Source organism: Triticum aestivum, chromosome 2B (genome assembly GCF_018294505.1).
Source record: "Triticum aestivum cultivar Chinese Spring chromosome 2B, IWGSC CS RefSeq v2.1, whole genome shotgun sequence".
NCBI lineage: Eukaryota > Viridiplantae > Streptophyta > Magnoliopsida > Poales > Poaceae > Triticum > Triticum aestivum.
The window spans coordinates 75,207,490-75,279,578 of NC_057798.1; positions in this window are offsets into that span (position 1 = coordinate 75,207,490).

Here is a 72,089-nt window from a genome sequence, read left to right on the forward strand (position 1 = left end):
TGGTAACCTGCGCGAGTGTTTTCGACTGTAGATACTTATTACGCAAAATATGTGCCCACATGCCTTCCGACTCAGTCTCTAACCGGTAGAGCTATTTGCTCATAAGGCATTTGTTCTTGATTTCTATGTTCTCAATACCGAGCCCGCCTTGATCTTTTGGGCGACAAAGAATGTCCCATCACGCGAGATGGTATTTCCTCTTGGCCTCATCTGACTGTCAGAAGAATCGAGATCTGAAGGAATCAAGTCGTTTCCATACCCCTTTTGGAATTTCGAAGAACGATAATAGGAACATCGACATACTAGTCAGTACTAAGTTAATTAGCACTAGCCGGCCTCCATAAGACATAAGCTTACCCTTCCAGCAGCTCAGCTTTTTCTCTATTCGATCTTCGATACATTTTCATTCTTTATTAGATAACTTACGATGATGGATCGATATGCCCAAATAACTGAACGGTGAAGAGCCCAATTCACATCCAAACAATTGTCTATATGTATCTTGTTCGTCTTTGGCCTTCGCAAAGCAGAACAACTCACTTTTGTGGAAGTTTATCTTTAAACCAGACAATTGTTCGAAGAGGCATAGTATAAGTTTCATATTACGGGCCTTAGCAATGTCATGTTCCATAAATAAGATAGTGTCTTCACCATACTGTAGAATGGATACTCCTCCATCAACCAGATGAGGAACTAACCCCTCCACTTGCGCATGCTGTTTGGCCCTGCAAATGAGAATGGCTAACATATCGGCCACTATATTAAACAAGAGAGGAGACATGGAATCTCCTTGTCTCAAACCCTTGTGTGTCTGAAAATAATGACCGATATCATCGTTAACCTTGATTCCGACACTACCCTTCTGGACTTGAGAACCCACTTGGTTCCTCCAAACCTCGCTAAAACCTTTCATGCGCATTGCCTGCTGTAGGAAGGGCCACTTCACTTTATCATACGCCTTCTCAAAATCCACTTTGAAGATAACCCCATCAAGCTTCTTCGCATGGATTTCATGTAATGTTTCATGCAAAACGACCACTGCTACGTCTTGAGCTTGCGTTGGTTTTCCTTGAAGAGGAAAGGGTGATGCAACACAATAGCGTAAGTATTTCCCTCGGTTTTTTAGAACCAAGGTATCAATCCAGTAGGAGGCTCCTAACAAGTCCCACGAACCTACACAAACAAACAAAGAACTCGAAACCAACGCGATAAAGGGGTTGTCAAATCCCTTCACGGCCACTTGCGAAAGTGAGATCTGATAAAGATAATATGATAAGATAAATATATTTTTGGTATTTTATAATATAGATGCAGAAAATAAAGATGCAAATAAAAGTAGATTGAAAGCTTTATATGATAAAGGATAGACCCGGGGACCATAGGTTTCACTAGTGGCTTCTCTCAAGATAGCATAAGTATTACGGTGGGTGAACAAATTACTATCGAGCAATTGATAGAAAAGCGAATAATTATGAGATTATCTAGGCATGATCATGTATATAGGCATCACGTCCGTGACAAGTAGATCGAATCCCGCCTGCATCTACTACTATTACTCCACACATCGACCTCTATCCAGCATGCATCTAGAGTATTAAGTTCATAAGAACAGAGTAACGCATTAAGAAAGATGACATGATGTAGAGGGATAAACTCAAGCAATATGATATAAACCCCATCTTTTTATCCTCGATGGCAACAATACAATACGTGCCTTGCAACCCTTTCTGTCACTGGGTAAGGACACCGCAAGATTGAACCCAAAGCTAAGCACTTCTCCCATGGCAAGAAATATCAATCTAGTAGGCCAAACCAAACCCGATAATTCGAAGGGACTTGCAAAGCTAACTCAATCATACATAAAAGAATTCAGAGAAGATTCAATTATTATTCGTAGATAAATTTGATCATAAACCCACAATTCATCGGATCTCGACAAACACACCACAAAAAGAGATTACATCGAATAGATCTTCACAAGAGAGGGGAGAACATTGTATTGAGATTCAAAAAGAGAGAAGAAGCCATATAGCTAATAACAATGGACCCGAAGGTCTGTAATAAACTACTCACAACTCATTGGAGGGGCTATGGTGTTGATGTAGAAGTCCTCCATGGTGGATTCCCCCTCCGACAGAACGCCGGCGACGGCTCCAAGATGGGATCTCGCGGATACAGAAGGTTACGGTGGCGGAAATATTTCTTTGGTGGCTTCCTGGATGTTTTTGGGGTATGTAGGCTTATATAGGAGGAAGAAGTATGTCGGTTGCCGCCCTAGGGGCCCACGAGACAGGGGGGCGCGCCCTGTAGGGGTGGGCGCGTCCCCCACCCTCGTGGCTGCCTCGACTGCTTCTTGACTTGCACTCCAAGTCCTCCGGATCACGTTCGTGCCAAAAATCACGCTTCCCAAGGTTTCATTCCGTTTGGACTCCGTTTGATATTCCTTTTCTTCGAAATACTGAAATAGGCAAAAAAAACAGCAATACAGGCTGGGCCTCCGGTTAGTAGGTTAGTCCCAAAAATGATATAAATGTGTAAAATAAAGCCCATAAACATCCAAAACAGGTAATATAATAGCATGGAACAATCAAAAATTATAGATACGTTGGAGACGTATCAAGCATCCCCAAGCTTAATTCCTGCTCGTCCTCGAGTAGGTAAATGATAAAAACAGAATTTTTGATGTGGAATGCTACCTAGCATAATTCTCAATGTAATTTTATTTATTGTGGCATGAATGTTCAGATCCAAATGATTCAAGATAAAAGCTTATAAAACATAAAAATAATAATACTTTGAAGCATACTAACAAATAATCATGTCCTATCAAAATAGCATAGCCAAAGAAAGCTTATCCCTACAAAATCATATAGTTAGGCCATGATTCATTTTCATTACACAAAATACTCCCGTTATGTACAACCCCGATGACGAGCCGAGCAATTGGTTCATACTTTTTAACGCGCTTCAGCTTTTTTCAACTCTTACACAATACATGAGCGCAAGCCATGGACATAGCACTATGATGGTATATGGTGGTGGTTGTAAGGACAAAAAGGGAGAAGAAAGTCTCACATCAACTAGGCGTATCAACGGGCTATGGAGATGCCCATTAATAGATATCAATGTGAGTGAGTAGGGATTGCCATGCAACGGATGCACTAGAGCTATAAATGTACGAAAGCTCAACAAAAGAAACTAAGTGGGTGTGCATCCAACTTGCTTGCTCACGAAGACCTAGGGCGTTTTGACGAAGCCCATCATTAGAATATACAAGCCAAGTTCTATAATGAAAAATTCTCACTAGTATATGAAAGTGACAACATAGGAGACTCTCTATCATGAAGATCATGGTGCTATTTTGAAGCACAAGCGTGGAAAAAAGATAGTAGCAATTGTCCCTTCTCTCTTTTTCTCTCATTTTATTTTTTTCTTTTCTTTTCTTTTTCTTTTCTTTTTTTTTTCTTCTTTTTTTTCTTTTTGGTGGGCTTCTTTGGCCTCTTTTATTTCATGGGCTTCTTTGGCCTCTTTTATTTTTATTAAGTCCGAAGTCTCATCCCGACTTGTGGGGCAATCATAGTCTTCATCATCCTTTCCTCACTGGGACAATGCTCTAATAATGGAGATCATCACACTTTTATTGATTTACAACTCAAGAATTACAACTCAAAGCTAGAACAAGATATGACTCTATATGAATGCCTCCGGTGGTGTACCGGGATATGCAATGAATCAAGAGTGACATGTTTGAAAATTATGAAGGTGGCCAAGCCACAAATACGATGTCAACTACATGATCATGCAAAGAGCAATATGACAATGATGGAGCGTGTCATAATAAACGGAACGGTGGAAAGTTGCATGACAATATATCTCAGAATGGCTATGGAAATGACATAATAAGTAGGTATGGTGGCTGTTTTGAGGAAGGTAAATAATGGGTTCATGATACCGGTGAAAATTGCACGGTAGAATAGAGTCTAGCATAGTGGAAGGATGAGTGTGCGTATATCCATGGACTCACATTAGTCATAAAGAACTCATATACTTATTGCAAAAGTCTACTTAGCCCTCGAAGCAAAGTACTACTACGCATGCCCCTTGAGGAATAGATTGGTAGGAAAAGACCATCGCTCGTCTCCGACTGCCACTCATAAGGAAGACAATCAAAAGAGCACCTCATGCAACAAATTTGTCACACAACTTTTACCATACGTGCATGCTACGGGACTTGCTAACTTCAACACAAGTATTTCTCAATTTCATAATTATCCACTAGCATGACTCTAGCATTACTACCTTTATATCTCAAAACAATTATGAAGCATCAAATTGATCCTAGCATCCAATTCACTTTCTATGATAGTTTTTATTATACCGAACTTGGATGCTCATCATTCTAGGACCAAATTCATAACCAAAGCGAATACCATGCTGTTCTAAGAGACTCTCAAAATAATATAAGTGAAGCATGAGAGATCAACAATTTCTTCAAAATTAATCCATCGCCGTGCTCTGAAATATATAAGTGAAGTACTAGAGCAAAAACTATCTAGCTCAAAACATATAAGTGAAGCACATAGCATATTCTAATCAAGCTCAAAAAGATATAAGTGAAGCACATGGAAAATTCTAATCAAGTGGGCTTCTCCCAAAAGGTGTTTACAGCAAGGATGATTGTGGTAAACTGAAAATCAAAGACTAATATAATACACGACGCTCCAAGCAAAACACATATCATGTGGCGAATAAAAATATAGCTCCAAGTAAAGTTACCAATGAACGAAGACGAAAGAGGGGATGCCTTCCCAGGGCATCCCCAAGCTTAGGCTTTTGGCTATTCTTGAATGTTGGGGTGCCTTGGGCATCCCCAAGCTTAGGCTTTTGCCACCCTTTATTCCATAGTCCATCAAATCTTTACCCAAAACTTGAAAACTTCACAACACAAAACCCAACAGGAAATCTCATAAGCTCCGTTAGTGAAAGAAAACAAAACCTCCACATAAGGTACTGTAATTAACTCATTATTTATTTATATTGGTGTTAAACCTACTTTATTCCAAGTTCTCTATGGTTCATACCCTTACATACTAGCCATGGATGCATCAAAATAAGCAAACAACACACGAAAAATAGAATCTGTCAAAAACAGAACAGTCTGTAGAAATCTGTCGCTAACGCAAACTTCTGGAACCTTAAAAATCCTACCAAAATAGGAAGTCCTAAAAAATTTGTTTATTGAACAGAATCAAAAAGAATCAATGCAAAATCTCGTTTCTGTGATTTATTGAATTCTTTATCGTGAGCGCAAAGTTTCTGTTTTTCAGCAGAATCAAATCAACTTATATCATAGGTTATCCTATAGGTTCTACTTGGCACAAACACTAAATAAAACATGAAAACACATCTAAACAGAAAGTAGATGCAAAATTTATTACTAAACAGGAACAGAAACAAAAAACACAAAGAAAATTGGGTTGCCTCCCAACTAGCGCTATCGTTTAACACCCTAGCTAGGCATAAAAGCAAGGATAGATCTAAGTAGTGCCATCTTTGGCACTTGATTCATAGGTAGCTCGCATGATAGATTCATAAGGTAATTTGAATTTCTTTATTGGAAAGTGCTCCATGCCTTTCTTTAATGGAAATTGGAATCTAATATTCCCTTCCTTCATATCAATAATAGCACCGATCGTTCTAAGGAAAGGTCTACCAAGAATAATAGGGCAAGAAAGATTGCAATCTATATCAAGAACGATAAAATCAACGAATGCCAAATTTCCATTTGCAACAATTAGAACATCATTGATTCTTCCCATTGGCTTTTTAATGGTGGAATCTGCAAGGTGCAAATTTAAAGAGCAATCATCAAGATCATGGAAACCTAGAATATCACATAAAGTTTTCGGAATCGTGGAAACACTAGCACCCAAATCACACAAAGCAAAACACCCAAAATCTTTAATTTTAATCTTTATAGTAGGTTCCCACTCATCATTAAGTTTTGTAGGTATAGAAACTTCCAAATTAAGTTTTTCATCAAAAGATTGCATCAAGGCATCAACAATATGTTTGGTAAAGGCTCTATTTTGACTATAAGCATGAGGAGAATTAACAACGGATTGCAACAAGGAAATACAACTTTCTAAAGAACAATTATCATAATCAAAATCCTTGAAATCCGAGATAGTGGGTTCAATACTACTTAAAGTCATGACCTCTCCAATCCCACTTTTACCAAATTTAGCATCAAGATCTAAAAACTCCGAATTCTTGGGACGCCTTCTAAATAAAGTTGACTCATCTCCAGTCCCATTATTATCAAGATTCATATCACAAAACAAAGATCTAATAGGTGACACATCAATAACTTTAAGATCTTCATCATTATTTTTATGGAAACTAGAAGAACACGCTTTTATAAAGCAATCTTTCTTAGCACGCAATCTAGCGGTTCTTTCTTTGCACTTGTCAATGGAACTTCTCATAGCTTTGAGAGACTCATTGATATCATGCTTAGGAGGAGAAGATCTAAGTTTGATAGAATCAACATCAAGCGAAAGTCTATCAACGTTCCTAGCCAAATCATCAACTTTGAGGAATTTTTCTTCAAGCAAAGCATTAAAATTCTTTTGAGAGATCATAAATTCTTTCACACTATTTTCAAAATCAGAGGGCATCTTATTAAAATTACCATAAGAATTATTGTAGGAATTTCCATAATTATTAGAGGAATTGCTAGGGAACGGTCTAGGATTAAAGTTTCCTCTATAAGCATTGTTTCCTAAATTACTCCTACCAACAAAATTTACATCCGTAGATTCATTATTATTCTCAATCAAGGTAGATAAAGGCATATCATTGGGATCAATAGAAGAACTCTTAGTATCAAACAATCTCATAAGCTCATCCATCTTTCCACTCAAAACATTAATTTCTTCTATAGCATGCACTTTTTTACTAGTAGATCGTTCAGTGTGCCATTGAGAATAATTAGCCATAATATTATCAAGAAGTTTTGTGGCATCTCCTAAAGTGATTTCCATAAACGTGCCTCCGGCGCCCGAATCTAAAAGATTTCTAGAAGCAAAGTTCAATCCGGCATAAATTTTTTGTATGATCATCCATAAATTCAAATCATGAGTAGGGCAATTGCGAATCATCAATTTCATTCTTTCCCAAGATTGGGCAACATGCTCATGATCAAGTTGTTTAAAATTCATAATATCGTTCCTAAGCGAGATGATCCTAGCGGGAGGAAAATACTTAGAGATAAAAGCATCTTTGCACTTGTTCCGAAATTAATATTATTTTTAGGCAAAGACGAAAACCAAACTTTAGCACGATCTCTAAGTGAAAACGGAAATAACTTCAATTTAACAATATCGTTATCCGTATCTTTTTTCTTTTGCATCTCACACAAATAAACACAATTGTTTAGATGGGTAGCGACATCTTCACTAGGAACGCCGGAGAATTGATCTTTCATAACAAGATTCAGCAAAGCAGCATTGGATTCAAAAGACTCAACATCATTAAGAGGAGCAATCGGAGTACTAAGGAAATCATTATTATTGGTATTGGAGAAATCACACAATTTGGTATTATCTTGTGCCATGGCAACAAGTAATCCAACACACGAGCAAACAGAAAAAGGCAAGCGGAAGAGAGAGGAGATTGGGAAGAGAGGGCAAATAAAACGGCAAGGGTGAAGTGGGGGAGAGGAAAATGAGAGACAAATGGAAAATAATGTAAATGCGAGGGAGATGAGTTTGTGATGGGTACTTGGTATGTCTTGACTTGAGCGAAGACCTCCGCGGCAACGGCGCCAGAAATCCTTCTTGCTACGTCTTGAGCTTGCGTTGGTTTTCCTTGAAGAGGAAAGGGTGATGCAGCATAGTAGCGTAAGTATTTCCCTCAGTTTTTGAGAACCAAGGTATCAATCCAGTAGGAGGCTCCTCACAAGTCCCACGAACCTACACAAACAAACAAAGAACTCGCAACCAACGCGATAAAGGGGTTGTCAATCCCTTCATGGCCACTTGCGAAAGTGAGATCTGATAGAGATAATATGATAAGATAAATATATTTTTGGTATTTTATAATATAGATGCAGAAAATAAAGATGCAAATAAAAGTAGATTGAAAGCTTTATATGATAAAGGATAGACCCGGGGGCCATAGGTTTCACTAGTGGCTTCTCTCAAGATAGCATAAGTATTACGGTGGGTGAACAATTTACTGTCGAGCAATTGATAGAAAAGCGAATAATTATGAGTTTATCTAGGCATGATCATGTATATAGGCATCACGTCCGTGACAAGTAGACTGACTCCTGCCTGCATCTACTACTATTACTCCATACATCGACCGCTATCCAGCATGAATCTAGAGTATTAAGTTCATAAGAACAGAGTAACGCATTAAGAAAGATGACATGATGTAGAGGGATAAACTCAAGCAATATGATATAAACCCCATCTTTTTATCCTCGATGGAAACAATACAATACGTGCCTTGCAACCCTTTCTGTCACTGGGTAAGGACACCGCAAGATTGAACCCAAAGCTAAGCACTTATCCCATGGCAAGAAAGATCAATCTAGTAGGCCAAACCAAACCGATAAATCGAAGAGACTTGCAAAGATAACTCAATCATACATAAGAGAATTCAGAGAAGATTCAATTATTATTCATAAATAAATTTGATCATAAACCCACAATTCATCGGATCTCGACAAACACACCGCAAAAAGAGATTACATCGAATAGATCTCCACAAGAGAGGGGGAGAACATTGTATTAAGATCCAAAAAGAGAGAAGAAGCCATCTAGCTAATAACTATGGACCCGAAGGTCTATGATAAACTACTCACAACTCATTGGAGGGGCTATGGTGTTGATGTAGAAGCCCTCCATGGTGGATTCCCCCTCCGGCAGAACGCCGGCAACGGCTCCAAGATGGGATCTTGTGGATATAGAAGGTTACGGTGGCGGGAATATTTCTTTGGTGGCTCCCTGGATGTTTTCAGGGTATGTAGGCTTATATAGGAGGAAGAAGTACGTCGGTGGCTGCCCGAGGGGCCCACGAGACAGGGGGACGCGCCCTGTAGGGATGGGCGCGCCCCCCACCCTCGTGGCTACCTCGGCTGCTTTTGGACTTGCACTCCAAGTCCTCTGGATCACGTTCGTTCCAAAAATCACGCTTCCGAAGGTTTTATTCCGTTTGGACTCTGTTTGATTTTCCTTTTCTTCGAAATACTGAAATAGGCAAAAAAACAGCAATACGGGCTGGGCCTCCGGTTAGTAGGTTAGTCCCAAAAATGATATAAATGTGTAAAATAAAGCCCGTAAAACATCAAAAATAGGTACTATAATAGCATGGAACAATCAAAAATTATAGATACGTTGGAGATGTATCAACCACCCCTTCAAGTATATGTCGCCCTAGCATGAACATTGTTTGGCTCGGTTGTACCACTGAATGCACGATTTGTGTCAATCTATTGGTCCCCACCTTTGTGAAGACTGCAAATTGGCTTGAATTGTTCAATCTGAACTGCTTCTTCTTTCTTTGGCAATAGCGTAATCATATCAAAGTTAAGATGAAACGACTCTAAATGACCATTAAAGAAATCATGAAACATAGGCATAAGATCATCTTTAATAATATGCCAACATTTCTTATAGAATTCAACTAGAAACCCATCTGGTCCCGGTGCTTTATTTGATTTCATTTGTGAGATTGCATCCAGAATCTTCTTCTCAGTAAACGGTGCAGCTAAAATATCGTTCTCTTCTACCTGGAGCCGAGGAATATCTCCAATTACAGTCTCGTCTAGGGTCACCATACTTGCTTCCGGATGGCCAAACTGTTGTTTATAGTAGTTAGAGATATAAGCTTTCAAATTCTCATGCCCCAAAATTGTGCCCTTGTCTTGTTCAAGCTGAATGATTTTCTTCTTCCTATGTTTGCCATTCGCAATCATATGAAACAATTGTGTATTGTCATTCCCTTGGACAACCTTAAGCACTTTGGCACGCAGTGCCCATTTGAGCTCCTCCTCTCTAAGAAGAGCTCGTAGGCCTTGCTCAGCTTCGGACTTGCAACTTTGCTCATTCACCATAAGGAAGTTAGTTTCAGCCTTTAAATCTAAAGCTTCAGTCAAATGAGTAAGTCGCTCTTTTTCTTGTTTGTAAGTCCCACTCTCATTTCTAGCCCAACCTCACAAAAACTGTCTCAAGTGTCGGATCTTATTTTGCCATCTCTCAAGACTAGTGCTTCCACTAACAGGAATTGCCCATTCGCGTTCGATGATCTCCAAGAAGTTTTCTTTCTCGAACCAACCAAGTTCGAAAGAGAAAGCATTCTTGTTTGCAATATGCGTAGCCTCTCCCGAGTCTACAAGCAATGGTGTATGGTCCGAGATCGCTCTTTGCATCGCATGAACCAACACCAAAGGATATTTTTGTACCCATTCCACACTAGCAAGCACCCTATCCAACTTCTCATAAGTTGGAGTGGGCAACGAGTTGGCCAAAGTAAATTGTCTATCGGTGAGATCGATTTCTCTCAAATTAAGATTCTCGATAATCATATTAAACATCATAACCCACCGAGCATCAAAATTGTCATTGTTCTTTTCATCTCTCCTCCGAATTATATTGAAGTCACCACCGACTAGGATAGGTAGAGTCTCATCTCCACAGATCCGCACCAAGTCAGCTAAGAAATCTGGTTTAAGTTCAAGTTGTGCTGCTCCATACACAGCCATGAGAGACCATGGGAAATCATCCAATTTTGATCTCACCTGAAACTTAACCGTAAAATCTCCCCGAACCACGTTAAGGACCTCAAGCGTTTCACATCAAACCCCTAGTAAGATCCCACCAGATCTTCCTCTAGGAGGTAAGACGTGCCAGTCAAAATCAACTCCTTCAGATAAAATCATCTCTAACCTATCATCTCGTTCAAAACACTTACTCAGTTAGCTCTCATCCTAAGTATAGGACGTTAATTAGGCTACCCATTTTTGTTTTTGCAACTGCACAATAATTAACCATGGGCATGCATGCGTCTTCGAAGTCCAACCACAAGGTGGTGGAGTCCATGTAAGCCTCACTGGCCCGTGGCGACACCGTAGTTGTGACGGTATTGTTGACGGCGGATCTGGACTGGTGGTTCCACGGGCCGCACCGGTGCCAGCATATGCGACAAATGCTAACCAGTGAGGCGGTGGGTGCCATGGCATTTCGGTTCGCGCCAACGCTGGTGGTGGAGGTTGGTTGTGCCACAAAATTCGAAGACGGGTGGGTGGTGGCAGAGGTTTGGGCCAGGGTTGGGGTGGGACTACCGAGTTCACGTGTGGTGCCTCCATGCAGGCGTCATCACAAGTTTTCGTGAGTACTTCAACACTTGCGTCACCGTCAGGGAGCTAGGCCGGCCCGCCAAGGAGGATGTGGTATGGGCTGTGTGGGAAAGCCAATCTCCCCAGCCTAAGGGCTGCTCCATGCCGGGCCTAGTGCTTGCAATTTGACCTTACCGAGTCCATATAGTTTTGTTAAGGTCAAAAATAGGTATATCGTGATAGCCTGGTTTTTGCCCTCTCTTCTCTGCTTGATTTTCAGTTGAGTGGGTTCTGAATTTGGATTTTTGAATAATTTATTTGGACTCAACCACTTGGGTACCCCCTTGATTTTCACCCAAGTGTTCCCTCTCCTCCTCACAACCATCATTTCACCCCTGGTCCAACCCAAAAATATTGGTTGGAATATTTTTCTTTAATGAAAAATATCCATTTTGACCTCCAAAACCCTAGCTAACCCTTTGAGCTCCAAAGCAACCCTGATTTTTCTTGCCCCAAATATCCTAAGAAAAGTCCCAAATATTCTTTGGACCCTAGGGCACCTTCCTGAGCAAAAATATTTCACCTCACTTTGGAATAGTTTGGCTACAGAAAATAAAGTCATTTTTGGGCAGAAATGGTAGTTTCTACAACAACTACCTTTTTACTAGCTCCATTGTAGCTGGTTTTTCCTGTGCCCATTTACCTTAGTAAGTGTAAGCTAAACCCCAAAGCTCAGCCCTTGACTCCTAGTGGTTTGACCACAATAACTCTCCAAAGTTACTGATCAGTAACTTGTCAGCAGCCTAAAGTTATTTCTACTGCACCTGGATCTTAGCCAAACCTTGGTAACAACTCAGTTTACGAAGGACTACACGCCAGACATCTTTGTTAGTGTGTAGGGTGGCCTGATGTCACGGTTCACACGGTGACCGCGTTCGTCCGAGCGTGCTGGCATGCCAAACGCGCGCTCTGCATGCTGCCAGACGCTTTGTTGAGCGCGTGCTCGCTGCCCAGCCGGCCAGAGCATGCCACACCTCGCCACCATCCTCGTCTCCACCTCCATAACTCCCCCCTGACGCTCGCCGACGCCGGAGCTTGATGCAGCGAGCACGGGCATGGTCCGGCCAATGACACAGTGCTCGGCGCACTGTGCTCATCACTTTCCCCCTTGATCATGTGCTCGTCCGCGCCCGCGCACAGTTCCTGCGTGACCTCCGTCCTCTTCTCCCTCTCTCTCTGGCGCCGTTCGTCACCGGGCGCCATGGGCACGTTTCCTCTGGCGGAGCCCGAGCCCTCCTCGCCGCCTGCCCATAAAAGCAGCCGCCCCCAGCCTCTTGGAGCACCCACAGCCACTCCCACTTCCTCCCCGAGCCAGTAGAAGCCGCAGCCCGGCCGAGCAGGCCGCGGGCTGCCGTCCTGAAGCCGAGCTCGCCGGCGATCCCCTCCGGATCATTCCCGCTGCTCCGGTCCCTCCCAAGCCAAGGCGACCCCGCAAGGGCCTCCGCCTCTCCTCCGTGAAGCCAACCCACCCCGCTGGAGCCCCTGGAGCCGCCCCAAGCCGCCGTCGTCTTCATCTTCGGCAACCTCCGCCCTCTGCCTCCGCTGGAGAGGTCGATTCCGACACCGTCCGGTCACGCTAGCTACGCTACGGGTATGGGCAGGTGCGCAAACATCTCCTCCATTGATCCCTCCCTCTCGTTTGACTCCAAGAAGCCTCATCGCCGGCGTGTGCTCTGGCAAAGCACCGCCTCCCTCTATTTCCTTCGCCACTCATTACGCGCGCGAAGCGGTATGAGTGGTGGCGCCCCGGGAGTTTACGCCTTCGACGTCACCACCTCTGTTTATTTATTTCAAATTCATTTAAATTCCAGGAACCTTCAAACAGCCACAACTTTTTACCTGAAAGTCCAAATGCATTTATTCTTTTTGCATTGTGTTCTTTGACCAAAAATCTAACAACACCCAAGATATGGGATTTTTCCTTGCTGTCTAGATTTTATGGTAATTTTCAGAAGGTTTCTTGATGTTTTCTTTTTGTGGTTTTGATTATTTTCAGAAGAGCCAACTTGTCTTGAGGATCACCAGGAGCTTTGTGAACCTCATCAGCACTAAGGCAAGCCACAACAACATTTTCATAGTGCCACTTAAATATTTGTGATTTCTCTACTTGAACTCATAATTATTTCATGCATTTAAATTATTTATATGATATTTATATTCTGTCAAAATGCTTGTCATGTTAAAATGCTAGATTTACAGAAAGTTTGTAGTAAAACTTGTTGATAAGCTAAGAAGAAATTAGTGATGAGTAAAGACAAATGACATGGTCATGGGGTTTAATAATTAGTTTAATTATTATTCTTGCATGATGAAAAATGATGATATTGTTAGAAATGATTCTAGAATAAGTGAGGTTTGATCTTAACCAGAGAAGTATCTTGAGTTGATAATGGCTCTGTGGGAGCGTGGTTGATTTAGTTATTTTATGGTTATGTGATGCATGGGTAGTATGCATAGCATGGCATTGGGACACCGGTTATTTTCACATTAAGTTGAACCTGATTAATAACTCAACTTGAATATGTTGAATAAAAACGAGTCTTTCCCAGTGCAACCACATTTGCCGGTATTGGACGGCCTTAATGCATTTCATTGTCGTGCCTCTGGTCGGTGCCTCCATTTAGGGAAGGTTATGGTTGTGATGTACCCTGCCCCGGTAGGCAAGCATAACCTTGTGAGCCCGTTGTTAAGTTAAGTTTTGGTACCAGGTCCTAGAGTGGATCGTGGCCACGACGGTGGTCAAGGTGTCTCGAGGTAGATACGGGGCCACCCAGGACTAGCCCGATGGGGACTGCGTCGGAATTGCCGGGAGAGTGTCATGACAAAGAAATGGTTTCGTCGGAATGCCGTTGGTCCACCCGACTGGGAGTGCGAGGCCATGGGTTCCGTAGTGCGGGTACAGTGTACTAACCTCTGCAGCGTGTTTTAATCTATCGATAGCCGAGTCCACGGTTACGGACACGCTCGAAAGTAGGGTACACCATGGGTCAACACTTAATTAAATTTGCACACTTAGTTTGTACTAAGGATGGAAGGGAGACCATCGTGTTGAGTTGGACCATGAGTTGGCCGGGTGGTGATCGCCGTAAGGATCACGGGCCATGAGTTGGTCGGGTTGTGATCTCCGTAAGGATCACAAATGTGTTTTACCGATTATTATGTTTGTGGTCTGGAAATGATCACGTCCGGTAAGCAAGTCCGAGGAACGAGTACCTGTTGATCATAGTCACGGCATGTTGGATATATAGTTGCATTCTCGATTAAATGGTTAAATATCATGATATTGTTTATCATTATGTTTATGTCTGTTGTGAGCTTGCAAGTACATTCAATGTACTGACCTGGCGTGTCATGCCAGATTTCAGGAAAATCTCGTTGGGAAGGAGTGCTGTCCGAGTCTAGACCATGTCCACATCGGTGTCCCTGTGCTATGGAGTCCCGCTACGACGTTGTTCCCTTGCCGACTAGTTGTCATGATCGAGGCCCCTTTATGTTCACTAAATAATGTACATATTGTTCCGCCGCACCGTGTGTGCCTCTTGGCCTCGCTAACTATTGTAATATAAACTATGCTCCGCTAGCATGAATAAAGCTGTTGTTTTTTTGTACCAAGATGTCGTGTGTTGCTAGAAGACAAGGTCTCTGGGCTGGCAATGCAAGGTAAACCGGTCGCTCTGAGCCGGGGTGCCACAACGCTTTGTATCAGAGTTGTGCTGACTGTAGGACACGCTAGACTAAGCCAAGTTAACTGGATGTTAGATACGAGTTGTAGCTGAGTGCCGGTAATAATTGTAGCTGGTTGTTGCATTGCATGCGCTGATTTTATTTTTATGCTAACTTGCTAATGGTTGTGAGTGTAGATGGCTCCGATGCTGTATCCGTGCCAGTTGCAGCTGATGCCGTACATGTCGCCGCATCTCCTTCGTAACGTGTGGCGTCGGCTGTACCCTCACGGAGACGATCCTACCTATCGTGTGTACCGGGAGCGCCTAGCTGACTTAGTGTATGAGTATCATGCCGTGGTTACTTTGCGCGCCAGTTCCAATTCCAGCTCTTACACTCGTACCTCTCGAAGCGGCTACGCTTCCACCGCTTCTCAGGCTGTCCAGTTTGCTGCATTCGAGGTACTTGTTGAGCTCCGCTATAACAAGGTCCGGATGCAGAACCACCCAGACTTCCATTACTATCCTTCTCTCCACGATAATGGTTGTGTCCGTTTCCCTGTCACTAATCCGGAGTCTAATAGTGTAGCTAGCCACCTTTCTCGCTACATCATTGCTAGCTATCTTCTGATCTACGAGTTGGCCCGTGAGCTGAGTCGTGCCCGTACTGCCTTAGCCTCTACTTTAGTCTCTGCTCGCTCACCCACTACTCCACCATCTGTAGGATTTACTCCTTACGTTCATGCCAGTTCTACATCCCCTGTTTCTCCGGTTACTCCTCCGAGTAGCTCGGGCACCGCGACTGTGAGTCCACTTAGTGCTCCTGCTGAGTGGGTTTCACTCCTCGCCACTCATGTAGCCCCGATGATCCGCCCTCCACCTGCCCCAGAGGGAGAGCCCTCGAGGCAGCGTCGTCGTGTCACTTTTAACCTGGAGGTCTCTGTTAACCCCGCCAGTTCTGGATCCGAGTCTGCTTTAGGAGAGGACCCCGCAGCGCCAGCAGGGCAGTAGAACTTTCGAGTATTCGCAATCGTCAGGATGGAGTATGGATGTAGTCGTACGAGTCATGATGTTTCGTTTCATGTATGAGGGTAGTTGGACCTGGCATGTTGTTACCTTTCATGTATGAGTCTATGTATAATTATGTTGGACTTTATTTTATTCGTCGTTTATTTTCTTCGCCTCTTCGGTTTCACTTGGATTTTATTGCTGGCTTCTCCCTATGTTGAATGCTTCTCATCTCGGTTGCGTTGACTTGGGAAAAAATCATATTAGGATGACGCGGGGAGGCTGCAGTAGCAACGTTTGCGAGGGTTCTCCTGTTCGGTATTCCGCACGACAGGCAGGACAATCACCCGAGCCGTACGTTCCACCACCGCCTCCACCGCCAAACCCGCCCTCCACCGAGCAAATTATGCATATGTTTGAGGAACGACGAAATAATGATCTTATGGAAATATTCAGAAGTATTCAAGCAATGGTTGGACAGAATGGAAATCAGCCCGTCCCTCACTCCAAGTTATCTTATTTTCAAAGGACTAAGCCTCCAATTTCAGTCAGGCCATTGATCCCTTGGATGCAGATGATTGGTTAAGAACTATGGAAAAGAAGCTTGAGGTTGCTTGAACTGATGAAGAGGATAAGGTTCCATTTGTAACACATTATCTGGAAGGCGTTGCTGCTATATGGTGGGAAAATGAAAAAGCCATAGGGGCTGCTAACAAAGCAATTACCTGGTCAAGATTCAAGGAGCAATTCAGGAAATATCACATCCCTGCGGGAATTATGAAGACTAAGCAGCGTGAATTCCTCGCGCTCCTCCAAGGAAGTCAGTCAGTAGGAGAATATTTGCGGAAATTCAATCACCTGTCACGTTACTCTCAATATGACATGGCCACTGAAGAAAGGAAGATGGACAGGTTTCTTGGTGGATTAAACCCACAACTTCGTTGTGCTCTCAGTGTGTTCGATTTCCCAGATTTCCAAACCCTGGTGAACAAGGCTTTCATTGCTGAAAGGGAACACAAGATTGTATCAGATAATAAGTCTGACCATAACAATCACAAGCGCAAGTTTGAGCCCAAAAAGGAAATGCAACCAATGCAGAAGATTCGTACCTGGCAGCCAACTCAGGTAGCATACCAGCCTAATTGGCAGCAAAATGTTAACCAGGCCACCACCCAAGTCAAGAATGACGTGCTCAACCCAGATCTGGAAAATTGCCTGCGCAACAATTATTGTTATAGTTGTGGAGAAACCGGACATTATGCCAAGCAGTGTCCCAAGAACAAACGGGCCAATGTTACGTTCAAGCCACAAATCCATTATTTGGAGGTAGGTCCAAGTCAGCACGATGTCACGGGATACGTTCATCACATTTCCGCCGACGAAGCCCAAGAAAATCCTGAAGTCGTCATTGGTATGTTCCCTGTTAATAACATACCTACAGTAATTTTATTTGACTCTAGGGCTTCCCACTCCTTTATTTCTCAGAGTTTTGTTGCCCAAAACAAATTTCCTTGTTTGCTTTTGGGCAAGAATATGCTGGTACAAACCCCGGGATCTCTTATCAGAAGCAATCTAGTCTGCCGCAATCTGGAAGTCAGTATCAATGGGATCCGTTTTCCAACCTCTTTGATACTTATTGAGTCTGATAAGTTGGATGTTATCTTGGGTATAATTGGCTGACTCAGTACCAAGTGTGCATAAATTGTGCGACCCGAGAATTCAACTTGACCGGCCAAGAGGGACAAACTACCAAGTTTATTGCTCGTAGGAGCATACCCTCCAAGGAAATTGTCTTTACAACAATAGCTGAAATGGAAGTAATTCCGGTGGTTAGCAAGTTTTCTGATGTATTCCTAGAAGAACTGCTAGGCATGCCACCTGATCGAGAGCTTGAGTTTGCAATAGAACTTGTGCCTGGAACCACACCAATACACAAGAAATATTATCTAATGCCATCATTCGAATTAGTAGATCTAAAGAAACAGCTTGATGAAATGCTCCAAAAAGGGTATATCCGCCCCAGTTCCTCACCATAGGGATCATCTGCTATTTTTGTGGACAAGAAAGATGGCAGCCTCCGCATGTGCGTGGACTACCGATAGTTGAATGATGTCACGATCAAAAACAAATATCCTTTGCCAAGAATTGACGATTTGTTTGATCAGCTCAGTGGAGCCAAGGTGTTCTCAAAGATTTATTTGCGGACTGGATATTATCAGCTTAAAATTAAAAAGGAGGATATTCCCAAGACCGCATTCACCACTCGCTACGGTCTCTATGAATATACAGTCATGTCTTTCGGCCTCACCAACTCCCCCGCCTTCTTCATGCACATGATGAATAAAGTATTCATGGACTTCCTCGATAAGTTCGTGGTTGTCTTCATCGATGATATACTTGTTTACTCAAGAAGTGAAGAAGAGCATGAGGAACACCTCCGAGCAGTGTTGCAACGACTCCGTGAGCACCAATTATACGCCAAATTAAGTAAATGCGAGTTTTGGCTCAAGAAAGTTGGATTCCTCGGGCATGTGCTATCCGCTGAAGGTATAGCCGTGGACCCAAGCAAGGTAAAAGACGTGCTCAACTGGTTGCCACCCGCCACCGTATCTTAGATCCGGAGTTTTCTTGGATTAGTCGGATACTACCGCTGTTTCATTGAAGGATTTTCCAAGATTGCAAATCCGTGGAAAATTGGCACCTAGGTTTATTGGTCCATTTCCCGTTATGACACGGGTAGGTGGTTTGACATATCAGTTGGAGTTGCCCCCTGAACTGTCAGACGTGCACAACGTGTTCAACGTTTCACAATTGCGACGGTGCATATCACCGCCCGAGAAAAAGACCGATTTGACAGAGATAGAGCTGGCAAAGGACTTAACCTATGAAGAGAGGCCAGTGAAAATTTTGGATCAAATGGAAAGGGTCACTCACAGTAAAGCACGAAAGTTTTACAAGGTCCAATGGATGCATCATACTGAGTCAGAATCAACCTGGGAATCAGAAATTCTAAGGGCATGTTATCCAGAATGGTTTTTCCAAGCAACCGAATCTCGAGGACGAGATTCATTCTAAGTGGGGGAGGTTTGTGACAGCCTGGTTTTTGCCCTCTCTTCTCTGCTTGATTTTCAGTTGAGTTGGTTTTGAATTTGGATTTTTGAATCATTTCATTTGGACTCAACCACTTGGGTACCCCCTTGATTTTCACCCAAGTGTTCCCTCTCCTCCTCACAACCATCATTTCACCCCTGGTACAACCCAAAAATATTGGTTGGAATATTTTTCTTTAATGAAAAATATTCATTTTGACCTCCAAAATCCTAGCTAACCCTTTGAGCTCCAAAGCAACCCTAATTTTTCTTGCCCCAAAAATCCTGAGAAAAGTCCCAGTTATTCTTGGACCCTAGGGCACCTTTCTGAGGAAAAATATTTCACCTCACTTTGGAATATTTTGGCTACACAAAATAAAGTCATTTCTGGGCAGAAATGGTAGTTTCTACATCAACTACCTTTTTACTAGCTCCATTGTAGCTGGTTTTTCCTGTGCCCATTTACCTTAGTAAGTGTAAGCTAAACCCCAAGCTCAGACCTTGACTCCCAGTGGTTTGACCACAGTAACTCTCCAAAGTTACTGACCAGTAACTTGTCAGCAGCCCAAAGTTATTCTACTGCACCTGGATCTTAGCCAAACCATGGTAACAACTCAGTTTACTAAGGACTACACACCAGACATCTTTGTTAGTGTGTAGGGGGGCCTGATGTCACGGTTCACGCGGTGACCGCGTTCGTCCGAGCGTGCTGGCATGCCAAACGCGCGCTCTGCATGCCGCCAGACGCTCTGTTGAGTGTGTGCTCGCTGCCCAGGCGGCCAGAGCATGCCACACCTTGCCACACCTTGCCACCATCCTCGTCTCCACCTCCATAACTCCCCCCTGACGCTCGCCGAAGCCGGAGCTCGCTATAGCAAGCACGGGCATGGTCCGGCCAAGGACACAGTGCTCGGCGCACTATGCTCGTCGCTTTCCTCCTCGATCATGTGCTCGTCCGCGCCCGCGCACAGTTCCTGCGTTACCTCCGTCGTCTTCTCCCTCTCTCTCTGGCGTCGTTCGTCGCCGGGTGCCATGGACAGGTGTCCTCCGGCGGAGCCCGAGCCCTCCTCGCCGCCCGCCTATAAAAGCAGCCGCCTCCAGCATCTTGGAGCACCCACAGCCACTCCAACTTCCTCCCCGAGCCAGTAGAAGCCGCAGCCCGGTCGGGCAGGCCGCGGGCTGCCGTCCCGAAGCCGAGCTTGCCAGTGATCCCCTCCGGATCGTTCCTGTTGCTCTGATCCCTCCCAAGCCAAGGCGACCCCGCAAGGGCCTCCGCCTCTCCTGCGTGAAGCCAACCCACCCCGCTGGAGCCCCTAGAACCGCCCCAAGCCGCCGTCGTCTTCATCTCCGGCAACCTCCGCCCTCTGCCTCCGCTGGAGAGGTCGATTTCGACGCCGTCCGGTCACCGCTAACTACGCTACGGGTACATGCAGGTGCACAAACATCCCCTCTATCGATCCCTCCCTCTCGTTTGACTCAGAGAAGCCTCATCGTCGGCGTGTGCTCTGACGAAGCGCCGCCTCCCTCTGTTTCCTTCTCCCCTCCCTCTGGCCTGACTAGCGGGGCCCGCTAGTCAGCCACTCATTACGCGCGCGAAGAGGTATGAGTGGTGGTGCCCCGGGAGTTCACGCCTTCGACATCACCCCCTCTGTTTATTTATTTCAAATTCATTTAAATTCCAGGAACCTTCAAACAGCCACAACTGTTTACCTGAAAGTCCAAATGCATTGATTCTTTTTGCATTGTGTTCTTTGACCAAAAATGTAACATCACCCAAGAGATAGGATTTTTTCCTTGCTGTCTAGATTTTCTGGTAATTTTCAGAAGGTTTCTTGATATTTTCTTTTTGTGGTTTTGATTATTTTCTGAAGAGCCAGCTTGTCTTGAGGATCACCAGGAGCTTTATGAACCTCATCAGCACTAAGGCAAGCCACAACAACATTTTCATAGTGCCACTTCAGTATTTGTGATTTCTCTACTTGAACTCATAATTATTTCATGCATTTAAATTATTTATATGATATTTATATTCTGTCAAAATGCTTGTCATGTTAAAATGCTAGATTTACAGAAAGTTTGTAGTAAAACTTGTTGATAAGCTAAGAAGAAATTAGTGATGAGTAAAGACAAATGACATGGTCATGGGGTTTAATAATTAGTTTAAATATTATTCTTGCATGATGAAAAATGATGATATTGTTAGAAATGATTCTAGAATAAGTGAGGTTTGATCTTAACCAGAGAAGTATCTTGAGTTGATAATGGCTCCGTGGGAGCGTGCTTGATTTAGTTATTTTATGGTTATATGATGCATGGGTAGTATGCATAGCATGGCATTGTGACACCGGTTATTTTCACATTAAGTTGAACCTGATTAATAGCTCAACTTGAATATGTTGTTGACCGGGTCATGGTGCCGCTAAAACGAGTCTTTCCCAGTGCAAGCACATTTGCTGGTATGGGACGGCCTTAATGCATTTCATTGTCATGCCTCTGGTCGGTGCCTCCATTTAGGGAAGGTTATGGGTGTGCTATACCCTGGCCCGGTAGGCAAGCATAACCTTGTGAGCCCGTTGTTAAGTTTTGGTACCGGGTCCCAGAGTGGATCATGGCCACGACGGTGGTCGAGGTGTCTGGAGGTAGACACGGGGCCACCCAGGACTAGCCCGATGGGGACTGAGCCAGAATGGCCGGGAGACTGTCATGACAATGAAATGGTTTCGTCGGAATGTCGTTGGTCCACCCGAATGGGAGTGCGAGGCCATGGGTTCCGTAGTGTGGGTACAGTGTACTAACCTCTGCAGAGTGTTTTAATCTATCGATAGCCGAGTCCAGGGTTACGGGCACGCTCGAAAGTAGGGTACACCATGGGTCAACACTTAATAAAATTTGCACACTAAGTTTGTACTAAGGATGGCAGGGAGGCCATCATGTTGAGCTAGACCATGAGTTGGTTGGGTGGTGATCACCGTAAGGATCACAGGCCATGAGTTGGTCGGGTTGTGACCGCCGCAAGGATCACAAATGTGTTTTAGCGATTATTATGTTTGTGGTCTGGAAATGATCACGTCCGGTAAGCAAGTCCGGGGAACGAGTACTTGTTGATCATAGTCACGGCATGTTGGATATATGGTTGCATTGTCGATTAAATGGTTAAATATCATGATATTGTTTGTCATTATATTTATGTTTGTTGTGAGCTTGCAAGCACATTCAATGTACTGACATGGCGTGTCATGCCAGATTTCAGGAAAATCTCATTGGGAAGGAGTGCTGTCCGAGTCTACACCGTGTCCACATCGGTGTCCCTGTGCTATGGAGTCCCGCTACGACGTTGTTCCGCTGCCGACTAGTTGTCATGATCGAGGCCCCTTTATGTTCACTAAATAATGTACATATTGTTCCGCCGCACCGTGTGTGCCGCTTGGCCTCACTAACTGTTATAATATAAACTATGCTCTGCTAGCATGAATAAAGCGGTTGTTTTTCTGTACCAAGATGTTGTGTGTTGCCAGAAGACAAGGTCTCCGGGCTGGCAATGCAAGGTAAACCGGTCGCTCTGAGCCGGGGTGCCACATATATGATGTACAAATGCTGTAAAAAGTCCAATTTGTTTTTGTTTTCCCATGAATTATGGCAACGACAATGGGAAACCGGTTTTGGCCGAGGAAGATATTATGTACAAATGATCTAAAATTTGGCTTTATTTCTTATGAATTAATCTTCTTACTTGCAACCTCGTTCTTGTGGAGTGAAAGTCTCAAGTAACTGCACTAATTTTACAGTACCTTTTCTTTAGTTTTTTGCGCGTTGCAGTTGGGCCTATTCATAGATAAATCTTTAAATTCATGATTGTTTTATAAATTTGTGAACATTTTGGAAATTCAAGGAACTTGTTTTGATATCCGGTAATATTTACAAAATTCATGAACATTTTTAAAATTTGTGATATTTTTTAAATTTTGGGATCATTTTTTAATTCGAAAATATTGTATAAATTCGTGAGCATTTTTTCAAATACATAAATGTTTTTTTACATTATGATTTAACACTTGCAAACATTTCTTAGTACATTTGAACTGTTCTCTTTCCTTCTTTTTTTGTTTTACTTTCTGTTTGTTTTTCTTACTTCACCAGACAGATTGAGGCTCGGTAGGGCCACTGGCCAGCCAACCGAAGCAAGCGTCCTGTGGCGTGAGCATTTGTTCGTCGTTCGATGTGTTGCGGGTTGAATAGGACCTGTCGAGCGTGTGGGTTATTTCACTATTGGGGGAGAGGCGAACTGGTTTTCTGCATTATTCGTCCCTAAGGGGGTGCTAGCCAACTTTCTGGCCTAAGCCGAGTGGTCGGGTCGCGGCTTTGTCCATCTTCCTCACCGGGCACTGTGGTAGTGGATTCACGGTTGAAGACCAACATCGTGCTAGTGCCGAGGGAGAGCTAGAACGGAAAGACGAGTCACTGAAGATTCAAGCCAACATGAGCACCTATTGGAAAGCCATTGTAGCTAGGCTTTGTGGTAGTAGATCCAAGCTCAATGTCGGGAGGCGCCTAGGTTGAGAGATTGGAGTTCTTTTGGGGATGAAAATTAGTGCAAAGAGAGTGATCTTGAGAGGCAGTGGCACGAGTGGATTGGGTTGTGTGTGGGGGGGGAGGTGGGGTGCATGATAGATGTGCCAAGGGCCATGCCTGCATGTATCAGCAAAGTAGGGAAGTTAGAGCAAAAAGAGATCCATTTCAATGTATATGATCCAATGGCCAATTCGGTCTATGTAGGAGGAAAACGGCAATACACACAAACACAACACAACTAGGGATGGAAACACTAAACTGAACATTATAAATTGAATAAATAAGGAATATCGGTCAACTCAGTTCAGTTCTTTCTCGATTTTCAGTGCCAAAGTGTTCACCTTAGAAGAAACATATCTTCTATCTAATATAAAAGAAGGTATCTTTCTATCCAAATCCAATTTGCATAGATAAAATAAATAAAATTTCCAGATGTCCAGTCGTATATGAAGAATTGTAAGTTTAGGTCTATACGAGATTAGAATAACTTCAAAATAACCGACATAATTTTTTATTTTTGTCTAATCCGGAAAAACAATAATAGCCTGGAAAGAAACATTTAACTCACAACCAAGGAACGACATGGCAAAATGCATGTCACCTTTAGTTATTATGTATGCTCACAACTGATAGATGTCGAATTGTTTGTCCACCTCAGCTACCACGTCATCCGGACAAGTCAGTTTAGCTTCCATGTTTGCTACAAAATTGTAAAATGGGTGACATGTGGTAGGATTTTCATGAAAGTTGTCATGATCGTGGGGTTGAACCAACCAAATTTGGCGCCTCGGACCGAGATCATAAGAGTAGTTGGCTAACCTATGCGCTTCGCCATTAACAACGCACCCTTCAAAAATAAAATTACAAACATTGTTGCCCATAGCTTAAACAATGTGATGATAGAACCATAACGACCCTGGTTGCCATTGTTGGTGTCACCCACCACCTGGTTGGAGTCTGACAAGATGATGGAGTTTTGAAGAAGAAGGTCCTCAACCACAAACAGGGCTTCTCTTCACGTGATCGCCTCCAAAGTCACTGGATGGAGGATGCCATCTACTACCAGAGACGAGCTTCCAAGATAGTTATATGTATCATCGCAACGACAACTGCAATAGCAGATCCACATCTAGTTGTTCATCAGACGCCCCATCCACATCAATTTTTTGCATACCCTGGTGGAGGTGTCGAGGGCCTTGCATGGGTCTGTCGCTGCCCTCTGTTTTTTCAGCTTTGAAGCTTAGTTTTCACTAGTTGGGCCCCAATTGACAAAGCAAATGTGTCCCCACTCTCACTTGGCCCCCCATTGAAATTTTAGGATGGGTCCGCCCCTGGGTCCAAGATGTGTGTTCACTTGTGTCTTCTCCTTGAGTACTTCAAGCTCTGCAATAAACCTGCCGATAAATGCATGTGTTACATGTGGACTTTGTAATATTCCATCGTGAGTCGCCTTTCTCCGCTCTGACCAAATAGCCCACTGTTGGGATCTACAGTAGGGTGCGTCGACTGCAAATTAAATTTTTCTACGCGCAGAACAACCAAGAAAATGTTACGGGAGATGGATCACAGATTGTTACCACTAGACGTGCAGTGCCGTGCAGCGGAAGTAGAGTTGAGGCAGCGTGTTCCCGGAGTCACCTCGTGTTCCCGGAGTCGTATCCTCCTTGCCGGTCTCCCACGTAGCCGATCGGATCCCGCGAACAGGTTCGCCGGAGCGGCACAAGTGCACCGCCTCTAAAGGTATCCGCGCGTGCAGGAGGAACGTCGTGCGGCGAACTGCTAGGTCCGATCACACAACCAGTGGCAAGTGGAGGTGGCTAGTTGCAACACATGCAGAGCCCTAATGACGGCGCCGAAGTGATCAACTGCATGAGTGTGCCGCACCTCCACTTTATATAGGCGTCCGTCGCGGGCTCAATACTTGGGCCTCGCACGGACCCTAAAGCCCACAAGTCTACTCGACCACAATCCAAATACAGTTCGGATCACATCCGACCAGTGTCCTCGGATCCGACCTCGTAGATTCCTTCCCTTAAGCGCGCGACCCCGTAGGTTCAAGTCGGTTTGGTCACAGTTCGGATCACCTCCGAACTGCATGGTTGGTAGCGGCCTCTAGCAAGGCATGCCGAACACCAAGCAGACTATGAAGCTAGTTAGGCGAACCTGTACAACATGTCACACTTATGTTCCCTTTGCCACATGATATATGTTGTCGGGCTCAAGGCGAGATTGTCATCCTTGTGCTAGCTCGGCCTCTTTCTCGTTCTAGTGATGCCGGCCACTATCCGGATTATCTCATAATCCTTGTCGCATGGCTATGCTTATCCTGGTAGGATCACACAAGGGGCCCAGAGTATATCTCTCTTGATCGGAGGGGCAAATCCCATCTTGCTCGACCACGTCTCGCAGCATGGGTCTGGACAAGCCCGAAACCTACCTTTGTAACTACCCAGTTACGGAGTAGCGTTTGGTCGTCCCAAAGCAGGTCTGTCACCATCCTGAGTACATGCGCTAGCTCAGGTCTTAGGACATAGAACGTATGTTGTACTAGAGACCCACAGATGACATATTGCTGTATCTCATAGTTGGGTCTGTCCGACTCGGACCTTATCTCGACTCGGATCTTACTACGTCGAATCCGACCAGACCTTTCCAAGTACATATTGTTCGGTTAGCATCCAATGCTCCATGGCTAGTGAGACCAAGCCATCGATCGTGTCATATGCTAGTCTAGTCGGCTGCGCGTCTACACAGCCCTTTCGACTAGGGACCTTTTAGAACAGTCATCATACAATGCATAGTCCCACAAAAGAGTCACGTACTTGCTGATACACATCATTGATAATGTCCAAGGACTATCTTTATTCATAAATACATAGGAAATATCATCATACATGATTGCCTCTAGGGCATATCTCCAACAGTCTCCCACTTGCACTAGAGTCAATCAAATAGACATCGAATGCCCATAGCTCTAACGTGCCCCTCATGCTTGGGTTGTGGAAGCGGCTTAGTCAACGGATCTGCAACATTTGTATCCATATGAATTTTGCATAAGTATATATCACCATTCTTTACGATCTTTCGTATCAGGTGATATTTCCGATCTATGTGTCTGACCTTGTGGTGATTCCTCGGCTCCTTGGCTTGTGCGATGGCACCAGAATTATCACAATAAAGGTCCAACGGTTTTACGAGACTGGGAAAATACCAAGATCATCCAGAAAATGTCGGATCCAAACACCTTCCTTTGCATCTTCACAAGCCGCAATGTATTCAGCTTCTGTGGTAGAATCGGCCGCCGTATCTTGCTTGGAACTCATCCAGCTTATTACTCCTCCGTCCATGACGTACACGAATCCGGACTGTGATCGTCAATCATCTCTGTCAGTTTGGAAACTAGCATCGGCGTAACCCCTTATGACGAGCTCTTCCTCAACTCCATAAACTAGGAACATCTCTTTAGTCCTTTTCAGGTATTTCAAAATAGTCTTTACCGCTGCCCAGTGACTCTCACCGGGGTTTGCATGGTACCTGCTTGTTAGGCTTATTGCAAAGGCAACATCAGGCCTTGTACATATCATGGCATACATGATGGATCCGATTGCCGAGGCATACAGAATCCTACTCATCCTGCTTCGCTCATCAGATGTCGAAGGACTCTGAGTCTCGCTTAGCCTTATACCATGTGAGAGCGGCAAGAACCCTTTCTTCGCCTCACCCATGTTGAACCGCTTCAACACTTTATCTATGTACGTGCTCTGGCTTAAGCCGAGCAGCCTCCTCAATCTATCTCTATAGATCTTATTGCCTAAAATATAGACTGCTTCACCAAGGTCCTTCATCAAAAACTTGCCATTCAATGATTCCTTGACCGAGTTCAACATCGAAACATCATTTCCGATCAGTAGTATGTCATCCACATACAAGATCAAAAACACTATCGAGCTCCCACTTAACTTCTTGTATAAACAAGCGTCCTCTTTGCTTTTGATGAAACCGAGACCAGTGACGACCTCATCAAAACGAATGTTCCAGCTCCGAGATGCTTGCCTCAACCCATAAATGGATCTCTTGAACTTGCATACCTTAATAGTGCTAGTCGGATCGACAAAACCCTCGGGCTATATCATATACACGTCCTTGGTTAAATTCCGTGAAGGAAAGTCATCTTGACATCCATCTGCCATATCTCGTAATCAAAATATGCAGCTATAGCTAGTACGATCCTCACCGACTGATGATGTTATGTACCTAGGGTAGGGTCATGGACCTATCCAGGATACCATGCCCAAGGACATCCTTAGACGAAGCTACCTTTCAGTCGACCAAGAGAGGCTCCACTCGACCGGCTAGAAGACACTCGACCATGAAGACTCACTCGACCATCAAAAGTTCAGGATCTACTCTGCATCTAAACGGTCTGTAATTAAGTAGTCTTAATGGTCATGATGGCACTTTATTCAGGGCGTTACCAGTAACGCCCGACCTTAATGTAATTTAACCCTCTGCTAAGGTGGGCTGGCTGGGGTCTTGGCGTCCTATATATAAGCCACCCCCCTCCACTTGTAGAAGGGTTCGCACCCCTGTAACTCATATACACAGAGATTAGTCGACCGCCTCCGGGCTCCGAGACGTAGGGCTGTTACTTCCTCCGAGAAGGGCCTGAACTCGCTAAACACTCGTGTGTACAACTACTCCATAGCTAGGATCTTGCCTCTCCATACCTACCCCCCATTCTACTGTCAGACTTAGGACCACGACAGTTGGCGCCCAGCGTGGGGCAGGTGTCTTAGCGACTTTTTTGGAGAAGTTGCAATTTGTCCGATCGCCTTCATCATGGTTTCTGGCGGAGCTCTGGTCGAGGGCCACGAGATCCGTCTCGGTGCGCTCACTTTCATCGCCGACAACTCCGCTTGGCTCCAGGAGGCACCACTCGACATCGACGCGCTCCCCGTCCGCGGGGCGACGCACTTTCGGGCGTGTGTTCGCGGCGTCCTACTGCGGCAGCCGTCGACTCCATACCGGTCGACTCCTGCGCCGTCCTCCCTCCCTGTCTCCCACCAGCGCAAGCGCTCTGGTCGGTCGAGGCTCCAGCGATGGGTGAGACACACGGTGGCTCGCCAATCCGCCACCACCCAAGTCACGGCGATGAGCCCAACGAATCTCTCTACGGCCTGTTTGACCTGTCGACTGGCTCCGTAGAGACTGCATCCGAGTGCGATAGCAGTGATCCAGCGGCGGAGGTCCTGATGGTCAACGGGCCCCGTAGTCCTCCCGGTTTCCCCCGCGGCGACGGGATGGACGACGAGGACGACCCCGCTCAAGCCCATGAAGAGTACCAACCCGAGCCGCTCACTTCCCAGCAGAGGGAAGAACTTCGCCGCCGGAACATGGATGCCCTGCATACTCCCATCGCAGGAGAAACACCTAAGGCTCGTGCCCTGGAAGAGGCGCGTTTAGCCAACCTGGCTGAACGCACTCGACTGGAGAACCTTCAGCGAGCACTCGACGAGCGCGCGCGTCAACGAGTTACCAACTCCAACCGACGTCAGCTCTTTCCGCAACCGACTCAGGTATATCGAACCCCAATTCAGAATTTGGCAGCTGCAGCCCGCATAGCAGAGTCAATTCAGCCCTCTTAGTCGGAGGCTGGAAGAGGCTTGATGCAGATCAGAGATTTGCTCCGGGCGGCAGGAGATCAGAATCCAGCGGTGTCATAGTCGCGCAACAGGATTCACAGTCGATCCGTCACTGCGAATACTGTTCAGTCAGCTCATAGTCCAAGGTCGCCTCTGAGGCGCGTGGGACATGAAGGCCGGCGGGACCACTATGATGATCGATTTGATCGTGATGACAGGCGTCGAGTGCCCACTCCTCCTCCGAGAAGTGGGTCTAACGCCCATCGGCAGCAAGATGACAGACGCCAGCTCAATGTTGGGCGGAGGGCTCCAGTCGACCCCAGAGAGCCAGGCTTTGACGTGAGATCCATCATCGTGCAAGGTTTGGTCGACCGGAACAGAGCTCATAGAGGTGGTTATGACAGAGATGTGCCCACAAGCAGCCGAGTCCATGTCTCAGGCCCAGAATGTTTTAGCAGGGTAATTAGAGCCGCAGTGATACCCCCCAACTTTAGGTTGGCGACTGGGGTGAGCAAGTTCACCGGAGAGTCTAAGCCTGAAACTTGGCTCGAAGACTACCGAGTGGTTGCTCAGATTGGTGGCGGTAATGACGAGGTGGCCATGAAGCATTTGCGACTTATGCTAGAGGGTTCGGCCAGGGCGTGGTTGAATTAGTTAGCTCCCAGCAGCATTTACACCTGGGAAGATCTTTCTCGAGTGTTCATCAGGACGTTTGAGGGAACTTGCAAGCGACCCGCCGGATTGACTGAGCTGCAAGTTTGTGTACAAAAGTCGAGTGAAACACTGAGGGATTACATCCAGAGGTGGATCACTTTACATCATACTGTAGAGAATGTGTCAGATCATCAAGCGGTTTGCGCTTTCAAGGATGGCGTCAAGAACAGAGAGTTGAGCCTGAAGTTTGGTCGAACTGGAGATATGACCCTGAGTCGGATGATGGAAATAGCCACCAAGTACGCCAACAGCGAAGAAGAGGACCGACTCCGGAGCGGCAAGTACAAGCCGAGTCAGTCGGATAAAGGAAACTCCAGTCGGAAGTAAAAGCGGAAGGCCGAGCCAGCAGCTCCTGGAGAGGCTCTGGCCGTGACGCAGGGCAAATTCAAAGGGAAGTCCAAAGGATCTTGGAACCCCAAGAAGGTGAAAGATAAGGAAGGTAATGACGTGATGGATCTACCGTGTCATATCCACACGAAGAAAGACGAAGAGGGTAACTTCATCTACCCAAAGCATACCACTCGCCAGTGCCGGCTCTTAATCCAGCAGTTCCAAGGGAAACAGCCTAAGGACAAAGAGAAGGAGTCGGACAAGGCTGAGGACAAGGAGGACAGTGATGGAGAGTACCCTCATGTCAACTCCACTCTGATGATTTTTGCTGATGTAGAGAGCAAAAGTCGACTGAAAGTGATCAACCGTGAGGTCAATATGGTTGCCCCGGCGACACCAAACTATCTGAGATGGTCGCAAACTCCCATTACTTTCGACCAGTCTGACCATCCTACTCATATTGCCACCCCTGGGAGGCAAGCACTAGTGGTTGACCCGGTCGTCGAAGGCACTCGACTGACGAAGGTATTGATGGATGGTGGCAGCGGGTTGAATATACTATATGCAGAGACGCTCAAGGGAATGGGCATTCCGATGTCCAGGCTCAGTTCCAGCAACATGAGTTTTCACGGAGTCATCCCAGGAAAGCAGGCTGAGTCACTCGGCCAAATAGCCCTGGATGTGGTGTTCGGCGACTCGAAGCATTTCCGCAAAGAGAAGCTGACATTTGAAGTCGTAGATTTTCGGAGCGCCTACCACGCTATCTTGGGAAGACCAGCCTACGCCCGCTTCATGGCTCGACCATGTTACGTATACCTCAAGTTAAAGATGCCTGGCCCCAAAGGCGTGATCACCGTCACTGGCAACCGTAAGAAAGCAGAAGAGTGTTTCCAGAAAGGCTCAAAGATTGCGGATGAACAGATAACAGTAGTAGAGCTAGAGGGATACAAGAAGGATGTAGATCCGAGTGATTTACTGCGGGCTAAGAAGCCCGCCACAGAGTCAGCATTTCAGTCGTCCGGTGAGACGAAGCCAGTTCACATCCACCCGACTGACCCCAATGCAGCTCCGGCCCATATTTCCACAACATCGACTCCAAATAGGAAGAAGCGCTCATCCAATTCCTCCGTGAGAACTGGGACATCTTCGCATGGAAGCCAGCTGACATGCCGGGTGTTCCCAGGGGACTGGCTGAGCATCGCCTTAGAGTCGACTCAAAAGCAAAGCCTGTTAAGGAACATCTTCGACGGTCTGCCGTTCAGAAGAAGAAAGCCATTGGCGAAGAGGTGGCTCGGCTTCTTGCAACAGAGTTCATCCGAGAGGTATACCACTCCGAGTGGCTCGCCAATGTCTTCATGGTTCCCAAAAAGGACAATTCCCTTCGCATGTGCATTGATTTCAAACATATCAATTGGGCCTGCCCGAAAGATCATTTTCCTCTCCCTCGCATCGACCAAATTGTCGACTCGACCGCAGGATGCGAGAGATTGTCTTTTCTAGACACTTATTCCGGGTATCAACAGATCCATCTGTATGGGCCTAACGAAATCAAAATAGCTTTCATCACTCCATTTGGGTGCTTCTGCTATATCACCATGCCTTTCGGCCTCAAGAATGCCGGAGCCACGTTCATGAGAATGATTCAAAAGTGTTTACTCACTCAAATCAGTCGGAATGTGGAAGCGTACATGGATGATATAGTGGTCAAGTCTCGAAAAGGTTCCGACCTATTGACTGACTTAGCTGAAACATTTGCCAATCTCAGGAGGTATGATATCAAGCTCAATCCTTCAAAGTGCACATTCGGAGTACCTGGCGGAAAGTTACTTGGTTTTCTCGTTTCCGAACGAGGAATCGATGCTAACCCAGAAAAAGTTGGCACCATACTCCGAATGAAACGCCCTGTGCGTGTGCACGACATCCAGAAACTTACTGGATGCTTGGCCGCGTTAAGTCGATTCATCTCTTGCCTCGGTGAAAAGGCGTTGCCCCTTTACCGACTGATGAAAAAGGCAGACAAGTTCGAGTGGACTCCAGAAGCTGATGCAGCGTTTGCCGAGTTAAAAACTCTGCTCTCCACCCAGCCGGTGCTTGCTGCTCCAATCAGCAAAGAGCCTCTGTTGCTTTATATTGCAGCCACAGGACAAGTCGTCAGTACAGTACTTACGGTCGAGTGGGAAGAAGAAGGGAAAGCCTTCAAAGCTCAGCGCCCAGTGTATTATCTCTCTGAAGTTTTAACCCCATCGAAGCAAAGATATCCTCATTATCAGAAGCTCGTATATGGGATCTACATGACCATGAAGAAGGTTGCTCATTACTTCTCTGATCACGACATTACAGTCGTCAGCGATGCACCATTGTCAGAGATTCTGCACAACAGAGATGCAACTGGTCGAGTGGCTAAATGGGCGATTGAACTCCTTCCCCTTGATATCAAATTCGAGGCAAAGAAAGCCATTAAGTCCCAGGCTATAGCAGATTTCCTTGCCGAGTGGATTGAGCAACAACAGCCGACTCAAGTCCACTCGGAGCATTGGACCATGTTCTTTGATGGCTCTAAGATGTTAAATGGTTCTGGTGCTGGGGTTGTTTTGGTTTCCCCCCGAGGAGACAAGCTCAGATATGTGCTCCAGATCCACTTTGATTCCTCCAACAATGAAGCAGAATATGAAGCACTCTTGTATGGATTACGCATGGCCATTTCACTCGGCGTCCGTCGCCTTATGGTCTACCGCGATTCAGATTTGGTGGTCAATCAAGTAATGAAGGAGTGGGACGTTAGAAGCCCAGCCATGACTGGATACTGCAATGCAGTGAGGAAGCTCGAAAAGAAGTTCGAAGGGTTAGAGCTCCACCACATACCCCGACTGAAAAATCAAGCAGCTGACGATCTGGCGAAGATAGGATCCAAGAGAGAAGCCATCCCTAGTGATGTGTTTTTGGAACATATCCACACTCCATCGGTCGTAGAAGATCCTTTTACCGATGAAGCCCCGCAGCCTAAGAGTGTCACGGACCCGACTGAGGTTGAAGCCCCAACAGTGGTCGATCTGATCATGGAAGTTCTTGTGATCACTCCAGATTGGACAGTACCATATATCGCGTATATCTTGAGGAAAGAGCTCCTCGAGGACGAAGAAGAGGCTTGACAGATCGTCTGCCGATCTAAAGCCTTTACTGTGATAAAGGGACAGTTGTACAGAGAAAGCGCGACTGGAGTTGGTCAGAAATGCATAACGCCAGAGGAAGGTCGAATAATCCTTGATGACATCCACTCGGGGACCTGTGGCCACCATGCGTCCTCTCGGACCATCATGGCCAAAGCATATCGAGCCGGATTTTATTGGCCAAGAGCGAACGAAATGGCTAAGGAGATAGTCGACAAGTGCGAGGGGTGTCAATTTTATTCCAATATGTCGCACAAGCCCGCGTCATCTTTGAAGACTATACCACTCGTCTGGCCCTTTGCAGTATGGGGTTTAGATATGGTCGGCCCTTTGAGAACAGGTAGAAGCGGTTTTACCCATGTGCTGGTAGCAGTCGACAAGTTCACTAAGTGGATCGAAGCCAAACCCATCAAGAACCTCGATGCCGGTACTGCTGTCAGCTTCATCAGAGAATTGATATTCAAATATGGGGTCCCGCACAGCATCATCACTGACAACGGGTCAAACTTCGACTCCGAAGAGTTCAGAGCCTTCTGCACATCCCAGGGCACATGAGTCGACTACGCTTCAGTCGCTCACCCACAGTCGAATGGACAAGCTGAACAAGCCAACGGTTTGATCCTCAAAGGGTTGAAGCCCCGTTTAATGCGTGATCTTAAGCATGTGACTAGTGCATGGGTCGACGAACTTCCCTTAGTACTTTGGGGCTTAAGGACCACGCCCAACCGGTCGACTGGGAGAACTCCATTCTTCTTGGTTTACGGGGCTGAAGCAGTCTTACCGAGTGACCTTCTCCACAATGCTCCTCGAGTCGAGCTCTACACTAAAGCAGAAGCAGAACAAGCGCAGCAGGATGCAGTTGACCTGTTAGAGGAAGAGAGGGAGATGGCTCTGATCAGATCGACAATTTACCAACAAGACTTGCGTCGCTTCCACGCCAAAAACGTGAAGAGTCGAGCCTTCCAGGAAGGAGATTTAGTTCTCCGAGTGGATCAGCAGAAACCACACAAGCTTGCTCCTTCTTGGGAAGGTCCCTTCATCGTCACCAAGGTTCTCCACAATGGAGCATACCGTCTTTAGAATGTCGAGCATCAGATCGACGAGCCCCGAGCTTGGAACGCGGAACTTCTCTGTCCCTTCTACACCTAAGTATTCACTCAGACGAGTTGTAATAAAAGTACTTCTGTAGTTTTTTGATCAAAGATAAGAGATTTATAATCTTCCCTGTAATCGTTATTCCTTTTGTCTACTCAAAATAATCCCCCAGAGGGTGCCTTGGCTGCGAATCCGATTCGCTCAAGTCTGTAAAGAAAAATCCTAACCGAGTGGTGAGCCAGCCTCCCACGCGAAGGCTTAGCTGCGAAATCCATTTCGCCTAAGACAAATAAAATCCTACCGAGTGGTAAGCCAGCCTTCCACTCGGAGGCTTAGCTGCAGTCCAAGTACTCGCCTAAGACAAATAAAATCCTACCAAGCGGTAAGCCAGCCTTCCGCTCGGAGGCTTAGCTGCAGTCCAAGTACTCGCCTAAGACAAATAAAATCCTACCGAGTGGTAAGCCAGCCTTCCACTCGGGGGCTTAGCTGCAGCATTGCGCTCGCCTAAGTACGAATACAACGTGCGCTTCGCAAGGAGGACGAGGTGCAGGTCGACTGCTACCCTCTCCTTCCGAGCTACGCCACAAGTTCAATAAGCGCTCTACAAGGAAGACGAGGTGTCGGTCGACTGCTACCCTCTCTTTCCGAGCTGCGCCACCAATTCAAATCCTACCGAGTGGAGAGCAAACCTCCCACTCGGGGGCTTAGCTGCAGCCCAGCGCTCGCCTAAGTATCTGAAATCCTACCGAGTGGAGAGCAGACCTCCCACTCGGGGGCTTAGCTGCAGCCCAGGGCTCGCCTAAGTATCTGAAATCCTACCGAGTGGAGAGCAGACCTCCCACTCGGGGGCTTAGCTGCAGCCCAACGCTCGCCTAAGTATCTGAAATCCTACTGAGTGGAGAGCAGACCTCCCCACTCGGGGGCTTAGCTGCAGCCCAGGGCTCGCCTAAGTATCTGAAATCCTACCGAGTGGAGAGCAGACCTCCCACTCGGGGGCTTAGCTGCAGCCCAGGGCTCGCCTGAGTATCTGAAATCCTACCGAGTGGAGAGCAAACCTCCCACTCGGGGGCTTAGCTGCAGCCCAGTGCTCACCTAAGTATCTGAAATCCTACCGAGTGGAGAGCAGACCTCCCACTCGGGGGCTTAGCTGCAGCACAGTGCTCTCCTAAGTATCTGAAATCCTACCAAGTGGAGAGCAGACCTCCCACTCGGAGGCTTAGCTGCAGCCCAGTGCTCGCCTAAGAGTATTGGGGAACAAGTCGATTGCAATAAGCGCTTCGCTTTAAACCTGCAAAAGACACCTCAAACCATATGCAAACATATTCAGCAACGAGTCCAAGTTCTGATAACACCTAACGGAACCGAAAGTGCTCAGGCGCTAGGCCTGTTAAGGTTTGTCGGTTACAAAACTCACTCGGCATACCGAGGCAAATTTAAAGTATCAAGCTCATAAGTTTTTTACCCCTCCTGCGGAGGGCTGGAAGGTGCCACAAACTCGTCCAGATCAATTCCATCTGCAATCCGAGTGGCAGCGGCAATGAAGGTCTCCATGAAAGATCTGAAGTTGTGCTTCTTGGTGTTAGCCACCCTAAGGGCCACCAGCTTGTCCTCTCGTGCATCCTTGCAGTGAACGCGGACCAGAGACAGAGCAACATCCGCACCGCACCTGGCCGAAGACTTCTTCCACTCCTGCACTCGACTTGGGACCTCGTTCAGTCGAGTCATCAGAGACTCGAGGTCGTTCTGGAGTGTCTCTCTTGGCCAGAGTGTTGTGTCGATGCGGGAAGTTGCGACCTTCAGCCTTGCAAGATAATCGGTGACAGCAGCAACACGAGATTCAAGCCGGAGCACGTTCATGGCGACTTCATCGTTCACGGGAGAGTTGATGGGGTCAAGGTTTACTTCCAGTCGACCAGTCTCCTCTTCAAAGTTCTGACAAAATTCTGCAAACACGACCACCGAGTCAAGACAAACAGCCGGAGGTTACAGTTAAAGTATTTGGTTGATAACAAAGGGTTACCTTCAAGCATGAGGAACAACTTCTTTGCGAGCCCACCCAGATAAGCCTTAGATCATTCTTCTTTCTCTTCAATTCACTGGCCTTATCGGTCAGGGTGGTCTTGTCGTTTTTCAGTCGACTGACCTCCTGGTTGGCAGCATCAAGAGCAGCTTTCAGATTGGTGTTTTCTTCTTCAAGCTTGGTCACTGAAGCCAGCTTCTCATCAGCAAGCTTGGTCTTCTCTAAAGCAGTTTTTTGCATCTCAGCCAAGTCAAGCTCTTGTTTCTTCAGGGCATCCCTCACTTTGTCTGCAAAGTTACAGTGAAGATTAAATTGGGAAGCAAGTGAGAGGCAAAGGCAATCGTCAAAAGCCTCACCAAGCATACCTTTAGCTTCCTCCTTCACCTTCGTCAAGTTTTCTCGGGCTAGTTTTAGATCGAGCTCAAGCTGAATGTGTTTGTTCTCCAACTCAGTATAACGAGCCGCAAGGTCACAGGATTTCTACGAAGAACCAATCGACAAATGTCAAAGACAATTCACTTCCGAGTGAATAAGGAAAAATCATAACGTTTCTAAGACTACGGCCGAATGCGAACATTCGACCATAGTCTCGGGGACTACACCCAGTGGGTGCACTCAGCGTGCCCCCACTAGTTTCATCAGTTAAAGTCGACCAGTCGACCAACAAAAAAAACAGGAGATGCTCTTCAGACTATAGTCAACTGCCCGCAGTAGACCACAGTCTCGGGGACTACACCTAGTGGGTGCACTCAGCGTGCCCCCACCGGTCTATGAATCTATTCGGTCTAGACGAGTAAGAAAAAACTTAAGACATAAAGCCTATGGTCGACTGCCAGCAGTCGACCATAGCCTTGGGGACTACACCCAGTGGGTGCACTCAGCGTGCCCCCACTCATCCGGATTTTCAAACGACACACCTAGTGGGTGTAGGACAAACTCCAAGGATTGCAGAAAGAAGAGCTTGCAGATATCATATCCTAACAGAACAGGCAGTGACCGACTGACCTGAACATTACTTTGAAGAGCCGAAATGGCGTCATAGGCTGCCTGGCTAGCTTCTCGTATAGCCTTCACTTGCTCCATCATGACCCCCGCTTGGCGTATTGCTTCTCTAGCAGCGCTAGCTTGGTCTTCTGGAACGGGGTAGGTGGAGAAAAGCGAGGGTTGAGTGGCACTCAACGACGAAGGGCGAGCACTCGTCAACGGCACCGCAAAAGTAACGGTGGGTTGAGCGACATTGTCTCCCTCCGCGACCAACGGCTCGGGTGCCGGCACATCCTGAGTCGCCTTGCCAGCAGACGTTTTCTTGCTCCTCCTCGGCCGTGGTGGTTCTTCGTCGTCATCGTCAGGAAGGTCAATAACAATGTTAGATGAAACTGCAGAAAGAATCAAAATTAGAGACAATGAGTCAGTCGACTGAAAATGGCGTCACAAGAGTCATACCAGGCTTCGAAGTTGCGGCATCCTCCATCTCGAGGTCTTCGGCCCTCGCCGAAGTGTCAGAAGTAGCAGCGCTGCAGTTCCAAAAAACAGTCGATTGACCCATGAGTCGACCAAGAACAAGTTCATGAAATGGGGAAAGCTCAAAACTACCATTACCCTGAGATTGTGGGGATCACCATCTTCATCTTCGGCAAGACCTTCACGGGTTTCGACGGTGCCACTCGAGATTTCTTCGGAGCCTTCTCTGTCGGCGCTGGAGAAGCCGTCCGAGGGCGCTTGGTCGACTGAGTAGCGGTCGCCACCCCCTTACCGCGCTCAGTCGCGGGATCATGGGCGAGCTTCGAACGTCTCTCCGAGCGAGGAGGCACAATTTCCTCCTCCTCCTCCTCATCTTCCTCCTCATCAGAGTCGTCGTCCTCGTCGTCATCGTCAGCATTCGAGTCCCACTCCTCCGAGCTTTCGCCCCCGCTTCCTTCCTCCTCCTCAGTCGGCGTCGGCACCCCATTGGGCATCGAGTATAGCTCGGTGGTGGCCTGTCAGATAACAAGGCAAAGCAAAGATCAATCGACCAATTCGCGGCAAAGCAGAAAGGATAGAGCCAGATCACAATCAGAGATAAGTGGTCATACCTTGTCCGGCGTATAAGTATAGTCGAGTGGCGGGATCCTCCTAGCCCCTCGAGGGTTGTCCTTGTTCCCTGTGATGGAGGCCACCCACCTCTCCAGCGCGGCATCATCGACTGCTTCTGGATGGACCCGAGTGGTGTCTTCGGTACCACAGTACAACCACATCGGGTGGCCTCGGTACTGAAGCGGTTGGATGCGCCGCCTAAGGAAGACTTCCAAAAGGTCCATGCCCGTCACCCCGTCCCGAACGAGTTGGACCACGCGCTCCATCAACATTTTTACCTCGACTTTCTCCTCGGGAAGCACCTTCAGAGAAGAAGGTTTGTCCACTCAGTCCATGGAGAACGGAGGGAGACCGGTCGACTGTCCCGGCATCGACTCGTTTTGGCAGTAGAACCAAGTCGACTGCCACCCTCTGACCGACTCAGGAAGGGTCATGGTCGGGAAAGTGCTTTTGTTCCTCAATTGAATCCCAAGACCCCCACACATCTGAATGACCTTGGTCCTCTCATCGTCCGGACTCGCCTTTTTCACTGTCTACGAGCGGCAGGTGAATATGTACTTCAAGAGACCCCAGTGCGGTCGACAACCCAGGAAGTTCTCGCACATGGACACAAAGGCAGCAAGATAGCGATGGAATTGGGATTGAAATGATGGAGTTGCGCCCCAAAGAAATTCAGAAACCCTCGGAAGAAGACACTCGGCGGCAGAGAGAAACCACGATCTATGTGAGTGGCTAAGAGAACGCACTCACCCTCCTGCGGCTGCGGTTGACACTCGGACCCCGCGAGCCTCGCTGACCCGTGGGGGATCAGTCCCTCATTGGCCAGGTCGTTGAGGTCCTTCTCGGTGATGGTCGAGCCGATCCAATCCCCTTGGACCCAACCCTTCGGCAGGCGGGACCTCGACGAAGATCCGCCCCGACTGGACGGTCTCCCCTTCGCTTGCCCCGTCGCCGTCGCCTTCTTCGCGCGCTCCAGAGCCGCCGTATTTTCCTTCACCATTATCGCCGGCGAAGCGCTCGAGAGGCGGATGAGGCGGAGGTGGGAGCAGGCGCTGTGGGCGAAAGCAGAGAGGGAAGAGAGGAGAATGGGGGAGGGCACTGTTCAAAAACCCTTCCCCAACGCTTTATATAAGGGCACTTCCGAGTGGCTGACGAGTGGGTCCGACCAAACCTGTCACATCCCGGAACAGTCGCGCACGCACGATACATGGCAAAAAAGGCGGCACGGAAATTGAGGCGTCCATGCCTTATCCCGCCCGATTGCCACAGATCGCCCCGCTTCGCGCGCTTCCCAAATTTCAGATCCCACAAAATCCGCTAACAGCAGATCGATCTGTCAGACGATATCCTCCCCACGATCTGTCACTCGGAAGTTCACCAAGTCCAAAAGTCCACTCGACAGAAGATAAGAATGGATCAAGGCGACTGAAGTACAAGTTGACGCCAGCGTCGAAAGGAAGATCACCGATCCAAGATACGACTCAATCAAAATGCAGAAAATGAGTCGGAGAAAATCACCAACTCCTTCCTCACTCGAACCTCGATCCATTCGGGGGCTAATGATGATATTATGTACCTAGGGTAGGGTCATGGACCTATCCAGGATACCATGCCCAAGGATATCCTTAGACGAAGCTACCTTTCAGTCGACCAAGAGAGGCTCCACTCGACCGGCTAGAAGACACTCGACCATGAAGACTCACTCGACCATCAGAAGTTCAGGATCTACTCTGCATCTAAACGGTCTGTAATTAAGTAGTCTTAATGGTCATGATGGCACTTTATTCAGGGCGTTACCAGTAACGCCCGACCTTAATGTACTTTAACCCTCTGCTAACGTGGGCTGGCTGGGGTCTTGGCATCCTCTATATAAGCCACCCCCTCCACTGGTAGAAGGGTTCGCACCCCTGTAACTCATATACACAGAGATCAGCCGACCGCCTCCGGGCTCCGAGACGTAGGGCTGTTACTTCCTCCGAGAAGGGCCTGAACTCGCTAAACACTCGTGTGTACAACTACTTCATAGCTAGGATCTTGCCTCTCCATACCTACCCCCCATTCTACTGTCAGACTTAGGACCACGACACCGACTTCAGCATCGCTACCGGTGAGTAAGTCTCATCATAGTCAATTCCTTGAACTTCTCCATAACCCTTAGCTACAAGCCGAGCTTTGTGGATATGAACATTTCCATCCACATTGGTTTTCTTCTTAAAGACCCATTTGCAACCAATGGTTGTTATGCCAGGCGGCGGATCAACCAAGTCCCAGACTTCATTCTCATCCATGGACTTTAACTCGGATCTCATGGCCTCCAGCCATGGCTCGGAATCTGGGCTCACCATCGCTTCTGCATACGTGGTCGACTCGTCGCTTTCTAGCAACAACACATCACACACTCTGTGCAATCTTTCCGACCTCCATTGTTCCGGTGCCGCTTCCACTATGGGTTCCCTGACTGACTTCGGTATGATCTCATCACCAGTCGAGCCATCCCTGAGTGGTCCTCGAATTTCTTCGAGTCAGACCGTCCTCCCACTGGCCTCCCGGCTGAGAAACTCTTTCTCAAGGAAAACCCTGTTCCGAGAAACAAACACTTTGTTTTCTTCCCGGTTGTAGAAGTTATATCCCAAGGTTTCCCTCGGATATCCCATGAATATGCATTTATCCGACTTGAGTGTAAGCTTGTCTAACATAAGTCGCTTGACAAATGATTCAGAACCCCAAATCTTTAGAAAAGACAAACTGGCTCATGTACTCACCTCCATGATCTGATCACAGAAGCTTTATAGTCTTGCCGAGCTGATTCTCAACCTCGTTCTGAAACTCTTTGAACTTTTCAAACGTTTCCGACTTGTGCCTCATCAAATAGATATACCCATATCTACTCAAGTCGTCGGTAAAAGTAACGAAGTACTGATAGACACCTCTGGCAGTTGTGCTCATTGGACCACACACATCACTATGTATAAGTTCCAACAGCTCGGACGCCCTCTCGCAACTCTTTGCGAAAGGAGACTTAGTCATCTTGCCGAGCAAGCATGATTCACATGTCTCAAACGACCCGAAGTCGGACAAAGTTAGGAGTCCATCATCATGGAGCTTCTTCATGCGTTTCAGACTAATGTGTCCAAGCCGGCAATGCCAGAAGTATGTCAGATTTATCTCATTAGGCTTATGCCTCTTGACATTCGCGTTATAGACCGGTTTCGTTTCTAGATTCAATATAAATAGCCCATCAACAATGGGTGCATAGTACCATTCAAATAAAAGGAACAACCATTGTCCTTTAAATTGAATTCATTAACCTGACTCATCAAGCATGAGGCAGAAATAATGCTCCGACTAAGTGCAGGAATATAATAACAATTATTCAATTCCAAAATAAATCCAAAAGGAAGTTGGAGCTGCATCGTGCCGACCTCCAACGCAGCAACTCTTGCTTTGTTGCCGACCCTGATGTTAATCTCCCCTTGTGCCACACGCCTAGTTCTTACCAACCCCTGCATCGAGTTGCAAATATGAACAACCAATCCGGTATCAAATACCCAAGAGCTACTAGGTATGTCAGCAAGGTAAATGTCTATAACATATGCAACAAATGTACCTTTGCCTGAAGAAGCATTTTCGGCCTTCTTGCCATGCTCTGCAAGCCACTTGCTACAGTTCCTCTTCCAGTGACCGGTCTCCTTGCAGTGATAGCAAACGGTCTTCGAGTCCGGTCCAGACTTTGGTGCAGCGGAGGAGGTTACCGTCTCTGTACCCTTTGCCTTAGCCTTTTTCTTGGACCAACCCTTCTTGAACTTAGCCGATTTCTACACCAACAACACTTGATGCATGCCTTTCTTAATATCCTGCTCTGCCATTTTGAGCATCCCATGCAATTCAGTGAGCTTCTTATCCATGCCATGCATATGATAGTTCGAGATGAACGTCCCATAGCTAGGCGGAAGAGAACCCAGAACTGCATCTGTAGCAAGCTCATCCAAGAGCGGGAAGCCCAAACGATCCAAAGCTTGCACATATCCGATCATCTTGATCACATGTGGGCTCAGTGGATCACCTTTCTTTAGCTTGCAATCCATCAAGGATCGCCAGACGTTGAACCTTTTGGTTCTGGCCTATATCTAAAAGATGCTCTTGAGACTCTCGATCATATCGTAAGCCTCAACATTTTCGAAATGCTGTTGCAAATTGGGCTCCATACAAGCCAGCATCAGACAGTTGATCTCCGTTGATTCATCAATGAGTTTCTGGCAGGCATTCTTAGTTGTGGCATTAGCATTATCGGCAGGTTCCTCTGGAAGTGGATCCTCTAGAACATGTTCCTTTTTATCATTCTTGAGAACAATTCTCAGATTTCTATACCAGGTGGTAAAGTTTGTTCCATTCACTTTATCCTTTTCTAGAATTGATTTCAATGCAAAGTTGGGTTGAGCAGGTGGTGCCATTGATCTACAACAGAAAATATGCAATCACTAAGCAATGTGTTTATGTAGAGTAATTCTAGCCTAAATAGAAATACTCCCACTGAAGTCAGCATCCCTCCGCAGACTCTCAGTGATTCAGGATCCGACTAGCGCATGCGACTAGTGAGCTTTAGCATCACTGCTAGCCAACATGCCTATCCGGTAAGCAACTCCTTGCTAATCGTATCTCTATACGACTCCTGTCGGTCGGGAAGGTATCTCATACCCCGGCCCCCAACCTTCTTTGCCACAAGGCCCAAAACCGTTCTAATAGCCTTGTTAAGTTAACCTGATGCAGTGCATGCCCGTGTCCGACACGAACTTTCAGTTCAAGGACACCCAGCAGCACCTCAATTTTATGAGCCCACCACTAGACATACTTGACGTGCGAAGGTGCAACATTGGGAATGGCAAGTTGCTTGATATTAATGAGGGATCTTTATATCATTCTAACATGCATAGAAAACAAAGAAGCATAACAACCACAAATAAACACATATTGTGAAATAGTATGGCTCCTTCATGGATGTTCTTCAAGGTTGGCACCGACTCCGATGACCATCTAGGAACTCCATCTTGTTCGTCACGCCGGGACGCCAAGCCACCAACCCGATCTCTATTATCCAACTACACTACTAGGGAAAAGCCTAGCAGCAGCGCGGGTTTTGGGCCTATTAGCAGTGCGGGGGCCGGCGCTACTAATAAGGTGCTACAGCTAACTTACAGCAGTAGCGCGGGTGCCACCCGCGCTACTACTACGTCCTTTAGTAGTAGCGTGGGTAAAAAACCGCGCTACTACTACCAACGCGGTTTTTTTGAATTTTTTCGAAAAAATATTTCAATTTTTTCCCTAATTTCCAAAATTTTGAATTATTTTAACCTCAAATCTCTATTCACCCCTCATCGCTACTCAATTTAATCTCTAATCACCCCTCATCATTCCAAATCATCTAACTTCCCGGACGGTCACCCATCCTCTCACCACTCCAGCCCGAGCACGCTTAACTTCCGGGTTCTATTCTCCCTCATTTCCAAGCCTGCACTTGTTGTTTTCCTGACAATAGTAAGATGTCAATCCTATTAACCTCGGGAATTTAGCTTGAGCATGAAGTCACACATTTCACTATTTGAGTTTGAAACTATTGTTCTAAAAAATTAGTAACACTAATATTTCTTGAATAATTAGTTTGACCATAGTTTGACCACAGTTTGGCCATAGTTTGACCAGATTTGACCAAAATTCAAAACACTAAAACAATTATTTAGTAACACTAATATTCTTGAATAATTAGTTTGACCATTGTTTGACCACAGTTTGACCACACAGTTTGAATTTTTTTTGATTTTTTCCACTCTAGATCTTAAAAGCCCCGTAACTTTTTTTTGTTACATTTTGAGGATTTTTAAAATGTTTAACGGGGTTCCCCCAGTTAAATTTGGATGTAACTTTTCGAGTAGATGATTTTTCATATAAAAAACTTTTTCATCCGAGTTAGTATGCAAAAGTTATGCCCATTTTTACAAATTCTCGAGAGATTTTGCAAATAAAGTCGAAATTCATATTTGAAATTTTCCCAACAACTAGACCACATATCACATGGGAAACTTATTTTCTTTTATTTTTTTGACATTTTCATCATTTTCTTTTATTTTTTTTAAAACTGAAAAGGCGATCCCAGGGGGGGTAGAGTTTGAAAATGGGACCTTTAGTAGCAGCGCGGTTTTTTACCCCCTCGCTACTACTATGGCACCACTTAGTAGTAGCGAGGGCTAAAAACCAACGCTACTGCTATCAAACTTAGTAGTAGCGAGGTTTTAAAAACCCGCGCTACTACTATGGTATGTCCCGGGGGGCACGGTAGAGACCGCTTAGTAGTAGCGAGGGTTAAAAACCCGCGCTACTGCTATCAACTTAGTAGTAGCGAGGTTTAAAAACATGCGCTACTGGTAAGTAGCAGTAGCGAGGGTTTTTAACCCTCGCTACTAGTAACTTTCTGTGTATAGGCTTTTCCCTAGTAGTGCTACTACAACTAGTAATGAATTTACATAGAGTCACAAGTCAACATGCAGGTCGTTATACATTATAATGACAACACTTTGGCTCCTACCGGCTGACAAACATGACACGCATGCCATGTATAAATTACACACATGCATCACATACACATGAGCCATACTAGTCACATCAAACCTGCAAAAGAGAGTTACTCGCATTCTACCGGTTTGAGTGATCATGTACGAAATACAAAGCGCTACGCACACGGCGGTCCCTCGCGGGTGCGGGCAGCGCCCCTCGCGGGTGGGTTCGAAGGGGCAGCGCCCCTCGCGGGTGCGGGCAGCGCCCGACATTTTTGGAAATCATAGATCGCATCTGAACTCCGATCAAGCCGAATTTTCTGATCTGACCGATCTCATCGATCATCGCAAGTCCAATTCGGATTTACATTTCACTGTTAACCCCGATGGCGGATACTGACCAGTAGGGGTAGGTTGTGCCACGACCTCTCCACTCCAATCATCAGAAAACATAGCCACTTTAATCCCCATGTCCAATTGATCTCATCAACCATGCACATAGTCGATTTCACAAACAACAACATATCTAATCTGCCATCTCCACATATCTAATATGCATATGATCTGAATCCAAATCCTAAAGCAGAGGCTCTGATACCACTGTTGGGATCTACGGTAGGGTGCGTCGACTGCAAATTAAAATTTCCTACATGCAGAACAACCAAGAACATGCTACAGGAGATGGATCACAAATTGTTACCACTAGATGCGCAATGCCGTGCAGCGGAAGTAGAGTTGAGGCAACGCATTCCCGGAGTCACCTCGCGTTCTTGGAGTCGTCTCCTCCTTGTCGGTCTTCCACGTAGCCGATCGGATGCCGCGAACAGGTTCACCAGAGCGGCGCAAGTGCACGGCCTCTAACGGTATCCGCGCGTGCAGGAGGAACGTCGTGCGGCGAACTGCTAGGTCCGATCACACAACCGGTGGCAAGTGTAGGTGGCTAGTTGCAACACATGCAAAGCCCTAATGACGGAGTCGAAGCGATCAACCGCATGAGTGTGCTGCACCTCCACTTTATATAGGCGTCCGTCGCGGGCTCAACACTTGGGCCTTGCACGGACCCTAAAGCCCACAAGTCTATTCGGCCACAATCCGAATACATTTCGGATCACATCCGACCAGTGTCCTCGGATCCGACCTCGTAGGTTCCCTCCATTAAGCGCGCGACCCTTAGGTTCAAGTCGTTTGGTTGCAGTTCAGATCACCTCCGAACTGCACGGTTGGTAGAGGCCTCTAGCAAGGCATGCCGAACACGAAGAAGACTATGAAGCTGGTTAGGCGAACCTGTACAATATGCCATACTTCTGTTCCCTTTGCCACACGATATATGTTGTCGGGCTCAAGGAGAGATTGTCATCCTTGTGCTAGCCCGACATCTTTCTCGTTCTAGTGATGTCGACCACTATCCGGATTATCTCATAATCCTTGTCGCATGGCCATGCCTATCCTGGTCGGATGACACGAGGGGCCCAGAGTATATCTCTCCTGATTGGAGGGGCAAATCCCATCTTGCTCGACCACGTCTTGCAGCATGGGTCTGGACAAGCCCGAAACCTACCTTTGTAACTACCCAGTTACGGTGGTCGGCCCAAAGCAGGTCTGTCACCATCCTGAGTACATGCGCTAGCTCAGGTCTTAAGACATAGAACATATGTTGTACTAGAGACCCACAGATGACATATTGCTGCATCTCATAGTTGGGTCTGTCCGACTCGGACCTTATCTCGACTCGGATCTGACTACGTCGAATCCGACCAGACCTTTCCAAGTCCATATTGTTCGGTTAGCATCCAATGCTCCATGGCTAGTGAGACCAAGCCATCGACCGTGTCATATGCTAGTCTAGTCGGCTACGCGTCTACACAACCCTTTCGACTAGGGACCTTCTAGGACAGTCATCATACAATGCATAGTCCCACAAACAAGTCACGTACTTGCTGATACACATCATTGATAATGTCCAAGGACTATCTTTATTCATAAATACATAGGAAATATCATCATACATGATTGCCTCTAGGGCATATCTCCAACAGTCTCCCACTTGCACTAGAGTCAATCAAATAGACATCAAATGCCCATAGCTCTAACGTGCCCCTCATGCTTGGGTTGTGGAAGCGGCTTAGTCAACGGATCTGCAACATTTGCATCCATATGAATTTTGCATAAGTATATATCACCATTCTTTACGATCTTTCGTATCAGGTGATATTTCTGATCTATGTGTCTGACCTTGTGGTGATTCCTCGGCTCCTTGGCTTGTGCGATGGCACCAAAATTATCACAATAAAGGTCCAACGGTTTTACGAGACTGGGAAAATACCAAGATCATCCAGAAAATGTCGGATCCAAACACCTTCCTTTGCAGCTTCACAAGCCACAATGTATTCGGCTTCTGTGGTAGAATCGGCCGCCGTATCTTGCTTGGAACACATCCAGCTTACTGCTCCTCCGTCCATGACGTACACGAATCCGGACTGTGATCGTCAATCATCTCTGTCAATTTGGAAACTAGCATCGGCGTAACCCCTTATGACGAGCTCTTCCTCAACTCCATAAACTAGGAACATCTCTTTAGTCCTTTTCAGGTATTTCAAAATAGTCTTTACCGCTGCCCAGTGACTATCATCGGGGTTTGCCTGGTACCTGCTTGTTAGGCTTATTGCAAAGGCAACATCAGGCCTTGTACATATCATGGCATACATGATGGATCCGATTGCCGAGGCATACAGAATCCTACTCATCCTGCTTCGCTCATCAGATGTCGAAGGACTCTGAGTCTCGCTTAGCCTTATACCATGTGAGAGCGGCAAGAACCCTTTCTTTGCCTCACTCATGTTGAACCGCTTCAACACTTTATCTATGTACGTGCTCTAGCTTAAGCCGAGCAGCCTCCTCGATCTATCTCTATAGATCTTAATGCCTAAAATATAGACTGCTTCACCAAGGTCCTTCATCAAAAACTTGCCATTCAATGATTCCTTGACCGAGTTCAACATCGAAACATCATTTCCGATCAGTAGTATGTCATCCACATACAAGATCAAAAACACTATCGAGCTCCCACTTAACTTCTTGTATAAACAAGCGTCCTCTTTGCTTTTGATGAAATCGAGACCAGTGACGACCTCATCAAAACGAATGTTCCAGCTCCGAGATGCTTGCCTCAACCCATAAATGGATCTCTTGAACTTGCATACCTTAATAGTGCTAGTCGGATCGACAAAACCCTCGGGCTGTATCATATACACGTCCTCGGTTAAATTCCATGAAGGAAAGCCATCTTGACATCCATCTGCCATATCTCGTTATCAAAATATGCAGCTATAGCTAGTACGATCCTCACCGACTTCAGCATCGCTACCGGTGAGTAAGTCTCATCATAGTCAATTCCTTGAACTTGTCCATAACCCTTAGATACAAGCCTAGTTTTGTGGATCTGAACATTTCCTTCCACATTGGTTTTCTTCTTAAAGACCCATTTGCAACCAATGGTTGTTATGCCAGGCGGCGGATCAACCAAGTCCTAGACTTGATTCTCATCCATGGACTTTAACTCGGATCTCATGGCCTCCAGCCATGGCTCGGAATCTGGGCTCACCATCGCTTCCGCATACGTGGTCGACTCGTCGCTTTCTAGCAACAACACATCACGCACTCTGTGCAATCTTTCCTACCTCCATGGTTCTGGTGCCGCTTCCACTATGGGTTCCCTGACTGACTCTGGTATGATCTCACCACCAGCCGAGCCGTCCCTGAGTGGTCCTCGAATTTCTTCGAGTCAGACCGTCCTCCCACTGGCCTCCCGGCTGAGAAACTCTTTTCTCAAGGAAAACCCTGTTCCGAGCAACAAACACTTTGTTCTCTTCCCGGTTGTAGAAGCTATATCCCAAGGTTTCCCTCGGATATCCCATGAATATGCATTTATCCGACTTGAGTGTAAGCTTGTCTAACATAAGTCGCTTGACAAATGCTTCACGACCCCAAATCTTTAGAAAAGACAAACTGGGACTCTTCCCAGTCCACATCTCATATGGTGTCTTGTCTACGGATTTTGATGGTACCCTGTTAAGTTGAAAGTTGTAGTTTCTAGAGCGTATCCCTAGAATGACAAGGGTAAATCCGATTTGCTCATCATTGACCGGACCATGTCCAACAAGGTCCTATTCCCTCATTCCGACACGCCGTTTCTCTGTGGCGTATCCGGAGGTGTGAGCTGAGGTACTATACCTCGACTTTTCAGATGATCATCAAACTCCTGACTCATGTACTCACCTCCACAATTAGATTGCAGAAGCTTTATAGTCTTGCCGAGCTGATTCTCAACCTCATTCTGAAACTCTTTGAACTTTTCAAAAGTTCCCGACTTGTGCCTCATCAAATAGATATACCCATATCTACTCAAGTCGTCGGTAAAAGTCATGAAGTACTGATAGAAACCTCTGGACGTTGTGCTCATTGGACCACACACATCACTATGTATAAGTTCCAACAGCTCGGACAACCTCTCGCAACTCTTTGCGAAAGGAGACTTAGTCATCTTGCCGAGCAAGCATGATTCACATGTCTCAAACAACCCAAAGTCGGACAAAGTTAGGAGTCCATCATCATGGAGCTTCTTCATGCGTTTCAGACTAATGTGTCCAAGCCGGCAATGCCAGAAGTATGTCAGATTTATCTCATTAGGCTTATGCCTCTTGACATTCACGTTATAGACCGGTTCCGTTTCTAGATTCAATATAAATATCCCATCAACAATGGGTGCATAGTACCATTCAAATAAAAGGAATAACCATTGTCCTTTAAATTGAATTCATTAACCTGACTCATCAAGCATGAGGCAGAAGTAATGCTCCGACTAAGTGCAGGAATATAATAACAATTATTCAATTCCAAAATAAATCCAAAAGGAAGCTGGAGCTGCATCGTGCCGACCTCCAACGCAGCAACTCTTGCTTTGTTGCCGACCCTGATGTCAATCTCCCCTTGTGCCACACCCCTAGTTCTTACCAGCCCCTGCATCGAGTTGCAAATAGGAAGCACCAATCCAGCTACTAGGTATGTGAGCAAGGTAAATGTCTAACATATGCAACAAGTGTACCTTTGCCTGAAGAAGCATTTCCGGCCTTCTTGCCATGCTCTGCAAGCCACTTGCTACAGTTCCTCTTCCATTGACCGGTCTCCTTGCAGTGATAGCAAACGGTCTTCGAGTTCGGTCCAGACTTTGGTGCAGCGGAGGAGGTTACCGTCTCTGTGCCCTTTGCCTTAGCCTTTTTCTTGGACCAACCCTTCTTGAACTTAGCCGATTCCTACACCAACAACACTTGATGCATGCCTTTCTTAATATCCTGCTCTGCCATTTTGAGCATCCCATGCAATTCAGTGAGCTTCTTATCCATGCCATGCATATGATAGTTCGAGATGAACGTCCCATAGCTAGGCGGAAGAGAACCCAGAACTGCATCTGTAGCAAGCTCATCCAAGAGCGGGAAGCCCAAACGATCCAAAGCTTGCACATATCCGATCATCTTGATCACATGTGGGCTCAGTGGATCACCTTTCTTCAGCTTGCAATCCATCAAGGATCGCCAGATGTTGAACCTTTTGGTTCTAGCCTATGTCTGAAACATGCTCTTGAGACTCTCGATCATATCGTAAGCCTCAACATTTTCGAAATGTTGTTGCAAATCGGGCTCCATACAAGCCAGCATCAGACAGTTGATCTCCGTTGATTCATTAATGAGTTTCTGGTAGGCATTCTTAGTTGTGGCATTAGCATTATTGGCAGGTTCCTCTGGAAGTGGATCCTCTAGAACATGTTCCTTTTTATCATTCTTGAGAACAATTCTCAGATTTCTATACCAGGTGGTAAAGTTTGTTCCATTCACTTTATCCTTTTCCAGAATTGATTTCAATGCAAAGTTGGGTTGAGCAGGTGGTGCCATTGATCTACAACAGAAAATATGCAATCACTAAGCAATGTGTTTATGTAGAGTAATTCTAGCCTAAACAGAAATACTCCCACTGAAGTCAGCATCCCTCCGCAGACTCTCAGTGATTCAGGATCCGACTAGCGCATGCGACTAGTGAGCTTTAGCATCACTGCTAGCCAACATGCCTATCCGGTAAGCAACTCCTTGCTAATCGTATCTCTATACGACTCCTGTCGGTCGGGAAGGTATCTCATACCCCGGGCCCCAACCTTCTTTGCCACAAGGCCCAAAACCATTCTGATAGCCTTGTTAAGTTAACCTGATGCAGTGCATGCCCGTGTCCGACACGAACTCTTCAGTTCAAGGACACCCAGCAGCACCTCAATTTTATGAGCGCACCACTAGACGTACTTGACGTGCGAAGGTGCAACATCGGGAATGGCAAGTTGCTTGATATTAATGAGGGATCTTTCTATCATTCTAACATGCATAGAAAACAAAGAAGCATAACAATCACAAATAAACACATATTGTGAAATAGTATGGCTCCTTCATGGATGTTCTTCAAGGTTGGCACTGACTCCGATGACCATCTAGGAACTCCATCTTGTTCGTCACGCCGGGACGCCAAGCCACCAACCCGATCTCTATTATCCAACTACTACAACTAGTAATGAATTTACATAGAGTCACAATTCGACACGCAGGTCGTTATACATTATAATGACAACACTTTGGCTCCTACCGGCTGACAAACATGACACGCATGCCATGTATAAATTACACACATGCATCACATACACATGAGCCATACTAGTCACATCAAACCTGCAAAAGAGAGTTACTCGCATTCTACCGGTTTGAGTGATCATGTACGAAATACAAAGCGCTACGCACACGGCGGTCCCTCGCGGGTGCGGGCAGCGCCCCTCACGGGTGCGGGTAGCGCCCGACGTTTTTGGAAATCATAGATCGCATCTGAACTCTGATCACGCCGAATTTTCTGATCTGACCGATCTCATCAATCATCGCAAGTCCAATTCGGATTTACATTTCACTGTTAACCCCGATGGTGGATACCGACCGGTAGGGGTAGGTTGTGTCACGACCTCTCGACTCCGATCATCAGAAAACATAGCCACTTTAATCCCCATGTGCAATTCAGCTCATCAACCGTGCACATAGCCGATTTCACAAACAACAACAGATCTAATCTGTCGTCTCCACATATCTAATATGTATACGATCTAAATCCAAATCCTATAGTAGAGGCTCTGATACCACTGTTGGGATCTACGGTAGTGTGCGTCGACTGCAAATTAAAATTTCCTACGCGCAGAACAACCAAGAACATGCTACATGAGATGGATCACAAATTGTTACCACTAGATGCACAGTGTCGTGCAGCGGAAGTAGAGTTGAGGCAGCGCATTCCCGGAGTCATCTCGCGTTCTTTGAGTCGTCTCCTCCTTGTCGGTCTTCCACGTAGCCGATCGGATGCCGCGAACAGGTTCACCAGAGCGGCGCAAGTGCATGGCCTCTAACAGTATCCGCGCATGTAGGAGGAACGTCGTGCGGCGAACTGCTAGGTCCGATCACACAACCGGTGGCAAGTGGAGGTGGCTAGTTGCAACACATGCAAAGCCCTAATGACGGAGTCGAAGCGATCAACCGCATGAGTGTGCCGCACCTCCACTTTATATAGGCGTCCGTCGCGGGCTCAACAATTGGGCCTCGCACGGACCCTAAAGCCCACAAGTCTACTCGGCCACAATCCGAATACAGTTCGGATCACATCCGACCAGTGTCCTCGGATCCGACCTCGTAGGTTCCCTCCATTAAGCGTGCGACCCCTTAGGTTCAAGTCGTTTGGTCGTAGTTCAGATCACCTCCGAACTGCACGGTTGGTAGCGGCCTCTAGCAAGGCATGCCGAACACGAAGAAGACTATGAAGCTGGTTAGGCGAACCTGTACAACATGTCATACTTCTGTTCCTTTTGACACACGATATATGTTGTCGGGCTCAAGGAGAGATTGTCATCCTTGTGCTAGCCCGACATCTTTCTCGTTCTAGTGATGTCGACCACTATCCGAATTATCTCATAATCCTTGTCGCATGGCCATGCTTATCCTGGTCAGATCACACGAGGGGCCCAGAGTATATCTCTCCTGATTGGAGGGGCAAATCCCATCTTGCTCGACCACATCTTGCAGCATGGGTCTGGACAAGCCCGAAACCTACCTTTGTAACTACCCAGTTACGGAATAGCGTTTGGTCGGCCCAAAGCAGGTCTGTCACAATCCCGAGTACATGCGTCAGCTCAGGTCTTAGGACATAGAACGTATGTTGTAGTAGAGACTCACAGATGACATATCGCTGCGTCTCATAGTTGGGTCTGTCCGACTCGGACCTTATCTCGACTCGGATCCGACTACGTCGAATCCGACCAGACCTTTCCAAGTCCATATTATCCGGTTAGCATCCAATGCTCCATGGCTAGTGAGACCAAGCCATCGACCGTGTCATATGCTAGTCTAGTCGGCTGCGCCTCCACACAGCCCTTTCGATTAGGGACCTAATAGGACAGTCATCATACAATGCATAGTCTCATAAACAAGTCACATACTTGCTGATACACATCATTGATAATGTCCAAGGACTATCTTTATTCATAAACACATAGGAAATATCATCATACATGATTGCCTTTAGAGCATATCTCCAACACCCACTGTGTTACGACTAGCCTTACAAAACCTACATGTGATAACGCATCACTCAATGTGAACAACCATTGCTTTGCATTTGGCCCTGTTGTAGCGAACATCTGGTCAGCCAAGTCACCATTGTCTAGCACCCAGATACACCTGGACATCAATCAACGAGTGCCCCCATGAGTCTTGTGAGCCGTAGAGTCCACAAGAAGCCATGTTTCGGTGTGATCTAACATCTTCCATGGGAAATGAGTGTTTCGAGAGTCGCCACAAGAACATACATATCTTTGATGCTACATAGGTGTTCCATAGTAATTTCCATGAGCTAGCATCATCGTCCGAGCTCGAGACCTACTGTGCCATCCAGTCATGCCTCCCTATGATGTCAAGTAGCCACCAACATCTTATAGGTTGAACGTATACAAAATGTACCCTTTTTTCTTTCAAAATTTCACGCCCAATAATGAAATATGTAGTGCCCATGCGTGGCTGGTGATGGGTCGTACTGTCGCTTGTAGGCCCTGCGATTCGTAGGCCTCATATTCCTAAGTCAGCTGCTTACAGGGCTACCCGCCGCCTGCAAATTCTATGTACCGCTCCTAGCGAGCGATATGATAGCACTCACACCCACATAAGGTCCAACGTCGGTTGAGGCCTAGTTAAGTAGCGAGACCTTTTTCTATCCACATTTCGTTTTGCATTTCTTTTTTACTTTCTCGTTTTTTGTTTCTTTTCCCTTTGTCTGTTTTTTTGTAAATTCACAAATTTTAAAAATCTTCAAAAAAGTTTGAAATTTCGTTTTTTTCTTGCTTTTTCAAATGTTTGCAACTTTGAAAAATGTCCACATATTAAAAAAATCTTATTTTCTAAATGATCAGAATTTCAAAAAACATCACAATTACAAATGATGTTCACTAATTGCAGAAAATATTTAAAATTCATGAAGAATTAGCAAACATTTTTCCAAATGTATAGACATTTTTTTAATTTTCCAATATATTTATATATCTGCGAATAATTTTTAAATTGGTCAAATTTTTTCAAATTCGATAACATGTTTTAAATCTCACAAACATATTTTGAATTCATGAATATATTTTGAATTAATGAGCATTTTTAATTCGCATTTAAAAAACCATGAATTTTTGAATTAGAAACCGAGCTAGGAGAAAACCAGGTTTTCTTTTGAATTGGAAACCGAGCTAGGAAAAAGCATAGGTCTAAAGATAAAGTCCTCATGCTCCTATGCCAGCTCATTAGCGGGAGGCTATGAGCGGTATTTTACTAAGCGCTGCGGGAGGTGCGAGACGCTCGTATCTGTACTACTTAAAATAAGTAGTGTTTTTTTTCTTCACAAGCAGAACTATTCGTCAATCCGTTCCCCCCTCTCACCATATTGCTCTATCGATTTTTTTTATCTAGCCGCTTTTTTCTCACTGTGTCATATTTTGACCGCACCTTTCAAATACGTCGCTCAATCATTATTAATTTACTTACCTTTTACAGTACTACATGAACTCCACCTTAATTAACTTCCCTTTTCCAATATCGTGGAATACGCAATTCGATTCCACACCATATTTCACCGCAGATCCCCGTATGCCGCTCAATCATTTTAATTTACTTATCATGCATGATCCAGGCAACCAAATTATTGAGATAAAAAAATATTTTGACTCCATGGCAACGCACGCAGACACACCTAGTCGCTGTAGGCGATACATAGCATTGCCCCTGCTTAGAAAAACCTATATGACGCTCATTCCGTCAAAATTGCCGTGCAAACGCACAGGCGAACCCCCCAGAGAGAGAATTTGGGCTGGCTCACTATACGACAACCAGGCAAGCAGCTTTTCTATGTTTTATTGGTTTGCCGGTTTCTTTCGTTTGTTTTCGTTTTCTCGGTTTACTTCTCTAATTTCCGTTTCTGTGTAAATGTTCACGATTAAAAAAAACTTCTCAAAAAATATTTGGATTTTACAATTTTCATCATCAACTAAAAAACGTGGCGAGTTCTTTTTAGCGATTTTCTGAATTGCTTGTGTTTTAATTTTTTTCTTCAAAATTCCAAACAAATTCCTTTTTAAAATTTTGTTCCTAAATTTAAAAAAAATTGGGGATTTTTAAAAATGTTTCCACTGTCCAAATAATGTTCAGAAGTTAAAAAGTGTTCCTAATGTCAATTGTTTCCTGAAAAATTTAAAAATATTATCCGGGACTTCACAAATGTTCCCACTTTCCAAAATTGCTCACAGATCCAAAACAAATGTATGATTTACTCCAAATTTTGTTCAGAGTTTCAACAAATGTTCCCATTTTCAAAAAAATGGTCCAATTTTTGGAAATGGTTAATGCGTTCAAAAAATGTTCTCTTTGTTATTAAAAAGCTTGTGCAAAAAATATTTCGTGATTTTTGGAAAATATTTCTAATTTTACAAAAAATTAAGCATTTGAGAAAACTTTTGGGGATTTTAAAAAATGTAAACGCTTGTCAAAATATATTTGGAAGGTCAAAATTTCTCCATATTTTTTGAATTGTTAGGAATATTTTATCACATTTTTGATAAATAGTAAAAAAATTGTCACTTTTTTAAAGAAATGTTTTGAAGTTTTTTAAAAATGTTTTCAGATATGAACATTGTTGTGTGTTCTTATATACTTCACGCTGTGTATCATCTCTAGCAGTCAGCAGGTGAAGTGGCTAGCAGCATGCCCCTTGAGTGCGAGGTCACGAGGACCGAGCTCTCTACTTTTCCTGTATTTTTACATCGCTCATTAAAGGAAGCAATTGGCTTGGCACCTGGTAGGCCACCCAGTACTTGAGCCTGTGTCTTTCTCAAAAAAAAAAAAAGTTGAGCCTACGCATCCGCGCCTTGACGGAAAAATATCTTTCAGATTAATGGGCACTTCCTTTGTCCTATTTCACGCGTAAGTACTAACCGCCTACCCCCGCGTGCCCCATTCTCTCTTTGGGCTAGCCCGTTCCATTTTTTCTACCCACATTTTTTATTTCCTTTTTGCGTTTTTCCATTCAATTTAATATTTTTCTTTTCTAAAATCTGTGAACTTTTTTCAAACTCATTACTTTTAAGAATTCATTAATTTTTTCCAATTCCATGACTGTATTTTCAAATTCATGATTTTTTTACTGAAAATCACACACAAATCTTTAACTCGCGAACAATTTTTAAGTTTGTAATTTTTTTGAAATATGGGAACAATTTTAAAATTCATGAATAGTTTTAGAAATGCAATAATATTCTTTAAATTAATGTATATTTTTCGAAATTCTAGAACCTTTTTCAAATTCATTAAGAAATTGATAGTCAGGAGTGATTTTTTAAGTTGGGAACAGTTTTTGAATTTATGAACTTGTTATGAATTGATGAACATTTTTTGAAACTTGGGAACACATTTTGGTATTTGTGAACATCTTTTAAACTCGCAAATAATTTTTGAATCACTGAACATTTTTGGCAATTAATGAATATTTTGAAAATTTGAAACATTTTTTAAAATTTGCAAACATTTTTGAAATCCGAGATCATTTTTGGGAATCCATGATCATTTTTGGAAATCCGAGAACATTTGCTTCCAATTTAGAGCATTTTTTGAATCATGAATACTTTTTAAAATTCCTGAATAGTTTTAAATTTTGAAATCTTTTATTAATCCTAATAAACAAAAAACACTAAAATAAACAAAAGAAAAAAATAGGGTGCGGGGGTGCGTGTTTGTTGCGCTAGCGTCACATGGTGCGGGAATTATTTGCTCCCATGGTCATCTGCTTAACTTACTCTTTGTCTCTACAATACTCCATACGGACACAACAAGTGCTACGCCCGGCCTCGGATCATCCCATAAGCAGGTGAATTTATTAATATCACAATCACCGCTTCCTCCTTGCTAAATTACACCCCACATGTCAAAAAAAAAAATACTCACCGAAACAAAAGAGCAAATTTATATATCTATCTATGTCGCTGTGTACTGTGCATGGTTGGCATATGCTCTTGTGCCGTGATGTGATTCTTGCTATTACTCCTATGTAAATACGTGGAGTGTATAGGGACAGAAGGATATATTTATTTTATTCAAAAGTGAGAAAAGGACGGACATAGAATTGCAGTGCCTCTTCTATACCTAGCTAGCGCCGAAGCGAGTGGACGTGCGTCTTGTCTGTGCCACCAGTCGCAAACAAAAATAAAAAAACATGTTTTTGCAACTGTATGTGAAAAGACGAATATTATTCATAAGAATTACAAACATTAACTAACTATAAGCAGTAGCACAGTTTTGATCAAGTTCTGAATAATTAACTGCAAATGCCTTGGCGAACAACTAGATAACTAAAATTTTGCATGATCCTAGGCTGCGCAGTTCGAAAATTGTAAAATCAAATAGCGGCTCATAGATATCACCGAACCAAAGATTGTCCATGCTCGCTTGTCAGGTTGCATCCTAGCCTATATAAACATACACCTACCTTCTCCTTCAACACACACTTAACTTGGCCCCTCGGTTTAGTTCTCATCTCTAACCTACTTTCTCGTTCAACACACTTACTCAGTTAGCTCTCATCTCAAGTACAGGACGTTAATTAGGCTACCCATTTTGCTTTTTGCAATTGCACAATAATTAACCATGGGCATGCACGTGTCTTCGAAGTCCAACCGCGAGGTGGTGGAGTCCCTGTACGCCTCACTGGCTCGTGGCGACGCCGCAGCCGTGACGGTATTGTTGGCCGCGGACCTGGACTGGTGGTTCCACGGGCCGCGTCGGTGCCAGCATATGCGATGCATGCTAACCGGTGAGGCAGTGGGTGCCATGGCATTTCGTTTCGTGCCAACGAGGATGGTGGAGGTTGGTTGCACCACAGAAGGCGAAGACGGGTGGGTGGTGGCCGAGGGTTGGACTGGGGTTGGGGAGCGGGACTACTGGGTTCATGCGTGGTGCCTCCATGCAGGCGTCATCACAAGTTTCCGTGAGTACTTCAACACCTCCGTCACCGTCAGGGAGCTGGGTCGGCCCGCCAAGGAGGACGTGGTATGGGCTGTGTGGGAAAGTCAATCGCCCAAGACCAAGGGCCGCTCCATGCCGGGCCTAGTGCTCGCGATTTGACCCCGCATACTCCATATAGTTTTGTTTTGGCTAAAAATAGGTATACGATGTATAAATGTTGTAAAAAGTGACGCATTTTTGTTTTTCCATGAACTATGGCAACGACAATAGGAAACCGGTTTTGGCCGAGGAAGATATGATGTACAAATGATCTTAAATTTGGCTTTATTTCTATGAATTAGTCTTCTTACTTGCTATCTTGTTGTGGTGGAGTGAAAGTCTCAAGAAACTGTACTAATTTTATAGTACCTTTTCTTCAGTTTTTTGAGCGGTCATTGGCCCACCTGAAATTGGGATGGCATGATTTTTCTAGTGAGTTAAAAGCGCGCGCGCGCACACACATATTCTGAAAAAATAAAAAAATAAACGGGTCGCGTCCCAGCCTCCAGGCCCAGGCAATTGAATTTTCTTAATTGAGGTATCTAGTTGTGGAAGAGATTATTTGAGGCGTGACAGGTCACCATCCGTGGGCGTCAAAAGTTCGGATTTTGTATCCGGCTGTAGATGCTCTAACCTGCATGAGGTGGGGATGGCAGTTGACGCGTCACAAGGGATGAAGACAGACAAAAAATCTGCACGGGTTCACGGTTAGTGTTGTTTGCTAAATGATTTCGAAACCTTGTCGGAGTTGGCCGACACCAAATCTGATGATTTAGCACCGTTCCTGCTCGTCACTCCACACATTTGCGTCTTCGAAGTGGGAGATTTCTCTTCCCGGCCACGCGGCACAATGCACTCTCGGCTCAATCAAACCGGTAACACAAGAGGTGCGATACAGTTCCGATCATGCGGTTGAGCTAATCAAATGTGGCGCCCTGGACCGAGAGCATAAGAATACTTCGCTAACCTATGTGTTTCACCATTAACAACACGCCCTTCAAAAATAAAATTGCAATTAAACATTGCTGCCCATAGCTTAATTTCCGTGATGATAGTCACAAGGGTGATATAATTGCCATGGTTTTGGAATCATTTTCGTAAAATGTGACGTTAAGAAGAGATTTAGTTGGTCCCAGACTCCAATCGTGGAACAGCCTGCTTCAGCAGTTGTCCATGCTGCAATTGGTACAACGGTCTGATGTATTTTGTTGGAACCTACATGAGAATGGACAATTCTTAGTGGAGTCCATGTATAGAGCTTTGCTCCATCAGATGTGCCAGTTGATAATAACAAGAAGATCTCGAAGATGAAGATACATCCTAAGAATGAAATCTTTGTGTGGTATCTTCGTCATCGCGGAGTCATTCTTACTAAAAATAACCTTATTAATAGGGATTGGCATGGAAGTACACAATATGTCTTTTGTCAGCATGATGAGCCAATAAAATATTTATTCTTCCAATGCAAATTGGCTTGTTCTATATGATCAGTCATCCAGATAGCTCCTGGCTTGTATCCCCCTTGTAGTGTTGCTAATATATTTGCCAACTGGTTACATGGGATTGATCACAAATTCAGAATTCTTCTCAAGATGGGAGCGCTTGCCGTTATTTGGTCGCTCTGGCTATGTCGAAATGATAAAGGTTTTTAAAGATAAAAGTATTTGTCTTATGCAGGTTATCTACAAATGTATCAGACGCTTCATTTATGGTCCTCTCTACAACGTGTGGAGAATCTAGACATATTTACGGAAGCACGATTGTAGACTACGGTGGGGGATACTTTTATCATATATGGGTGGCAGCATGATCTTAGGATTGACCTCCCTACGGTTTAGGCGTCTTACAAACTCTATATGTTTCCTTGTATTTCGCCTCCTTTTATTTTGCTTTTGTGTGAGGACTTTGTTTGGCTGTGTGAATGTTAGTTATACAGCGGCTAGGTGAAATGTTTAAACCTTTATGTAATAAAGCGCCCTTTATAAAAAAGAACTATAATGGCCCTGGTTGCCATTATTGATTGCGCCCACCACCTGCTTGGGGTTTGACAAGATGATGGAATTTTGCAGACGAAATGAAGTTCTTCAGCCAGAGACATGGCTTCTCCGCACACGATCGCCTCCAAAGTCGCAGGATCGAGGATGTCATCTACTACAATAGATGACCTCCAAGATAGCTATCTGTATCATCGCGACCACAAACTGCATTAGATCCACCTCTAGTTGTTCGTGAGACCCCCTATCCATGTGATTTTTTTTGCATATCTGGAGGAGGTGCCGAGGGCCTTGCATGGGTCTGTCTCTGCCCATTGTTCGACGGTCCAACGCGTGTGTTCACTTATTGTCTTCCCCTTGAGTACTTCAACAAACCCGCCGATAAATGCATGCGTTACATGTGGATTCTGGAATAATCCTTCGCGACTAGGCTTTCTCCGTGCTGACCAAATATCCCACTGTGTTACAGCTAGCCTGACAAAACTTACATGTGATAACGCATCAATATATGTGAACAACCACTGCTTTGCATTTGGCTCCGTTTTAGCGATCATCTAGTCAACCAAGTCATCATTATCTAGCGCCCGGATACACTTGGACATCGAACACTCGATCAACGAGCGCCTCCAGGAGTCTTTTGAGCCACAGAGTCCAAAAGAACTTGTACTAGCCATGTTTTGGTGTGATCTAACATCTTCTGTGGGTAATGAGTGTTTCGAGAGTCGCCACAAGAACATGCATATCTTTGTTGTCACCTAGGTGTTTCATAGTAATTTCCATGACCAAGCATCACCGTCCGAGCTCGAGACCCGCCGACCTATCTAGCCATGCCTCACTACGATGTCGAGTAGCCACTAACATCCTATACGCGGAATGTACACATAATGTACCATTTTTCTTGAAATTCCATGCACAATAATCAAACCAGAAGTGCCTGTGGGTAGTTGGTGATGGGTCATTGATACGTCTCCAACGAACCTATAATTTTTTATTGTTCCATGCTATTATATTACCCCTTTTGGATGTTTATGGGCTTTATTTTACACATTTATATCATTTTTGGGACTAACCTACTAACCGAAGGCCCAACCTGTATTGCTGTTTTTTTGCGTATTTCAGTATTTCGAAGAAAAAGAATATCAAACGGAGTCCAAACGGAATGAAACCTTCGGGAGCGTGATTTTTGGAACGAACGTGATCTAGAGGAGTTCGAGTGCAAGTCAAGAAGCAGCCGAGGCCTCCACGAGATAGGAGGGCGCCCCCCCTATAGGGCGCGCCCCCCTGTCTCGTGGGCCCCTTGGGCGTCCACCGACGTACTTCTTCCTCCTATATAAACCTACGTACCCCGAAAACATCCGAGGAGCACCCTAACCTTATGTATCCACAAGATCTCATCTTGGAGCCTTCGCCGGCACTCTGCCCGAGGGGGAATCGACCATGGAGGGCTTCTACATCAACACCATAGCCCTTCCGATGAGTTGTGAGTAGTTTACTACAGACCTACGGGTCCATAGTTATTAGCTAGATGACTTCTTCTCTCTTTTTGGATCTCAATACAATGTTCTCCCCCTCTCTTGTGGAGATCTATTCGATGTAATCTCTTTTTGCGGTGTGTTTGTCGAGATCCGATGAATTGTGGGTTTATAATCAAGTTTATCTATGAATAATATTTGAATCTTCTCTGAATTCTTTTATGTATGATTGAGCTATCTTTGCAAGTCTCTTCGAATTATCAGTTTGGTTTGGCCTACTAGATTGATCTTTCTTGCCATGGGAGAATTGCTTAGCTTTGGGTTCAATCTTGCGGTGTCCTTACCCAGTGACAGAAGGGTTGCAAGGCACGTATTGTATTGTTGCCATCGAGGATAAAAAGATGGAGTTTATATCATACTGTTTGAGTTTATCCCTCTATATCATGTCATCTTGCTTGATGTGTTACTCTGTTCTTTGTGAACTTAATACTCTAGATGCAGGAAGGAGTCGGTTGATGTGTGGAGTAATAGTAGTAGATGCAGGCAGGAGTCGGTCTACTTGTTGCGGACGTGATGCCTATATACATGATCATGCCTAGATAATCTCATAATTATTCGCGTTTCTATCAATTGCTCGACAGTAATTTGTTCACCCACCATAATAGTTATGCTATCTCGAGAGAAGCCTCTAGTGAAACCTATGGCCCCCAGGTCTATCTCTTATCATATTTGCTTCCAATCTACTTTTATTTGCATCTTTACTTTTTGCATCTATATTATAAAATACCAAAAATATATTTATCTTATCATACTATCTCTATCAGATCTCACTTTCGCAAGTGGCCGTGAAGGGATTGATAACCCCTTTATTGCGTTGGTTGCGAGTTCTTTGTTTGTTTGTGTAGGTTCGTGTGACTTGTTGAGAATCCTCCTACTGGATTGATACCTCGGTTCTCAAAAACTGAGGGAAATACTTATGCTACTGTGCTGCATCACCCTTTCCTCTTCAAGAAAAACCAACGCAAGCTCAAGACGTAGCAAGAAGGATTTCTGGCGCCGTTGCCGGGGAGGTCTTCGCTCAAGTCAAGATATACCAAGTACCCATCACAAACTCATCTCCCTCGCATTTACATTATTTTCCATTCGCCTCTCGTTTTCCTCTCCCCACTTCACCTTTTCCGTTTTATTCGCCCTCTCTTTCCCAATCTCCTCCTCTCTTTTCGCTTGCCTTTTTCCGTTACCCGTGTGTTTGCTCGTTTGCCTCGTCGATATGGCTAGTCCTCCTATCCTTATTATCACTCCCGAACAAGAAATTCTAAATTTTAAGCAAAGGGAGGGAGAAAATTTAAAAGATGCTTGGTATAGAATTTGCAATGCCCAATATAAATCTTCTAGGAAGCTTTCCACTTCCGTTCTCCTCCGCAATTTTTATGTAGGCGTTACTCCTTGGAATAGATGTGTTCTTGATACCCTTGCCGGAGGGGATTTCTTGAATAGCCACACGCTTGAAGCTTATAATGCTATGATAGATTTGTTTGGCCCACCACCTATTTTGGTTAATGGAACTGTTTTAACTTTGTAACATGTTATGCAACGGCTTGAGATTATTGAAAATAAAATTGCCACTGTTGAGTTGATTGAAAATTTGGATAAAAAGATTCATAATCACATCACCCAATATGGATTTAGGGTTGGAGTTACTTTGAAAAATCTTAAAGAAAAAGAACCTATAGTAAATGAAAAAAATAGATCTAGACTCTGCTAGAATCGGTAAACTTGAGGATATCATTACAAACTTAGATTCCGCTTTTTCCTCTATGAAAAACACTTCAAAACCCTCTACTAAACTGCCAAGTTTATTTATGTTCCTAAAAATAAGGGTGAATCTTCTAGTAAGGGAGACGTGGATCTCAAATCCATAATTGTTTATCCCAATTGTCTTTCTATCGTTAAGGAACCTTTTGCTACCAATGAATTTTTTGCCTAAAGGTTTAGCCATTGCAAAAAGGGGAGAAATCCCTAGAGATCACAAGCACTCTATTGATGAATCAAGTGCCAAAGATGGCACTACTTAGATCTACCTTTGCTTTTATGCCTAGCTAGGGGCTTAAACGATAGCGCTAGTTGGGAGGCAACTCAATTTTCTTTGTGTGTTTTGTTTTTGTTCCTGTTTAGTGTTAAATTTTGTTTTACTTTCTGTTTAGATGTGTTTTTATCTTTTAATTAGTGTTTGTGCCAAGTAGAACCTATAGGATAAACTATGATGATAGTTGATTTAATTCTGCTGAAAAACAGAAACTTTGCGCTCACGAGAAAGAATTCAATAAATCACAGGAACGAGATTTTGCATTGATTCTTTTTGCTGCTGATCAATAAACAAATTTTTTAGGACGTCCTATTTTGGTAGGATTTTTAAAGTTCCAGAAGTTTGCGTTAATTACAGATTGCTAAAGAATGTTCTGTTTTTGACAGATTCTGTTTTTCGTGTGTTGTTTGCTTATTTCGATGTATCTATGGCTAGTAAAATAGTCTATAAACCGTAGAGAAGTTGGAATACAGTAGGTTTAACACCAAAATAAATAAAGAATGAGTTCATTACAATACCTTATGTGGTGGTTTTGTTTTCTTTCACTAACGGAGCTTATAAGATGTCCTGTTGAGTTTTGTGTTGTGAAGTTTTCAAGTTTTGGGTAAAGCTTTTTATGGACTATGGAATAAGGAGTGTCAAGAGCCTAAGCTTGGGGATGCCCAAGGCACCCCAATATATTCAAAGATAGCCAAAAGCCTAAGCTTGGGGATGCCCCGGGAAGGCATCCCCTTTTTTGTCTTCGTTTATTGGTAACTTTACTTGGAGCTATATTTTTATTCGCCACATGATATGTGTTTTGCTTGAAGTGTCGTGTATTATATTAGTCTTTGCTTTTTAGTTTACCACAATCATCCTTGCTGTACACACCTTTTGGGAGAAGCCTGTTTTATTAGAATTTGCTAGAATACTCTATGTGCTTCACTTATATCTTTTTGAGCTTGATAGTTTTTGCTCTAGTGCTTCACTTATACCTTTTAGAGCACGGCGGTGAATTATTTTGTAGAAATTGCTAGTCTCTCATGCTTCACTTATATCTTTTTGAGAGTCTTTTAGAACAGCATGCTATTTGCTATGGTTATAAATTGGTCCTAGAATGGTAGGCATCCAAGTTGGGTATAATAAAAACTATCATATGAAGTGAATTGGATGCTATGATAAATTTGATACTTGATAATTGTTTTGGGATATGGAGGTAGTGATATTAAAGTCATGCTAGTTGGGTGATTATGAATTTAAAGAATGCTTGTGTTGAAGATAGCAAGTCCCGTAGCATGCACGTATGGTTAAAGTTGTGTAATAAATTTGAAACATGAAGTGTACGTGGCTTGTGCATCCTTATGAGTGGCGGTCGGGGACGAGCGATGGTCTTTTCCTACTAATCTATCCCACTAGGAGCATGCGCGTAGTGCTTGATTTTTGACGACTTCTAAATTTTTGTAATAAGTATATGAGTTCTTTTGACAAATGTTGAGTCCATGGATTATACGCACTCTTACCTTTCCACCATTGCTAGCCTCTTCGGTACCGTGCATTGCCCTTTCTCACCTTGAGAGTTGGTGCAAACTTCGCCGGTGCATCCAAACCCCGTGATACGATACGCTCTATCACACATAAACCTCCTTATATCTTCCTCAAAACAGCCACCATACCTACCTATTATGGCATTTCATAACCATTCCAAGATATATTGCCATGCAACTTTCCACCGTTCCGTTTATCATCATCATGACATACATTACTTTTGTCATATTGCCATTGCATGATCACGTAGTTGACATCGTATTTGTGGCAAGGCCATCATGCATTATTTTTCATACATGTCACTCTTGATTCATTGCACCATCCCGGTACACCGCCGGAGACATTCATATAGAGTCATATCTTGTTCTAGTTTTGAGTTGTAATTCATATGTTGTAATCAATAGAAGTGTGATGATCATCATTATTAGAGCATTGCCTAAGAAGAAAAAAAAAGAAGAAAGGCCAAAAGAAAAAAAAAAGGAAGGCCCAAAAAAAGAAAAGAAAAAAATAGAAAAAAAAGAAAAATAAGGAAAATAAATAAATAAAAGGGCAATGCTACTATCTCTTTTTCCACACTTGTTCTTTATTGAGTCTCATATATTGTGCTTCAAAGTAGCACCATGTTCTTCATGTAGAGAGTCTTATAAGTTGTCTTTTTCATACTAGTGGGAATTTTTCATTATATAACTTGGCTTGTATATTCCTATGATGGGCTTCCTCAAATGCCCTAGGTCTTCATGAGCAAGCAAGTTGGATGCACACCCATTAGTTTTGTTTTGTTGAGCATTCATTTATAGCTCTAGTGCATCCATTGCATGGTAATCCCTACTCCTCATATTGACATCAATTGATGGGCATCTCCATAGCCCGTTGATTATCCTCGTCAATGTGAGACTTTCTCCTTTTTTGTCTTCTCCACACAATCTCCATCATCATATTCTATTCCACCCGTAGTGCTATATTCATGGCTCACGCTCATGTATTGCGTGAAGGTTGAAAAAGTTTGAGATTATTTAAGTACTCCCTCCGTCCTTTAAAGAGTGTACTTCCAACTTTGTTGGAGGGTCAAACTATCTCAAAGTTTGACTAACTTTGTGCAAAAATATATCAATCTTTGTGAAACCAAATAGGTATATGATGAAAATATATTTTATGATGAATCTAATGTTACTACTTTGATGGCATAAATGTTGGTGTATTATTATATAAATATGGTCAACCATAGAAAAGCTTGACTTTCCAACAAAGTTGGAAGTACACTCTTCAAAGGACGGAGGGAGTATGAAACAATTGATTGGCTTGTCATCGAGGGTATAGAAGTTGGGAACATTTTTGTGTGACAAAAATGAAGTATAGCCTAACTATATGATTTTGTAGGGATGAACTTTTTTTTGCCATGTTATTTTGAGAAGACATGATTGCTTTGATTAGTATGCTTGAAGTGTTACTATTTCTTTTATCAATATGAACTTTTATTTTAAATTATTTGGATCTGAACATTCATGCCACAACAAAGAAAATTACATTAAGAATTATGCTAGGTAGCATTCCACATCAAAAATTCTATTTTTATCATTTACCTACTCGAGGACGAGCAGGAATTAAGCTTGCGGATGCTTGATACGTCTCCAATGTATCTATAAATTTTTATTGTTCCATGCTATTATATTACCCCTTTTGGATGTTTATATGCTTTATTTTACACATTTATATCATTTTTGGGACTAACCTACTAACCGGAGCCCCAGCCCGTATTGCTGTTTTTTTACCTATTTCAGTATTTCAAAGAAAAGGAATATCAAACGGAGTCCAAACGGAATGAAACCTTCGGGAGCGTGATTTTTGGAATGAACGTGATCCAGAGGACTTGGAGTGCAAGTCAAGAAGCAGCCGAGGCCTCCACGAGATAGGGGGCGCGCCCTATAGGGCGCGCCCCCTGTTTCGTGGGCCCCCTGGGCGTCCACCGACGTACTTCTTCCTCCTATATAAACCTATGTACCCCGAAAACATCTGAGGAGCACCCGTAACCTTCTGTATCCACGAGATCTCATCTTGGAGCCTTCGCCGGCACTCTGCCGGAGGGGGAATCGACCATGGAGGGCTTCTACATCAACACCATAGCCCTTCTGATGAGTTGTGAGTAGTTTACCACAGACCTACGGGTCCATAGTTATTAGCTAGATGGCTTCTTCTCTCTTTTTGGATCTCAATAGAATGTTCTCCCCCTCTCTTGTGGAGATCTATTCGATGTAATCTCTTTTTGCGGTGTGTTTGTCGAGATCCGATGAATTGTGGGTTTATGATCAAGTTTATCTATGAATAATATTTGAATCTTCTCTGAATTCTTTTATGTATGATTGAGCTATCTTTGCAAGTCTCTTCGAATTATCAGTTTGGTTTGGCCTACTAGATTGATCTTTCTTGCCATGGGAGAATTTCTTAGCTTTGAGTTCAATCTTGCGGTGTCCTTATCCAGTGACAGAAAGCGTTGCAAGGCACGTATTGTATTGTTGCCATCAAGGATAAAAAGATGGGATTTATATCATATTGTTTGAGTTTATCCCTCTACATCATGTCATCTTGCTTGATGTGTTACTCTGTTCTTTGTAAACTTAATACTCTAGATGCAGGAAGGAGTCGGTCGATGTGTGGAGTAATAGTAGTAGATGCAGGCAGGAGTCGGTCTACTTGTTGCGGACATGATGCCTATATACATAATCATGCCTAGATAATCTCATAATTATTCGCGTTTCTATCAATTGCTCGACAGTAATTTGTTCACCCACCGTAATAGTTATGCTATCTCGAGAGAAGCCTCCAGTGAAACCTATGGCCCCTGGGTCTATCTCTTATCATATTTGCTTCCAATCTACTTTTATTTGCATCTTTACTTTTTGCATCTATATTGTAAAATACCAAAATTATATTTATCTTATCATACTATCTCTATCAGATCTCACTTTCGCAAGTGGCTGTGAAGGGATTGACAACCCTTTATTGCGTTAGTTGCAAGTTCTTTGTTTGTTTATGTAGGTTCATGCGACTTGTTGAGAAGCCTCCTACTGGAATAATACCTGGGTTCTCAAAAACTGAGGAAAATACTTACGTTACTGTGCTGCATCACCCTTTCCTCTTCAAGAAAAACCAACATAAGCTCAAGACGTAGCAGTCATGTCCCTTGTAGGACCTGTGATTCATAGGCCTCATATTCCTAAGTCACGTGCCTACTAGGTTACCTGCCGCCCATAAATGCTATGTATTGCTCATAGCAAGCAGTATGATAGCAGTCACCCACGTGAGGGCCGACGTGGGTTTAGGCCTAGTTAAGCAGCGATACATTTTTCTTTTCACATTTTGTCTTTCATTTCTTTTCTTAGTTTCTCGTTTTCGTATCTTTAATTTCTCTTTTATGTTTTTTTGTAAATTTAAAAGTTTTAAAAATGTTCAAAATCTTCAAAAAATATCCAAAATTTCAAAAATTGTGTTAATTTACTTACATAGCTCCTAGTACGCCACTCAATCATATTAATTTACTTACCATGCATGATCCAGGCGACCAAATTATCGAGATAAAAATTATTTGACTCCGTGGCAACACACTGCATGTACCTAGTAGCTATAAGCGATATATGGCATCACCCCTGCCTAGAAAAACCTATATAACGCTCACTGCGTCAAATTGCCAGCCATACGCACAAGTGATACCCCAACACGAGAATTTGGGCCCCCCACAATACCACAACGAGGCAAGCAGTTTTTGTTTCTTTTATCGGTTTTCCAGTTCCTTGCATATGTTTTTATTTTCTCAGTTTACTGTTCTAATTTTAATTTTTTCGTTTCTTTTTCTTACTTAATTTATTTTTTTCACTTTCCTTATTCATTTATTTTTGTTTTATTCGTTTCGACTTATTTACATATTTTTCAATTTTTTATATTTTAAAAAATGTAGGCAAGTTTCAATAAATGATCATGTCTAAAGGAAAATAAATTTTGGCGAAATATTTGTGTTTCCAAAATTTTATTCATCAATTAGGAAAATTTATAAGTTTTAAATTTTTAGTGTTTCTCTAAAGGGATAATTAGATTTATGCCCCTAGTTGTGTCCCACTCGTCTGTTTTAGCCCTAATTCCCAAAAGTCATCGGTTCTGTCCAAGTCACTTTGCTCCTCTTATGCTTTTGCCCTTTGACCGTTTGACTGTTAGTTTGAAAACTTCGTAACTAATTCATACTAAATCAGAAAAATGCAAATAAGATATCAAAATGTTCAGAAAAACATCACCTATATGTCAGTGTCATTTGCATTCATGAAAAAAGTGTTGGAAAGTGCCCATCCGAGTTTTAGCTCTTATGCTACCACCATGAATAGTGAAATCTAAAAAAGTTCAAAAAAATTCAAAAAAAATTTGGTGGCAAAGAATGACAAATGTTTTAAGTGTCTGCCAAGTTTCATCAGGCAATAACATTCGTGGGTGCCGCGGCAAAAAAAACAATCAACACTCCAAAATAGATTATTATTTTGCCACGACTTCCATGAATGTCGTTCCTTAATGAAACTTGGCAAGCACTTAGAACATTTGTCATACTTTGCCACCATATTTTTTTGAATTTTTTTGAATTTTTTTAGAGTTTAATATTCATGGTGGTATCAAAAGAGCTAAAACTCGGATGTGCACTTTCCAACACTTTTTAATGAATGCAAATGACCCTGACATATAGATGATGTTTTTCTAAACATTTTGGTATCTTATTTGCATTTTTCTGATTTAGTATGAATTAGTTATGAAGTTTTCAAACTGACAGTCAAACGGTCAAAGGGCAAAAGCATAAGAGGAGCAAAGTGACTTGGACAGAACTGGTGACTTTTGGGAATTAGGGGTAAAACAGACGAGTGGGACACAACTAGGGGCATAAATCTAATTATCCCTTTTCTAAAATACTAGTGTTTTTCATTATTTCTTCAAAATTTCAAACAAAGTTTTTTAATATATTCAAAAATATTTGGGAATTTCCAAAATGTTTCACTTTTCAAATAATGTTCAAAAGTTAAAAAGTGTTCCTGTTTTGAATCGTTTTCCAAAAATTACAAAAATATCCAGGACTTCAAAAAATATTCCCACTTTCGAAAATTGCTCACCGATCGAAAATTGGTATCAAATCCAAAAACAGTACGTTTTATTTAAGAAAATGTTCCTATTTTCTTAAAATGTTAAGGCTTTCAAAATAAGTTCTTGTTTTTTCTAAAAAATGTTTGTCAAGAAAACATGTCATGTTCTTTAGAAAATGTTTGGAAGCTTCAAATTCTGTTCACATTTTAAAAAAACTTTGGGATTTAATAAATAGTTCACTTTTGTCAAAAAAAATTGGAATCCCACTATTTCTTCATATGTTTCTGAAAATGTTTTGGAGTACCTTCTCACATGTTTGAAAAATATTTGAATTTCAAAAAATTTCACTTCTTTGTACAGGAAATGTTTTGATGTTTTTTTTTCAAAAATGTTTCCATATATGAACATTGATGGGTGTTCTTATATATACTTCACATTATGTATCATTGCTAGCAATCGACAGGTCGAGTGGCTAGTAGCATGCGCCTCGAGTGCGAGGTCACGAGGACGGAGCTCTATATTATTCATGTATATTTACGTCGCTCATTAAAGAAAACAAGTGGGTTGGCACCTGGTGGCCCGCCCAGTTGTGGAGCCTATGCATCCACCCTAACGCAAAAAATCTCTCTGATTAATCAGCCCCACCGTTTTTTATTTTTTCTGTCTCCTTTTCTTTTTTTATTTTTATTTTTCTTTAATATATTTTCCTCTTCCAAATCCGGAAATTTTTCCAAACTCATATTTTTTTTCAGAATCCGTGAAGTTTTTCCAATTCTATGAATGTTTTTTATTTTAGACTCGCAATTATTTTCTTAATTGCTGATTTTTTGGAATTAGTTAACATTTTCTAAAAGTCATATAAAATTTTAATAATTTGCAAACATTTTCTGAAAATTGGGAACATGTTTTGACAATTGAAACACTTTAAAATTTGTGA